General features: G+C 35.6%; 4 protein-coding genes and 3 non-coding genes across 8 annotated transcripts; 6 read left to right on the top strand and 1 right to left on the bottom strand.

The window, feature by feature from the left end:
* Positions 1-8,964: 8,964 nt before the first annotated feature.
* On the bottom strand, positions 8,965-10,525 carry LOC145031476 (endochitinase EP3-like). The gene is made up of 2 exons (XM_078980033.1): positions 10,098-10,525; positions 8,965-9,532 (listed from the first exon to the last, which is right to left on the bottom strand). The coding sequence occupies exons 1-2, from the start codon at positions 10,492-10,494 to the stop codon at positions 9,120-9,122; spliced, it is 810 nt and encodes a 269-aa protein (XP_078836159.1). The 5' UTR covers positions 10,495-10,525; the 3' UTR covers positions 8,965-9,119.
* A 24,365-nt stretch (positions 10,526-34,890) lies between these two features.
* Positions 34,891-41,780, top strand: LOC145031475 (phosphatidylinositol N-acetylglucosaminyltransferase subunit C-like). 2 transcript variants are annotated; one of them, XM_078980031.1, is made up of 3 exons: positions 34,891-35,082; positions 35,196-35,273; positions 40,833-41,780. In XM_078980031.1, exon 3 carries the CDS (start codon positions 40,842-40,844, stop codon positions 41,751-41,753), a length of 912 nt encoding a protein of 303 aa, XP_078836157.1. In that variant the 5' UTR covers positions 34,891-35,082; positions 35,196-35,273; positions 40,833-40,841; the 3' UTR covers positions 41,754-41,780. The 2 variants fall into 2 exon arrangements, with proteins under 2 accessions (XP_078836157.1, XP_078836158.1); XM_078980032.1 differs by lacking the exons at positions 34,891-35,082; positions 35,196-35,273 and adding an exon at positions 39,898-40,460.
* A 5,371-nt stretch (positions 41,781-47,151) lies between these two features.
* LOC145031474 (Peptidase M50 family protein) lies at positions 47,152-49,884 on the top strand. Its single transcript, XM_078980030.1, has 8 exons — positions 47,152-47,356; positions 47,444-47,509; positions 47,756-47,822; positions 47,907-48,103; positions 48,223-48,370; positions 48,450-48,530; positions 48,848-49,519; positions 49,623-49,884. Exons 1-8 carry the CDS (start codon positions 47,226-47,228, stop codon positions 49,782-49,784), a joined length of 1,524 nt encoding a protein of 507 aa, XP_078836156.1. The 5' UTR covers positions 47,152-47,225; the 3' UTR covers positions 49,785-49,884.
* A 1,481-nt stretch (positions 49,885-51,365) lies between these two features.
* Positions 51,366-51,579, top strand: LOC145033000 (small nucleolar RNA U3). Its single transcript, XR_013677268.1, has one exon. It is a non-coding gene; the product is annotated as a small nucleolar RNA U3 (small nucleolar RNA).
* A 3,058-nt stretch (positions 51,580-54,637) lies between these two features.
* Positions 54,638-54,850, top strand: LOC145032997 (small nucleolar RNA U3). The gene has a single exon (XR_013677265.1). It is a non-coding gene; the product is annotated as a small nucleolar RNA U3 (small nucleolar RNA).
* Positions 54,851-63,273: 8,423 nt separating this feature from the next.
* LOC145032998 (small nucleolar RNA U3) lies at positions 63,274-63,486 on the top strand. The gene has a single exon (XR_013677266.1). It is a non-coding gene; the product is annotated as a small nucleolar RNA U3 (small nucleolar RNA).
* Positions 63,487-65,188: 1,702 nt separating this feature from the next.
* Positions 65,189-66,921, top strand: LOC145031473 (UDP-glycosyltransferase 43-like). Its single transcript, XM_078980029.1, has one exon. The coding sequence runs from the start codon at positions 65,237-65,239 to the stop codon at positions 66,707-66,709; it is 1,473 nt and encodes a 490-aa protein (XP_078836155.1). The 5' UTR covers positions 65,189-65,236; the 3' UTR covers positions 66,710-66,921.
* The last annotated feature ends 5,168 nt before the right edge of the window (positions 66,922-72,089 follow it).

Here is a 72,089-nt window from a genome sequence, read left to right as displayed (position 1 = left end):
TTGTATGTTTTAATCACATATGATTAATGTGGAAATAAAAAAACTATTTAACCAAAAACGCGAAAATGAATCTTGTGTACAAAAATCATATGTGACTAAATGTACAAGAACAATTATTGAACAAGAATGTGAAAATGAATATTGTCCATATAAATCATATCTAATTAGATACATATAATCTCATGTAATTAAGCACACAAGAACAACAACTGAATCGAGAACGTGAAAATAAATATTTTCCACATAAATTCTATGTGATTAGATACATATAATCACATAAATATTTTTCACATAAATTCTATGTGATTAGATACACATAAATCATATATGATTGGATACATATAATCACATGTGATTATATGTATTTAATCAGATATGATTTATATATACAATATTTATTTTTGCAGTTTCGACTGAATAATTGCTTTTTTGTAATTAATCACATATGATTTTATATATATATATATATATATATATATATATATATATATATATATATATATATATATATATATATATATGATTTGAGGTGGACAAGATGGATTTTTTCCTTCTCGATTCGATTGTTGTGCTCATATACTTAATCACATACGATTATACATATAATCACATGTGATAAAATACATGAGAACAACTATTGAATCGACAAAGCAAAAATGAATTATGTCCACATAAATCAAATGTGATTAGATTCATATAATCACATGTGATTATATGTATTTAATCATATGTGATTAGATTCATATAATCACAGAGAAAAAATGAATTACCTCCACCACCCACACCCACCCACCACCACCTACCACTTATCACTATCCACCACCTACTACTACCTTCCACCACCACCATCCACCCACCCATCACAACCACCACCACCCACCATCACCCCCACCCCTACCCACAAAGATTTGTTATTGTGTTTTTGATTCAATAGGTTTTCTCTTGTATATAATCACATGTGATTATATGTATCGAGTCACATGTGATTATATGTATCGAATCATATATGGTTTATATGTTATTAAATACATATAATCACATGTGTTTAAATACACATGAAAAACTAGTGAATCGAGAACGCAAAAATGAATATTGTCACGTAAATCATATGTGATTAGATACATATAACTACATGTGATTATACGTATTTAATAAAATATTATTTACATTGGCCGTATTTATTTTTGTGTTTTCGATATTGGCATTGTGTATTGAATCACATACAATTATATGTATTTAATCACATATGATACATGGACAATATTTGTTTTCACGTGTTGATTCAATAGTTGTTCTTGTGTATTTAATCACATGTGATTATATATATTTAATCACATATGATTCGTATGGAAAATATTTATTCTTGCGCCGATTCAATAATTGTTATAATATATTTAATCACATGTAATTATATGTATTTAATCACATGTGGTTTATGTGGACAACATTCATTATTTCTTTCTCAATTCAATAGTTACACTCATGTAGTTAATCACATGTGATTATATGTATCAAATCGCATATGATTTATATTAATAATATTCATGAGTCAATATTTTTTCTTATGTATTTAATCATATATGATTGTATGTATTAATCACATATGATTAATGTGGAAAAAGAAAAACTATTTAATCAAAAACGCGAAAATTAATCTTGTGTATAGAAATCATATGTGACTAAATGTACAAGAGCAACTATAGAAGAAGAATGTGAAAATGAATGTTGTCCAAATAAATCATATCTAATTAAGCACACAAGAACAACAACTGAATCAAGAACGTGAAAATAAATATTTTCCACATAAATTCTATGTGATTAGATACATATAATTATACACATATGATTAATGTGGAAAAACAAAAACTATTTAATCAAAAACGCGAAAATTAATCTTGTGTACAGAAATCATATGTGATTAAATGTACAAGAACAACTATTGAACAAGAATATGAAAATGAATATTGTCCAAATAAATCATATCTAATTAGATACATATAATCTCATGTAATTAAGCACACGAGAACAACAACTGAATCAAGAACGCGAAAATAAATATTTTCCACATAAATTCTATGTGTTTAGAAACATATAATCACACTTGATTATATGCATTTAATCACATACAATATGTGTAGAAAATATTTATTTTTGTGTTCTCGATTAAATAGTTGTTCTTGTGTATATAATCATATGTGAATATATGTATCTAATCACATATGATTTATATAGACATCATTATTTTTTGTCCATATAAATCATATGTGACTAGGTACATATAATCACATATGATTATATGTATTTAATCACATATGATTACAGTGGACAAAGAACAATTATTGAATCGAGAACGTGACAATGAATCTCATCCATATAAATCATATATGGTTGGATACATATAATCACATGTGATTAAATGTATTTAATCAGATATGATTTATGTAGATAATATTTATTTTTGCGGTTTCGACTGAATAATTGTTTTTGTGTAATTAATCACATATGATTATATGTATATAATCACATATGATTTGAGGTGGATAAGATCTATTTTTTTTTTATCTCGATTCAATAGTTGTGCTCATCTACTTAATCACATACGATTATACATATAATCACATGTGATAAAATACATGAGAACAACTATTGAATTGACAAAGCAAAAATGAATTAAGTCCACATAAATCATATGTGATTAGATTCATATAATCACATGTGATTATATGTATTTAATCACATATGATTAATTTGGATAAACATATGTTTTCGCGTTCTTTGTTCAATATTTGTTATCGTGTATATAATTACATGTGATTGTAAGTATCTAATCACATATGGTTTATATAAAATTGTGTTTTCGATTCAATAATTCTTCTCATGTATTTAATCACATGTGATTAAATGCATATAGTCAAATGTGATTAATAAATATAATCACATGTGATTAAAACCAATAAGTTATTACCCACCCACCCACCACCACTTATCACTACCCACCACCAAGCAACCACCACCAATTTTCTTCACATTTGATTTAAAACATATGATTTGAAACACCAAAAAAATTATTGGATCGAGGATGCAAAAACAAATCTTGGGTGGTGGGTGGGTAGTGGTAATTGGTAGGTGGCGGTGATAGGTGGTGCATGGTAGGTGGTAGATGGGTGGGTGGTAGGTGGCCGTGGTGGGTGGTTGTGGAAGGTGGTGGGTTTAATAAAAAATATTTAATCACATATAATTTAGATGAACAATATTTATTTTCTCATCACTTTGATAATTTTTTTCATGTATTTATGTATATATGATTAATGTGCACAAGACTCGTTTTTGTCCATATAAATCATATATGATTAAATACATATAATCGCATGTGATTAAATACACGAGACAAACTATTGAATCGAAAACGAGAAATTAATCTTGTCCACATAAATGATATGTGATTAAATACATATAATCACTTGTCATTATAGTATCTAATCGCAGAAATTTATGTCGACAAAATTCATTTTCGCTTTCTCGGTTCAATAGTTGTTTTTTATATATAATTACATGCGATAATTTTTATCATTTAAATATGAATCATGGATAAAAAAAATCATTAACTTATATTAGTTTTATAAATGTATTACTAAGCTAAGCTTACAGTTAAGGTTTTAGTAATTATTAATTATAAGACAAAACTGCAAAAATGGTCCCTATGGTTTCTGATTTTATGTGATTACGGTTCAAATGTTTGGAAAGTTGCAGATTTGGTCATTTTCAACAAGTTTTGTTGTGGTTTTGGTCTCTCATCCGCTAAGATCCTTAAAATGACAATTTTCCTCCAGGGACCATTTTCACAGTTCATTTTTGCATATATTCTTTTTTATTTTTATTTTAATGAAGTATTATATATTAATAGATATTTTTTTAATATATAATATTATATATTAATAAATATTTTTTATTGGATTATTAATTTATTTTAGTTGATTTTTAAAAAAAAATTGTTGGAGTAATCCTTTTTTATTAAATTATTATATATCAATACATATAGTTTTTAATATATAATATTTATATCATAATAAATATTATATTATTGGATTATTAATTTTTTAGTTAATTTTTGTAATTTTTAATTATTTTTATTGTATTATTACTTTTAATTTATTATTTTCTTCATATATTAAAATATAGTGTAGCACTTGGTTCCTGCCATTGGTGTGTCTTCTTGAAGCTTGGAGTGAGTAGGAAAGGAGATCAAGAAGAAGAAGAGAAGGTGAAGCATCATTGAGCTATCTCAGAGTGTTCACTAAGGTATAGCTCGTTTCCCCCCATGTTTTCATGCTTATGGCCCCATTAAAGTCCTTCTTGACCCATTTTCCAAGCTTGTGTATGTGGAAGGTTCGTTTTAGGCTGATTAGCCTCTAGATCTAGGTGGAATCGAGCTCCAGGAGCTTGGATCCACTGCCTTTATGGACCCATGTTGCTTGTACACCCTAGATCTACTCTTTTGGTGCATTTTGAACCCTAAATCTCTCATTGAGGAATATTTACACGTAAAGTTGGAAACTTTATGTGTTATTCATGCTCTAGGAACCCAGATCTGTGAATGGCATGGACTGGAATCGAGAAACATCGTGTATATAGTGAGTGCATGGTAACGACTCGGCGAGTCGTTCATTTGACTCGGCGATTCTGCTCGCGAGTCTCCGAGTTTGTCCCCTTTTCATTGTGTCGAGTAGAGTAGCGGGTCACGGAGTGTGACTCAGTGAGTTGGAAGCCGAACTCATCCATAAAGGGACTCGGCGAGTCATTGCCCTGACTCGGCAAGTTCAAGGCAATCTCCTTAGATCAAGATCAGAATCGGCGAGTCTCAGCATAAGTGTTCATCGGATGAAGATGAACTCGCCGAGCTGTTCATACAACTCGGCGAGTAGGATGAAGGACTTAAACCTCGGTTTAGAAGGAGAACTCGTCGAGTCAACGTCTAACTCGACGAGTAGGGGCGGGATCCAGGGCAGTCGATTGAATAGGGACTCGGCGAGTTGGCGAGCCAACTCGATGAGTCGGGTCAACTGAATGTTGACTCTGACCTTGTCTTATGACATGATCAGGGGTAAAACGGACATTTTACCCAAAGGACAGTTAGCAGTGATTGATTGAGTATGTTGTGGGAATTACAGCCGGAGGATTTCCGGAGCAGCAGCAGCAGCAGACAGTCGATTCCCACACAGACCAGCAACTATTTCGAGGTGAGTTTCTTTTCCAGTAGGAACGGGTCTAAGGCACCAAGGCCGACCCGTGTAGACGAGATGTTAGTACTAGAGTGTGGGCCGAGCCCGTATCTCTTGGTTTGGTCGAGTATGATATATGTGACGGTATAATCGAGTTGTCTGTACTTGTTGTCTGTGTGATCCTTGTATAATATGAGTTGGCGGTTGAGTGTGGGCAAGGCCCGTATCTCTCCGAGAGTGGAGTGTGGGCTAGGCACGTATCTCCCAGATAGCGAAGTGTGGGCAGGGCCCGTATCTTCACAAGTGTGGGCTAGGCCCGTATCTCCCAGATAGCAAAGTGTGGGCAGGGCCCGTATCTTCACAAGTGTGGGCGAGGCCTGTATCTCTCGGCTAGTGAAGTATGGGCAGCGCCTGTATCTTCCCGAGTGTGGGCGAGGCCCGTAACTCCTAGTTGAATGTTGTTTGTTATATGCTTGCATGGTATGAGGTATTATAAGGGAACTCACTAAGCTTTGTGTTTACAATTTACAGTTTTGGTTTCAGGTACCTGTTCATCAAAGGGGAAAGAGTTGGCGCGGTAGCGGCACATAATACACACACACACACACACTAGTTTCCACACTTACTAGATTTCTCTGGGATTTATACTATGATATTTCGATTGGTTGTATGATTTGGCTTTTAGACATGGTTTACGTTGTAATATGGTTTGATCAAACAATGTTTTAATGATTAATGTTTTCTAAAGTAATGTTTAAAAACAAAATTTTTTGGATGTAAAAATTGGGTCGTTACATATAGTTTTATTGGATTATTAATTTATTTTAGTTAATTATTTTTTTAAAATTTTTCTATCAAAGTAATTCTTTTTTATTGAATTATTATATATCAGTACATATAGTTTTTAATATATAATATTTATATCATAATAAATATTATATTATGGGATTATTACATATTAAGAAACATTATTTTATTGGATTATTAATTTATTTGAGTTGACTCTTTTTATAATTCCTTTTTATTGGAGCAATTCTTTTTTATTAGATTATTATATATCAACAAATATTATTTTTAATATATAATATTTACATCATAATAAATTACACATTATTGGATTATTAATTTTTGTAATTTGTTTTTGGAATTATTAATTTATTGAAATATTACTTTTAATTTATTATTTTTTTAATATAAATATTATCTTATTGGATTATTATTTTATTTTGAATGTATATTATTAATTGTTTTTAATTTTTATTAGTTTTACCACAAAGTAGCCGAAATATGTAAAAGTATCGCTTATCATCGTCAAAAATTAGCAGGATCTAAGGTTGTTCAGTATTTGGATAAAACCGAATTGTCCAATTGGACAATTCGGATTAGACTATTTGGTTCGGATATTTGGATTTTTGGATTGGTTTTCGACAAAACCGAATTATTATTTTGGATTTCGGATTGGTTATGGTTTATAAAATAAGAACCGAATAGTTCAAAAAAACCGAATAACAGTTTATTATTTATTTATTTTTAATATATATCTATAAGTATTTATTAATTTTGTAATTCATTTTTTGAAGTAGGTTCAAAAAGTTTCACCTAATAAAATATATTAATATGCCTTTTCTCTCAAAAGTTTGTTATCTATAAAATATTAAAATATAATATAGCTTCTTAATAGTTGTTTATAAATTTCAAATCATAACTAAATAATTTGTTTTTGTTTCTTGTCTAAAATTCGGTAATATTATAATTATGTCATTTTAAAATGTTTTAGTTTTTAAAAACCGAATTATAAAAACCGATCCAACCGAATTGTAATTGGATCGGATCAGATCTGATTTGAATTTAGTTTGGACTACTCAGATGGTGGTGGTATTTTCCTAATGATTTCTCATTGTAAGCTAGATGAAATGAAAGTGCTTGACAACGATCATAACGATTTTGATGATGAGAGACGACGATTTTGCGTATCCCATTACTTTGTGGTGGAACCAATAAAATTAATAAGAACTATTATTATAATCCGATAAAATAATATTTAGTATATGAAGAAAATAATAAATTAAAAGTAATAATCCAATAAAAAATAATTTAAAAAAAAAAGAAGTTACAAAAATTAACTAAAATATAATAATAATCCAATAATATAATATTTATTATGATATAAATATTATATATTAAAAACTATGTGTATTGATATATAATAATTCAATAAAAAATAATTACTTCGACAATTTTGTTTAAAAAAGAATTAACTAAAATAAATTAATAATCCAATAAAACAATATTTAGTATATGAAGAAAATAATAAATTAAAAGAAATAAAAGAAATAATCCAATAAAAATAATTTGAAAAAAAAAATAAAAAAATTAACTAAAAGAAATTAATAATCCAATAATATAATATTTATTATAATATAAATATTATATATTAAAAACTATATGTATTGATATATAATAACTCAATAAAAAGAATTACTCTAACAAAAAAATTTTTAAAAAAATCAACTATAATAAATTCATAATCCAATAAAACAATATTTATTAATATATAATATTCTATATTAAAAATAATATTCATTAATATATAATACTTCAATAAAATAAAAAAAATGTATGCAAAAATGATCCTTATGGTATGATGAAAGTCAAAATTGGGAAAATGGTTACTGAGGGTAAAATTGTCATTTTAATAAAATTAACAGCCAACCAGTTAAACTTAACGGATGAGGGACCAAAACCACAATAAAACTTATTGAAAAGGATCAAATCTGCAACTTTTCAAACGTTTGGACCATAACCACATAAAATAAAAAATCATAGGGACCATTTTTGCAATTTTGTCAACAAATTAGTATTACATTTCAGCCTATACGATAAAAACCAATCAAGAAAGAAATATATAAAATATTTAAAACATTATTAATCAACCTCGTCTTCCGCCGTCAAAGAACTTAGAATGTTAAAATGAGATTGAAACTCTTATTCTAGAATGGAAATATAATCGGTTAACAGGCAACGATTCTGCAATCCATTTAATGAAATTGCTGATGAGTTTGCCCTATCTTTGGTTTACTTAGCTAGTTTTGGAAAAGCCTTAATCTTTAGCAAATTTGACTATTTTGATAAATTCTTCAATAAAATAATATTATCTAAATCAAAAATTGTTTTAATATGGGATATAATAAAGACCAATATTTAATATCATAAAAATAGTGTGGGTTTGGGGCTGCTTAGAATAGTTTTTACACAAAAACAATATTTTAGTCACAAATAATAAAATGTTTCATTGACACTTAATGCTTAACTATTTTAAGTGTAAACCTAAATTGACATGTCAAATTAATAAAAAAATATCAAAAAATGTATTTTATAATAATTCAAAAAATTTCAAATAAGTGAGTTTTAAATTAGTTAAGAATAATACTAGTTCAACAAAACATAAAGTTATAAATTACGTATGTTACGTAGTTGTACAAAAAATAATATCAAGATCATTACAATTTTATATAACAAATTAGTTGTAAAATACTATATAATTTTAAACTGCACAACATACCGAAATTCACTTGACATATTATATTTTCTTTTGCACAAAATACGTATATGATCTCATAAAATCTTTTGACTTACGTAGATACATGTGGACACAATGTGTTACATATTTGCATAGGATAAAAGTACCATATATTGTACCTCTAAAAGAAACATTTGAAAATTTTCAATATATGCCCGAAGTCGATGAGATTAACCGCTTTTATATGAGTAAGATATAAATAAAATCTAATACATCAATAGAGATAACTTTCATGTGTTAAACAACACATGAGATACAAAAATAAACTTAAAGTACAAGTGTCAAACTGTAATTCATAAACAAATATATGTTCAAATAGTCTAACACCTAAGGTTATCACCCGGCGTAACACCAAGTTGGTTGCAATAGTCTGTGTAATACCTAACACGAGAACTTACTGTATCTGGATTAGCTCCATCACATTCGAGTTGTCCATTGATGACTCGAATAGTGGCTCCAAACCCTTGGCCAGAAAGTAAGACCGATTGGACATTGTTCATCCAAAACCACAATGCGGTTCGAAATGAGATAAGTGGATCTGTAGCCACGATTTCAGGATTGTTCAATCCATCGAACCCGATGCTCCTCCCTGCTGGACCATAGTTGAAATTCCATGATAGTTGAATTGGGCCTCTTCCATAGTACCCTTTGCTAGGGTTACATGGGTATTGAGTGTTATTTTCATCACAGTAATCCCTTGAAGGACCATTTATTTCTTCAATGTAGCAAAAATCTGATAATCATTCATGCATGCAAAAGTTAACACAATACTCAATTTGATATTTCACGTCGGTTTTAGTTTTGTCCCTACAATAATATATTTGGGCTAAATACGAAAACCAACTTAATTTCATTCATTTATGCGTATCATCATTTTATTTATTTCTATTAAAACATATTAATGTATAGTACTACTTAAAAGAAATACTAAAATTAATATCTCGTACATTTAGTTTTTTTTCATCATATTACTTTGAAAATCCGCAAAAATATAACCATGACTATTGCACTTTTGTACATATTTGGAAGAATTAATTTTGTTTTGGTAAGCTTCTTGCTAGTTTTGCCATAATATATGTCGTCCTTTTTTGCCCTTCAAAAAAAAAACTTATTTGGAAGACATTGCTATTATCTATTTTCTAACCTAAAACGGTAAAACCTCAAATTATTTACATGGTTGAATGATTTTGTAACGTTTTTTTAAAGATTGTATGGTTTTATAACGTTTTAAAAAATTTGGTAAGTTTAGTAAAGATTTTTATCTACGTGATAGGAGATAGATGGAAGATTGAGCTTACGTCCAGTTTCATGAGTGACATGTGCGAAGAAAGCTGCGATCTCTCGCCTGGAATCTTCTTCCGTACCAACCCTACCGAATTGAGGATAGTTTCCGATAGCTTCCAGGAAGGCGGCGCGTGTATAAAACCCTCTTCCTTCACAACTGGCGTCAGATTGGTCCACGATTCCATTGAAGAATGAATCTGTCACGACGTTAGCAACCGATACATCATTCGTCGGAGGAGGTCCGAAGCACGGCCCTTCCTGACATCCGGCTCCACAGTACGCTTCGTCACTGCCGCAAAACCCAAACTGGCTACAGCACAAATCCGGACTACAGCCACAGTTCTGGGCGGAGATGTGGAGGATACCGGCGAGAAGTACGCCGACGACAATTAGAATGGAGAATGTTTTCATGGTGGTTTGTATGATTTAATTAGTGGGGAGTGGAAGTGCATTTATAGTGTGTGAATGGTGTGCGTAGAAAGTAGGGAGGACAAGTGGTGTTATTTAGTTTGACTTGGCATTTAATAGTTGACTATGAAATATCTAAGACGACTTTGAAAAGAAAAAGTCTTCTAGACTACTTTTTCAAATATGAAAAATAGTTCTTCTATACTATTTTTCAAATAGGATTTTTTTTTCTTTGAAATATATAAGAGGACTTCGAAAAAAAGTCTTCTAGACTACTTTTCAAATAGTAAAAAGAGCCTTTATATCAAGTCTTTTTGTTATGTAAAAACAATGATTTATTGTATGAAAACAATTTTACAAGACATGAAATACTTAATTTGGACCATCATTTCATGACTTGCTTAGTATGCTTAACAACGCTTAATTTCATACTTGTTAAAACTTTATTGTTCTTACCAAAAATAGTACTGACATAAGTGTTAAACATGTTGAAGTTTTTTAAGAAAATCTTGGATATGTTTTTTAAGGTATCATGGATATTTAAAAGATGGGTTTTAGTATTTGATTACTCTAGTCTCTAGCAATAATATCATGAATCTTGAAATTAGATGTGGTTTTCAACAAAATATTGAAAGTGCACTTGTTGAGTTGTTTTGTAGAGCATGTGATAAATATATGAAGAACTTTAGATGCATCTCCTGTAATATCATAATTTTGTTAGCATGTGATAAAGATCCCTTATACTATTTTTCCATCTTCATAGCCCTTAAAACATCATTGGTTCTATAGAAAGTACAAGGAAAAATGCTAGAGATGAGTCCAATAGGAAAATCAGTTGGGTAGCATGGAAAAAGTTGTTTCTCCCAAGAAATTAAAGGGCTTGAAATTGGGTGTTTAAGGAACTTTAATGTTTCAAAATGGTGGTGGAGAATAAAAATGGATGGAAATAGCTTATGGCTACAATCTATAATGGCAGTTCATAACTTTAATGGCATGATGATCACGAGTGCTCGTTTAGATGGATCGGTTTGATCTAATCCAATTAATTAAATCCAAATGGATTTCGGTTGTTTATATGGTATACTTATAATATATTAACAAATCACAACTAACCTCTTTCGCAAATATCCATCCTATCAGATTGTTCTGGTGAAGGCAACCTAAAAGGACCATGTTACTCTCGGGTCAAGTACCAATTATAGTTATGAGCTTAGACACCTAATCCAACAGAGATAACGTATGGATTCATTATACAAGCTCTGTTTTGTTGATGATTCCAGGACGTAATCATCCTAAGGAGAGATAATTGTAACGCCCGCAGATTCGGGCTAGTCAATTTAGAGACAATAAGCGTCAAAAATAACTTTTTGATTGAAGATTATTTAGAGTAGATAATCTTAACCAAGTTATAGTATATGTCACAAGGGTTCCGTACATATAAGGAACGTTGAAATCTGAATTATAACGAATAAGTTATGACCCGTTAAAGTTTTACAGCTAAACCGGCACGACACCGCGTAACGTAAAAAGTGAATTTATGATAAAATACTTTTTAGACTTAGAGATCTAAATGAAAGTTGTAGTATATGTTAAACCGAGAGTGTGCACAAAAAGAACGTCAAAATCTGACTTCGTATGAAGAAGCTATAATTTTTCTAAGATCTCGCATAGCAGTATACAACCCGGAAATCGAATTTTAGATCGAGCGATTTTAGCCGAACAACCTAAATGAGAATTGAATATCTCACAAATAGGATTTCAACGATAAAAAGACAGTCGAAAATGGAGTCCGTATGTAAAAGTTTTGAATTTTATACGACCGTTAACAATGTAATCTTCTCGTACCGTTAAATATAAAATCGATCGAGAATTAGTCAATGGAGTCAAAAGGAGAGTTGTAGATCTTGTCAACACATACGCGTGGATATAAAGAACATCGAAAACGGAGCTCGTATGCGAATGTTACAGAATTTAGAAGCCGGAAGGGTGCTGTTGCGAAATGGGTGATGTGGTTTAATCTGGACCATTGCTTTCTCCTCACGCCTTGCCACCAGATGGTGACATGTGGCACCAACTCGACGAGTTGGGTCATTTTTCAGTCTATAAATACCATGTGAAGCTTACCCTTTTTCCTCACACCATAACCATTCTCTCTCTCTAACTTCTTTTTAAACCTCTCCCAAAGCCCTAGTAACTCCTAATTGCTAGAGCAAAGTCCCGGAGTGCTAGAAGGCTCCGAGAACAAGAGCTTTCGGCTCGGCAGTTCTGCCCCCACAAAGCCCGGTTCCCAACCAAACCTCCCGGTAAGTGAGTTATGCTTACCCTACTTCAAGTATAGCTTATGTTTAAGTTCAATATCGTTATTATAACGTATAAACTAAGCAGTTATCGCGGTCATAATTTTAATAGTGGCCACATGCCACAATTTGAAATCGCGTTTATCGCGGTGGTATAGCGGTGATATAACGTTTTTTAATATTATATATAATTTATATTATATGTTTATATAAAATTGATATATTGGAGTATTAATACAATATAGAATTAATATCATAGAAAAAGACATATATAATCATCACATAAACCATATATATAATATTATAATATAGTAATATGGTAATTAAAAAGTGTCAAAGTGTCATTACACTCAAGTCGTTTGTGGTTTCTTAGTACAAAAAGAGACGAGAAAGAGAAGTTGTCATTCGTTGTTTGGTAGTTTCCAGTTAATTAGATGTATTATTTGGACTTATTAAAAAAACAAGTTTAGTGGACGAATTAAAAAATACAGATGTAATATTGAAATAGCCCACAATCGGTTTTTTCTTTGTCAAAGTAGCCAAATGTACGAAATTGTAAAAGTGGGTGTAGCGTCGCTATAGCGTTGATGGGGTTTGTGGTAAATAGTGGCCAATAGCGCCGATAATAGTGTCACCGCTATTCGTAAATGCTATTTCCAAATAGCGATTCAGTATCACCGCAAAACGCTATAGCACCGCTATAGCGCACTATTGATAGCATAGCGTATAAACAATAAATATTTATAAAATATAATATACAAAGTGTTACTATAATATATTTTAACTATTCGTGATACGGAGAATCTGGTTTGAAGGGCCGCATAGGGTTGTTGGATTTCAGAGGTGCTATAATATCAAAATGGTCCTGCCCTCCGGTGTTTCATGTCTGGCTCCTGTCTATACATAGTAGTTGAAAATTGTTGTTTAACACTTACAAAACAATATTTCTCGTAAATAGTCGTTATAAATATCAAACAAAAATCTAGCGGTAATGATACTAGGTTTCATCGAAGAAAAAGACGATTATTAGAAGCGAAACGTTGTCCGAATTTCGAGTCATCACTTCAACAAGTGAGTGCATAGTTGTAACACCGAAAATTTTCAAAACAAATTTTGCATTTAAAATCACATAATTCTCATAATGCATTTCACAAAAATCTCATTTATTTAATTTACAATTCGCAACTCCATATTTGTTTGGTTAAAATCCAGGATCCTCAAATACATAACTCTTTCACTGGTGTGTACAATCAAGCCGGTGCCTTCCCGCGATCCTGAGCAAAACCTGAAACACATAACACATAACACGGTAAGCACAAAGCTTAGTGAGTTCCCCAAAATACCACACACACAACTTTTTAGGCACTCGAGGCTATATCACTGTAAGACCCTATGGTGAATGTGTCACAGTGGGACCCTCCGGTCCCATACTCGGGTGGACCCTCCGGACTTAACTCAGGAAGCTCATAATGATAATACTCAGCATAAATCACAAAGACATAATGTAGAATATCACAATACACAGATAAGCACATAAGACATCTCGTTCACACAAAGATACCACACATGGTAAGTATAGTGAGAAGAATCGCCTCGCAAGCAGCAAACAATTATCCTCGAACGAGCCACTACCTAACACATAGGGTAAATATCTCTAATTAATACTCGATTTTCGACTCTAAGTAACCAAATGTTATCCTTCTCTCTCTAACTCTTGAATTTGGTAAAAGATCATTTTACCCCTCCATGGTCTCCATTACTCATGTTGACCAAACCCTAGAGTCAACGGAAGTCAAACTCGAGTCAACAGTCCATGTTTGACCCAACTCGTCGAGTGCACTCTTGCGACTCGTTGAGTCCCCTCGTTTTCTTAGAACTCTCAACAAGTCTAGCTCAACTCGTTGAGTTGACCCCCAACTCGCCGAGTTATTGCACGCTCAAGCTCATCGGGACAAACCCTCACCGACTCGTCGAGTCAGCTTATGGACTCAGCGAGTTCCTTCGATCTGATTTCTCATTCAGATGTCCAAGGCCAGATCTACCACACTAGACTCTAGATCTAGCCCTTAAATGCACAAAGTGGCTTAAAGTCTCGACCTTTACGTTCATGCATGGCATATATGCCCCAAATGCCAATACAAAGTCTAACAAAGGGTTAGGTGCTCAAAATATGGTCTCTAGCTCAATAAAGTTCAGGCCTTTGGGCTCTCAAGACCCACACTTCAGATATGAGGTTTCAACTTCAAATCATACACAAAAGGCTCAAAGACTCTAAGCAATGGAAGAAAACCCTAGAAAAACTCCCATTTCAAAATCTCCCTAAAAGATGAGCAAGTTAGCATATTTACCTCAAGAAAACACTGATGAACCTGTGGATCCCAAGCTTCCTCTTGTCCCAACCTCAATACTCTTCACTCCTCCTTCCAAGAATGCACCAATAACCACGAACTTAGCTCCCCACTCACTTTCTAGCTCTAATGGCGATTAGGGTTTTCTCTCAGGGGTGTAAGGTAATTGGTAAGGCGGAAATGGGGGCATCAGTTCCCTTATATAGGCACCAACCCCGGGAAATTAGGGTTTCTCTGCCTAGCACCTACTCGATGAGTCAGCTCTCTGACTCATCGAGTCCACTCATTAATTCCCACGTGGTAACTCAACCCTACTCGGCGAGTTGGACTCCCAACTCGTCGAGTTGCTCCATAAATTTCAAAATTTAACCACACAATAATATACCTGAAATTCCGGATTTTACAATTCTCCCACACTTGAATTAGATTTCGCCCTCGAAATCGCTCCTCAACCACACATAGATCGAACCCAATAACCTGAAAAGCACCACTGAAAGGATCTCATACCACACCGATATCTTTCTCCATCGAAACCTGAATCTAAACAGGAACTTCCAGATCCGGAATAAAACCGACCCCTCTGCCGCTACGATACCCCTTTTGACTTTCCAGAATCTGGAAACTCTAGTGGCCTGTCCCACTGCCAAATCGCCCTCTCAAGATATCACGGTGTTATTCGCTCCTTGAATAACAGACTTCGATAACTCACTGCCCCTCTGATTCTTACGTGGCTACTGGTAGAAACAAGTCAAAGTCCGTCACACCCTCGAACCGGACGGCGGAAACGTCCGAGGGCTAGTGTGACTATTAATTGAAATATCATCACAATGAATATAAATGAAACATAACACATACATCACTAACGTTACATAACACAACTGTCATTGTTCACATCAAGTACATTGTTTACATTACTTAATCCCAAAACATAAATTGTTGGATGACTGACATCTCGAAAAAGAAATTTCGAAACACACTTGATAATCCTACATTCTAACGGTTACCAGAGAATACAAGGTATTTTGAAAATGGTCAACATATATAATTTTGGTGAGTTCACAAGCACGTTTGATATAAAATAGTTTGTATTGTTTGTAAAACACAGAAAATCCGATATTTTCTGTAATAAAATTGTTCGCGATACGATGTGATGATCCAATATATGTATGTGTGTGTGTGGTTTCAAACATGTATAAATGAATGACTTTTATACGTTTTCCTTAAATGGTATTTGATGTATGTAAAAAAATGAATAATGTTGTTCCCCGGAAAATCCGATATTTCTCGATCTAAAAGAGTATGATTGTTTTGTATTATCGCATGAATCACTTTGTATGCCCACTAGGTATGAATTTGAATTCCCATGAATGATGATATGGTAATGGATCTCTATGTGAGTTGTTATAACCATGCATACTAATGACTATTTCGCCTGTCTTGGAATTTTTACAAACGCCGGTTTTGATAATTAAAGATTTTGTCACCCTAGACTGACCGAGTCTAACTGTAGCGAACAGCTCAGGTGTGGGGGAGTCACCCCCGTATAGATCTATACACAAACTCTCCCCCTCCTCCAGGAGACTCTGGTTATAACTACAAGCTACGGTCGACACTTATTGGTGCCAACCGATAATTCTCACTAAATACCTATTATTACCCCCATGAATTTGAATAACATTGATTACAACCCGTTTGATGTTTACATGAATATGAATAAAGCCTAACAAACATGAAAAAGGACAATTGTGGCCCACTAATCATGTATGTTATTACAGACTGTCGAGTATACGATGGACACGTTAGCCCATCAAGCATATGATAATTGATTTGGACCATATTAGCAATGCAAATTGGCCACGAAGGCCCAATAGCATATAAAAGCTAATGAGGGTCCATTAGGCATGTAATTGGGTCACCGGAAGCCCAATAAATATGTGTTGATTATATTGGGCCCAATAATCATGTAACTGGGTCACCAGAAGCCCAATAAGCACGAATATGAAACATTGGGCCCAACCATCGTATCATTCATAGGTCTATTGATACAAGTTGTAGTATGGGATTTGTTTTACACTTAGTGTTTACTTTCGATATTAAAATATTCAATGTTGGTTTATAACGGTATTCTTAGTTTTTATAAAAATACCATTTTTAAACCTTCATGTTATAAAAATTTATATCCTTGGTCAAATTGTTTAGAAACTTACATATTTGGCCCAAAATGTTTATCTCACCATTCCGGTCCGTTTTTCATACAAAATTTACATTTTCAGCCCTTAATGGTGTAAAATGACACTTTTAGTCCCTTTTGATGAAAAATGACATTTTAGTCCATTAGATTATTTAACTTGGCATTTTCGGCCCAAATAAAATCTTAAATTATAATTTCAGCCCAAAATACAACTTTTGATATTTTCAGCCCCTATTTGGTAAAAGTTTTCATTTTTGGTTTGATCTTTGTGAAATTTCACATTTTCTGGTTTTTTACTTTTCCGACTCAGTTGTTGGAAAATTTTGTAGAAAAATCATCGTAAGTCGAAATTTGGATCCGTAAAATCTGGATATTTGGAAATTTTGTCTATTTTGTTCACAATTTTTCTCATAATTTTTAATGGCCTCAAACAAGTGTGAAATTTCTCACCTTCACAGGCTGGTCCGAAATAATTTCAAATATGATAGACAGTTTTGTAAAATTCGCCAAAAATTATAGAAAAATCGTATGAAAACGTGAGAGTAGTCATTTTAAAGGCATAAACCTGAATTTTTTGCATGTAAAACAGTTTTGAAAAATATTATCATTAAGGTGATCAAAACAGTCCGATATTGGACCAAAACTTTTCTATCAAGGGTTGATTTTTTAGTTAGTTTATAGATCTTTGAATCCCACACTCATTTTTGCTATTTAAGGTGTATAAATCCCATATCTACAAGTTTTCATGTATTATATGTGATAACACATACTTTTCTCAAGGTTTTCTTGTAGATCCAAGTGATAAACTTCATATTCTTAACATATTTCTAGACTTATGAAGAAAACAACACATAATCACAAAATCAACTAAGAAATCACTCAAGACATGCATATAACACATAGATCTACATATTTTACTTGTATTCTCCCCCAAAAATCATGTAAAAACCGAAAACAAGGGGTATGAACTCACCTTTGCTTTGATGTTTCGGTTTTGAAGAAGAATTATGAGAAGATGATGTTGTTTTCGGCCTAGCTTGTTTCTTTGATAGGATATTCGAATTCTAGGAAGTTTTAGAGTATGATTCATGAAAACAAGGTGGTAAGAGAAGTTATTTGAGTTTAGAAATGAAATAAATCAACTTAGGTTTGTAATATCTTACCAAGGATAATGATCTTGGTGAATAATCCTCTTGAAAGCACTCTAGATCTTCGAAATTTTTGGAGGGGGAAGGAGGTGTTCTAGAGAGAGTTTCTTAAGAGATTTTGAAGGAAATGAGGTGGTGAGAAGGTGTGTTGGCCGAAAATAAGAAGAGAGGGGGAAGAATGGAATTTTTGCATGATGGATAATGAGTTTCTTGATACATGTGATTTATCTAGTTATTTGCTAGATAATAATGTGTTGTCATCATCTTATTTCATCATCCATTCATTATTTTTATTATTATTATCATTATTATTATATATATATATATGTATGTGTGTGTGTATATATATATATATATATATATATATATATATATATATATATATATATATATTGGGCCGAAAGGGAGAAGGAAAAGAAGTGAATTAGGCCTTAAATGTTTGATTCTGATTATATAAGGCCCAATTTAATGGTTTTCAGCCCATTGGGCCTTTAGGGTAGTTCAGGGACCAAATGTTATAAAAAAAATAGGTTTTATGGTGACACACAAGTCACGAAGTTCACTTTACCCTAAACGGATACCACAATCCCAACTGAAATCGTCTCACCCTTGACCTCTGTCGTCTACTACTCATTAGTTCTGTGCGCCTTGCTGTCCTCCCCATACAAACGAACTGGCCCACTCAGGTCTAAGACATCAGATGACACCCATTACTCCTCAAAATAAAACCCATCTCTGAATCCGGAATCTCATTCGCCTGCTCAAATCACCACCCAAGTCAAACTCAAACTCAAGAGTCTGGTCCGGCACAGATTTAGAACCACTCGTCCCAATAAGGCACTCAACTCATGACCCATGAACCGCAACCCACGCGTACATCACTTCTCCAATTCCTTCGATTGTGATAACCACAACTTAACTGTAATGCCCCGATTCTCAGGTATTGTTCAAATAAAGTTTCATGGTTTTGGCCCTACTCGTCTAGTAGCAGCAGGATTGGATCGCGGATTAAGTGACCGACTCGGCGATTCCACTAGTGGGACTCGGGGAGTAGGAGCTGGCAAGTGAAACCCTAATTCCCGGGGTTTGTGTCCCTATTTAAAGGAGCCTTAACCTCCCTTGGGCCTCTTTACAATCTTAGAGAGTCCCCTGAGAAGTCTGATTCAAGTGTGTGTGCCTTTGTGAGTGTGTGAAGCTTGATTTGAAGATTGTTGGAAGGAGAAGGCTTGAAGGAAGAGGAGGTTGGAGTGAGTAAGGTGTGGAATCAGCACTATTCTCAGTTGTCATCTTCCAAAGGTACCCTAAATCACCATCTCTCCTATGGGTTTTTCTTTTAATGAGTTCTAGGGTTTTCATGAACCTTAAGGGTTGATAAGTTGAACAATAGGTTGGATCTGAAGTTGTAACTTCAGATCTGAACCCTCTCTAAGCTCTAGCAACATAAAGTCGCAGAATTGGTCATGTATGAGGTCCCTCTTGGGCATGAAGCCCCATTAAGAGCTTAGATTTGGCATTTAGAGCCTTTAAAGCAATGCATGTACGTAAAGCTTGCAACTTTACGTGATAAGTATGCCCTAGAAGCCTAGATCTATGATTTGGAGCCACTGCATGGCTCAGAATAAGTCTGTATGGAAAAAGGACCGAACAGACTCGGTGAGTCACAAGGATGGCTCGATGAGTCTGATGAAGAAAGCCGTGAACTCGAGGAGTTGGATGAACAACTTGGCGAGTTGGATGAATTTCCCCCAAAGTTATGCACACGTGTGTACTCGTCGAGTTTTGTTTAGGAAACCCGACGAGTGGCTTTAGAGTTCAATCGAAAAACGAGGGAGAACTCGATGAGTCACTCGATGACTCAGCGAGTAGATAGGAAGCCAAGGAAGCTCGACGAGTAGCTGAGGGAACTCGGCGAGTCAGGTCAACATGGACTGTTGACCTTGACTGTTGACTTTGACCATTGACCATGGGTTGACCCGTTGACTTTTGAGGATAGTTCTGGAAGGATCAGAAATTTACGTGTGCAGTTTGTGATAAATATAGGTGGTGGAGTTTGTGACAGTGACCCGAGGGTTGGAGCTTATTTCTGTGAGTCGACATTGCAAGGTGAGTTCCTCACTATACTCAAGGGTCTAAGGTACCAAAGCCGACCCTTTTGGATTGCTATCTGGTTATGTTAGGCTAACGTTGTCTGTTGGATCGGTATCCTAGAGGGTAGGATAATATTATATGATATGTGATATGAACTGTTAGATAGGCATCCTGATAGATAGGATGGTGTTATGTGCTATGTGGTATGACCCGTTAGGTCAGGTGTTGTCTATATGATGTTATGTGATTATCTGTTATGTGTGCACTTGTTTGTTTAGCGGTTGAGGCTTATCTGCTTTGTGCGAAAGCCGACAGACCTGGGCATTCCAACCTGTTGGTTGTGGGTCGTGAGTATTCCATCCCGAGGATGATTGGACTCATAGTATGTGGCATTCCAACCTATTGGTTGAGGGCCTGGGGTATTCCAACCTGATGGTTGACTGGACCCGTTGTATACTGTGTTGTGATAATTCGTATATCTGCGTGTATGGGTATTTTGGGGGAGCTCACTAAGCTTTCGGGGTTACAGTTTTAGTTTATTGTTTTAGGTACATCCGGGGATCGAGACAAGGCGAAGACATGATCGTACCGCTCCTCATATTTGTGATGCATTCCTGGGGAAACTCTGATAAAGACTATTTTGGAAACAAATTATATTAACTATAACTATTTGAATGTTTTGAAAAATTAAAAATTTGGCCTAATTTTCATGGGTGTTACATCAAATCAGAATATAACAATTCCCGATGAATATGGAGACCCCAGTCTCGCCCCTGATCCGACCACCAGGTTCCAGAAACTTAAAGAACAAGGCTACCCAAGCCTAAAAACTCTTCTGCATCATGCTCTGACTAGAGAATCATACGGCTCCCCATAGTATCATAACAGTCCCTCTCACTAACCCATGAGGGCTACGGTTCTCCGCAGGCCTACAACACTCTCTCACTGACTCATGAATACTACGACTCCCCACAGTATCACAACATTCTCTCACTAACTGGTGAACACTATGGCTCCCTGCAGTATCACAACACTCTCTCATTGACTGTTGGACACTATGGCTCCCCGCAGTATCACAACACTCTCTCACTGACTAGTGAACACTACGGCTCCCCGCAGTATCACAACACTCTCTCAATGACTCGCCATGAGCTCACTCTATGGTTTTCCCCTAATAATCTGAAGCAATTACTCCCACTCGGATCCGCTCACCCTCTTATCACCCCATAATCTCCTCCTCGAGTCACAACCCCCACTGAGTTCACTATCGAATACTCCACGGCTCAACATAGATAGGTACACACACCCACCCAGGTTAAGCATCACCACTCCTGACGACAACCGTCGTGACCAACACCTTTCTTGCTGCAATTTACACTCTTGATTACTTCCGCTTGATGACACTTAGCTGAAGGGCTCCCACTGGAACCGTCATCACTTGATACGCCACTTGCCATATCATGACTCAAGTCTCAAAATAATCTTGAAATTTAAGGGCCTCATACTCAAATACCTCGGTACGCCATCACAGAACCTCACGATGCATTGCCTCAACCACTGATCAGCCACCCATGGCATCATACTTGGATACCGCAATGTATCCTTCCAGAATTTCACAATATCTCGACTCCACCACCGATCTTCCTCTCGCACAACTCTCAACTTCGAAATACTCCAACCCTCAACTTGAAACACAGAGGAATCGCCAATGACTCGGAACACGTTGACGACAATCCGAAACTCCCTCCTCTATTGCTCAAAACCTATGCAAGAATACTCATAATGTCCCTAAAGTTGGTTTCCCAAAACAACTGCTATCCTTCCTGAAATGCATATAACAATCCATACATCGAACTGATACTTCGACAATCGACTCCAAACCTTAATGACCCATCCGCCTTGAACCCAAACATTTGCAATATAGAAAAATTCTTGACCTCAATAGATTTCCCTGGTCGGCGGCCACCTGCCGTGGATACCCCCATCCTTTCATGAACATATATATCATGCATTACCTCGCTTTGCACTTCACCTCGACCACCAATAACCTTGATCTCATGCACTCGTACTGCAGGTCTCGACATCCAGTTCTCTAACCGCCCCTGAACAAATCTCTGATCCTTTTAATAAAATACCCGGATCTTCCCCTACTCAGGGTTCGAACCATCACCGTAGGCATACCAACGATCTACTCCATAGATTGTTTCACCAGGTATATTACACTTGACCCTTGAAATGAACCTCGTAATCATTCAATGATCTTCTTGATAGGAACCAAGCAACTCCAGATATCCCACATCTCAGACAAAACCTTAGAATCCTCCCAACATGACTGCCTCTAGTCATCTTGAATGCCTCAGACCGACACACCACAGGATACTCCGACTGTCCCGATACAGTCCTGACTCTCAATTTGGAAATAATGCACTATCACGCACCTCATTTCTGATTTCTCGACCAGTCTCCCAACGTCATTCAAAATCTCATACTGACACACTACCAGACATCTCAACTGTCACGTAGTAGTCACAATTCTCAGTCTGAAAATTAATGAACTATCACACTCCTCATTTTCGATTCCCCAACCAACGTCCCTTCATGAGAATTATCATGATAGAAGAGACCTTACTCCCACACTCGATATCCATCATAGACGATGAAGGTCACCGCCCCGATATACTCCTCTTTATCGCCCGACACTGTTGCTAGCATATGCCCTACTATACCCAAATAGGGTATATCCATGACCCTCTCAGTCCCCACTGATGCCTCTCTCATGCTATAATATTACCCTGCGGTAGGCATACTGCCCAAATACTCTAGTGAAAGATCGCAACAATTGCTACCCCACAGGGTTTACCTTCAAATTCAAAAACTGGGAACTCAATGGCTCTTCTGTTTCTCACAGGAAACAGAAATAGCACAACTCTGGTCATAGAAAGTGACGTCTCCACTATTGGCCGATTGCTCAACACAGACCGTAGTCCTCCATAAAGTACCATCTCTACTCATCCCTGAGCCTTGCGACTCCAACTGGCATCTCACCAAAAATATCTCAGAAACTAACTCGATTACTCTCTCAAGGTATGTTCCATTGAAACTCATTCAACATGTCCCTCTGGCCCCACACTCTATCACATTTGATCTTAGTCTAATTAATCACAATGGAATAACTGGTAAAACCAGAAGCACTTAACCGCCATGAGTCATGGTACTCGAACCATGTGACCACCTCTCGATCTGCTATGAATCATGGTACTTGAACCATATTATCTCCTTTCGATCTACTACTTAGAACCTCTGGAACTCTCCCTGCTTCGAGTATGGGTCCTCTGCTTTCAGTAGTACGGGCTCATACTACCTGCCACATCTACCCATACTTTCCACACGGATCGTCCTAGATTTCCGAAGTAGCTGCTCAACCTTCTCGATCACCAATCCCGTTAAACTTGGTCACTCCCCAGTGAATACTCTAATCTATTAGCATACTCATCTGACTAAGGTCACTCCCTAGGCTCTTCCTAGGTTCCCACACTTCTCTGCCATCAACTGTTGAAGAACTCCTTATGGTGCACGTTTAAGAAAAAAAACTGAAGAATTGGAACATGAGATTTTAATATGTGGTGTGTTTGGTTGTAAAAATAACATAACAAAATTCTGCCTAAATTTGGAAAACCCATTTTTGATTCCCTTGTTTATTAGAAAAGCAAAATTGTCTGTATCTTCTTCAAAACTAATAAAGGGTATTTTGGTTATTTCACGAAAAATGTGATCAAATTACTTGGTAATATGATACAAAAGCAACCACCAAGTGTATTGGCAATAAAATTAACTGAAAACCCATAGAGAAAGACGCCTTTATATGTTTTGTAATAAAGATTGGAAGCAACATGATAATAATTTCATATCTGTGTATGAGACCAAAAATGATAATTTTTAGCATTGTAAGAATATACTCTTTTGATGAAAATCTGTCAGTATTTTTATTTAACCACTCAAAGGAATGGATTCAACCACAAACAATTTTTTTTTAAAAAAAATAATAGAAGAATATTTTCGAAGTAAAGTTGTTTTTTTTTTCTTAAAGTCCTAAGTTTTAGATCCCAAGTAAAGTTACAAATTTCGCAAGTTATCAAAATACCATTTTAACAGTCAACATCTTTATAAAGAAACCATACCTACAAAAATATATACAAGTTTTAGTCATTAGCGTTAAAAAATGGGGAAGTACATATAATGAAGCATTTGTTATACCTGCAACCATATCTGCATTTATATAATGAAATCAACAACACATATCAGTACCTATAAACACACACACACACACTGACACAGTTAAACATATATACACAAAGTTAAAGAGGGGACAATGTACTTTCACACATAGACACAAACTAAAAACTCTAAACATTTGTTTTGTCAAGACTTGTAAGAAAATGAAAAATAAAGTACAGTATTATATAATAAAAGTCGGTGAAAAAATGATAATAAAGTAAATTGCTAGAGTCCATCGTCTTTCTTTTGCATAACACTTCTTATAAAATTACCATTATGGACCTTTAACTCTTGATTAATCTAATTTTCGTTCCTATTTGAATTGATATAAAAATGATCATTCCACTTGTTATGTTATTTAAATGGAAAACCCAGCGGATCGATATAACCACTCTAAATACTATCTTGAGAAAAAAGCATTTTGGCAGACAATCTTTGCTCGTATAAAAACCTGTTATATATCATAACCGTGTAAAAGACCAAAGTACCCCTTAAAAATTTTGTTACACCTAATCCTCAAAGCATCAGACTCACTCACCTCTTTTTTCCATGTGCATGCCATAGTCATCATGTAGGTTAGAATAAATCCTTCACATTTAACAATAACCCCAAAAGGACCAAAATGCCCTTTGGTCATGAGAAATCTTCACATTGAATCCTGCTTCTCCCTTCTTACCAAAGTCATAGGAATTTCTATAGGCCTGAAAAAACTTATCATATTTAATTATAATCAGAGAAGGACTTGCAACATACTTTGTATATGTAGAAAATGATAGATATTTCCCTTTAAATGCCATAAAGAAAACAGAAAAATAAATAACATAAGTCACATTATATAAGCTTTTCAATATCAAATGTAATAATTCATTATGCTTTGTTATACTTTAAAATTTTAGAATATGTCCTGAGCAAACTTTAACTCCTGTATAACTATTAATTAATGATGTTAAAAATTACCATATGGTTACAACCGAAATAATGACAAAGGCCTGTGAAAAGACAGTAGTTGTAATTGGAATCAGAAGAGGGTCCCCATCATGAAATTGTTTTCACAAAAGTTATAGTGCAAGATTCTTTAATTTTATGAATAATTCTTTATATGCATCATAATCAAGTTCTAGAATATGGAGTAATTAGTAACAAAGAAAAGTAAGTAAAAAACATCCGAAAAATAAATAAAAAGAATGAATGATTCATGTTACCTCAGGCATTTTTGAGGTTATAAGGTCATGGGGTATGGACTATGGAGTGTATTTTGACGTGTCTGGGGTATTCACGCGTGAACACCACCCCCTACCGGTGAATGTGACGCGGATTGATGGGTATCATGGACGGTTATGCGGATTCTGATTCGCCAAACCTTTTTGACCGTTAGGTTAATTAAACAAAAATAAAAAATAAAAACTTTTCAATGTATTTCCTCTACTATATATACACAAACACATAAACACACAAAACACATCTCTCTCTACAAATAATATCTCTCTACTATCTCATTATCTCTCAGAAATATGGAGCAAAATCAAAATACATCTACCACTCCAAACACCCAACAACCCCAACCACTCCAAATGATCAATATCAAGGTTACATTCAAATGCTAACATCCCTAATCCAACATCAACCTCTATTTACCAACATTTCATTTCAACCAAAGTACTTCCAACAACAATTACCATAACCCAAATTCCAAGGTTTTTAACAATTTCGACCCCAACAATTCCAAACACAACCATCTCAACAATTCCAAACACAACTATCTCAAGTCCCTTGTTCTCAATCCCCAACTGTAAACTTGGACAACGACGAGGACGACCAGTCGAAGAAACACAACCATCTAGGCGTAGGAAATCAAAAGAAAAAGCTACAAATAGAAGAGGAACAACTTGGATCGAAAAGGAGGAGGAAGCTTTAGCTAAAGCTTGGATTTCTATATCGTGCGACTCGAGGACGGGCAACGCGCAAACGGGAAGCAGTTTTTGGGTTCGTGTTTTAGATCACTTTCACTCGCTCTTGGGAAGGCAAACGGGTCGAACGTATGACACGATCAACGGAAAATGGCATGAAGTACGAGCGGCGTGCACCATGTTTAACGGCATATTTGAAAATCTGAAAAATATGCTTAAAAGTGGTAGCAACGATTTCAATATTTTATCAACCGCATGCCAACAATTCAAAGTTATCACCGGTGGTAAAGCGTTCGGCCACCAAAAAGCGTAGGAAATTTGTCGTAAGGGTCCAAAATGGATCCTTAACCCGGAGACTTCGCATTCGGAATCGACTACCGGCTCCAACAAAATACCGAGAACTTCGGAGTCTGATGTGGGTTTTAGTGTCGACCTCAATGACGACCTCGATGGGACCGAAGGGGAGGGTCCACCGGAAGTCCAACTTCGTCGACCACCGGGAAGGGATAAAGGGAAAAAAGCGGCGTCTTCAAGCGGAAAAGCGATTAACGAAGACATACTTGCCGACAAAATTGACAAAACTCTAAGTTTTTTACAAAAAAAATAAAAAAATATGAGTCAACAGAGAAGTCTCGGCGCCGGAAACAAGCACTCACCGATCTTCAAATTTTAAACATGAAGCCGCAACCAGATATCGACCCGGAAAATTTAGCCGCGTTTTTGAAAATCCAAAAAGAAGTTCGGGAAAAGCATGGATTTTAGGTTTTAACGTTTTTAATATTTTTTTTTTTGGAAAGGGAACTTCCCTAACGAGGGTTTCCGGGCCAGCTTTCGCGCACCGACTAATCCCCCGCTGCAAACATAAAGCTTTGCCTTATGCCCTGGAGTCACTGCAGGCGAACCTCCATGGCCACAAGGGTTGAGTGGTGCCAGGATTTGAACATGGGTCAATAGGTTATCCACCATACCTTCCACATGCCTTACCAAGTCACCACAACCCAAGTGGTTACGTTTTTAATATTTATGTTTAATTTCTATGGTTTTTAGTTATTTAGGTTTCAAGTTTTATTTTTTATTAAAATTCGGAATCTAGATTTGAAATTTTATGTTTTATGTTTTTTTTTTATTTAATGTGAAATATCTAATTATGTTATTAATTTAGTTTTTTATTTTAATTTTAATCTAAATATGATACACCTAGAAGTTCAAGTAGGTGGGGCCTGGTGTATCGGAGGAGAAAATATAATTATTTTTATTCCAGTTTGGTATTTATTTGTTACCTGGGAGATAAGATATTATCTTTCCTATTATCTTTTCTATTTTTTAGGATCTGGGTTTGCAGAACATTATAAGTATGATTGTTTCTAGTTTTAAAGCATCAATGAATAAGAATTGAACCTTAGGTTTTTTTTTTGTGGAGTTTTTCCTATTCTCGAATTCAGGACCTATCATCTTGGTATCAAAGCTCCGATGGCCGATAAACTAGAAGGGAAAGGGACCAATGCCGAAAGGTTAGGCTCTTTAGAAACCACTTTCAATCGGATCCTGGATGCGGTTGAGGCACATAAAGAGGAGGTAACAATGAAGATGGATGATCTAACTAGGGCTATTTCCGATTTGGCCTTGGCAATGAAAAGATCGGTCAAAAAAAAAAGTGATGCCAGTTCTTCAGCGGAGTCACAGAGCGACACCACCAGCGACATCGAAGATTCAGACGTTTCACAAGGCTCAAAGAAATTAAAAAAAAAGGAGAAAAGGAGGAGTACCGGGCAAGAGTATCGAAAATTGAATGTAATGCCCCGACTCTCAGGTAATAATTTAAATAAAATATTTTTGGGTTTTGGCCCTACTCGACGAGTTGGTTGCCATACTCGTCGAGTAGCATCGGGTTGGATCGCGAATTAAGTGATCTACTCGGCGAGTCCTTTGTGGGACTCGGCGAGTAGGAGCTGGAAAATGAAACCCTAATTCCCGGGGTTTAATCCCTTATTTAAAGAAGCTCAAGCCTCTTTCAGTTCCTTTGCATCCCCCTTTGCACCTCTAACTCGTGTGTATGTGTGTGTGTGTGTGCCCATTGTGTGTTGAAGCTTTGAGAGAAGAATTTTGGTGTGAGAGTCTGGGGAATCAAGTGATTGAGGCAAGGAGCTGGAAGGAGATCCGATTTCTACTCCTGTGGACATCTCTTGGGAAGGTATTTGACCATTACCCTCAGTTATTTCACTTTAGACCTCATCTTTGAATGAGTTTTAGGGTTTTAGAAAGGGTATCAAGTTGGTATGGCAATCTATCGGCTAGATCTGAAGTTGTAACTTCAGATCTGGAGCCTCTTTGGATTATTCAAGCATAAAGTTCTAGCTTTAGTCTAGTTTAAGGTCCCCTTGGTCCATGAACACCCATTAAAAGTTTGGTTTTGGCATTTAGAGCTTGTAAAGCAATGCATGCACGTAAAGTTTGCAACTTTACGTGATAAGCAGGCTTAAGGAAGTTAGATCTGCAATTTGGGATCTTGCCATGGCTTAAAGACGTCTGCATGTTAAAATGACTGAAGGGACTCGGCGAGTCGCAAAGCCGACTCGGCGAGTCATATGAAGATGTGCATTAAACCCGACGAGTTGGATGAACAACTCGGCGAGTCAGATGAAGGAAGACATGAACTCGACTAGTTGGTTGAACAACTCGGTGAGTTAGATGAAGATGGTCATGAAAATCGACGAGTTGAAGAACAACTCGGCGAGTCGTATGAGTTTTAGCCAAGGATATGTTTGCGTGTATACCGTTCGAGTTGCAAGGAGGAAACTCGACGGGTGGCCTTAAGATTTGATCGGGATTCGAAGGAACTCGACGAGTCACCTCGATGACTCGACGAGTTGGAATGTGCTTCAAGGACTTGACGAGTAGCTGAGTGTACTCGGCAAGTTGAGGTTAACATGGATTGTTAACCTTGACCAAGGACTTTGACCTTGATCAGGAATTGACTAGTGAGTTATGGAGTGCCTTATAAGGCTAAGGACTTATGAGTATATTGTGTTATGGTTATAGGTGGTGGAGCCTGTGACAAGTGATCCGATAGTTGGAGTTACCTTCCGAGTCAACATCTGCGAGGTGAGTTATCCTCACTATATTGATAGGGTCTATGGCACCAAGGCCGACCCTTTAGTTGTTATTGTTATGGTATGCTATACGTGATATGATCTGTTTGATCGGAATCAAGATAGACAATATGTTATGCTTTTATGATCCGTAGGGATTGGTATGTTAGAGACCTGTTAGGTCGGTGCTCTAGTTACAAGAGAATTCTATGATTGATGATCAGTGAGATAGATATGCTTGATGTTTGTATATGCCAGTATAAGATAGTATGTGCACATGGTTATTTGCTTGTTGGGTGGGTTGAGGCGGTCCTGCTTTGTGCTGAAGGCCAACATACCCTATGAGCGGTCCGCGGAGACTGTAGGCCCACATGACGGACCAGTCATGCCAAGGCTCGAGATAGATTCAGATAGACTGTAGGCCCAGTAGGTCGGACCAGTCAGGCCGATGGCCCAGTATGCATGTTGATTAATTGATTGTTATTGATATGGTTTCTGTCTGTACGGTATTGGTATTTTGGGGGTAGCTCACTAAGCCCTCGGGCTTATAGTTTTCAGTTTATTGTTTCAAGTACTTCAGGAGATCGAGGGAAGGCGAAGGCGTGACTGTACCGCTCCTCATCCTTATGATCTGTTTTGGGACACTCTGATGATAAATGATTTGGAAATGTTTTGTAAAAACAATTAATATTTGTTTCTTTTGTTAATGTTAAAAGTTTAAATTTGGCGTAAATTTTAAGGATGTTACATTGAAGATCCCTATTTTCAGTGGGGAAGACGTGCAAGGCTGGGTTTACTATATCGAACGGTATTTCGAGGTCTAGGAGGTCAAAAGGAAGGAAGGGCTTAAGGTGGTAGCGGTTTGTTTGGAGGGACCACCTCTCTCGTGGTATCGTTGGCAAGACTCTAGGAAACCATTCAGCTCATGGAGTAAGTTCAAAACCAGGTTGTTAGATCGTTTTCAATCAGCTCGGGAGGGTAGACTGCTGGAGCAATTCTTAGCTCTCCAACAAGATGGCATTGTTAGAGATTATGTGGATCGTTTCAAAAGCTTCGCGGACCAAGTAAGTGGTGTCTCGGAATCTGTCCAGGAAAGCACTTTTATAAAAGGCCTTAAGTCAAGTGTTCGTTCCGCTGTACGGATTGCTGAACCAGAATCGTTGTCACAAACCATCCGCATGGCCCTGAAAATTGACGAGAACAAGGGGTAGGGAGAGGTTAAGGTGGGTGGGTATTGTACAAGTAAGTGGAACAACGGTGGTGCCGCCAAGACAATTGCCACCCAAACCCCGACTCCGACTGGTATTGTACTAGAACAGAAGACAAGCTCGAACAACGGGGGTGGTACTTTCAAAAGACTGACACCGATTGAGTTAGCAGAGAAAAAGGCTAAGGGTATTTGTTTTCGTTGTGATGGAAAATATTCTCCGGGTCACCGCTGTCCTAGCAAGGCGTTGCAAGTGTTGTTAGTTGATGAAGAAGATACCGTAGAAGAGGAAGACGATGGAGACCACCCGCATTTGGAGGCGATTGAAGTGTCCTTAAATTCTGTTTCCGGTCTTACCCCTCCGCACACGATGAAGGTACGGGCAAACATTCAGGGGGTCCCGGTGGTAGTATTAATCGACTATGGAGCCACCCACTCATTCGTCTCTAACTGGGTAATCGAGATTTTGGGGTTGACGGTTATTGATACAGGATCGGTGAGGGTTGTGTTGGGCAACGGGAGGAAAGATAAGACCCGGGGTACTTGCAAGGCAGTGACCCTAGATTTGCAGAGGTGTAGCATGGTGGAAGATTTTATTCCTTTGGATTTGGGAAGTTCAGATATGATTTTGGGCATCACTTGGTTGCAAACGTTGGGTAATATCACATCGAATTGGAGGGAGTTGTGGATGAGTTTCTGGGTTGACGGTTGATTGATCACCATACGCGGGGACCCGAGCCTCTCCAAATCCCTTGTGTCGTGTAAGGCGTTGGGGAAATTGTTGCAAAAGGAGGGTGAGGGATTCGTCATCCACGTAGGTACTATCGAAGATGAAGGCGATTTAGGTCAGAACACAGGGACTACTCAGATCATATTGGACAGTTTTGGGGAGGTTTTTAACATGCCGGAAGGGTTACCACCACCAAGAAGCCATGAACACACCATTAATTTGTGCGAGGGAACGGGCCGATTAGCATCAGACCGTATCGCTACCCACATGTGCAAAAACACGAAATTGAGAGATTAGTGAAGGAAATATTAGAGGCGAGAGTGATTCAGCCAAGTACTAGCCCGTTTTCGAGCCTGGTGTTGCTGGTCAAGAAAAAAGATGGTAGTTGGTGGTTTTGTGTAGACTACCGGGCCCTCAACAAAGCAACGATACTCGACGAATTTCCGATTCCGGGCATAGATGAGTTGTTGGACGAGCTTCACGGGGCGGCGGTTTTCTCCAAATTGGACCTTAAGTCGGGGTACCATTAGATTCGCATGAAGATAGAGGATATTCTGGAAACCGCGTTTCGGACACATGAGGGCCACTACGAGTTCTTGGTAATGCCGTTTGGATTAGGGATGTCAAAAACCCCCGCGGGACCCCGATACCATACAGGACTAATTTTTAAAAAAATTCGGGAGCGGGGGCGAAATTAACCCCCGTTTATTTTCGGGACCGAGGTCGGGAGTAAGTATTTCCGTCCCGTACTCCCGCGGGGGCCCCGTTTATATTTATATAAAATATATATTTATTTAATGTAAAATAGAAATGGGTTATGGGAAACTAATTTTAATATTAAGGCTTCACAAATCATTGTTGCCTTAAGCTTTATTCCGTCTTCCTCTTCCAAAGACCCAAACAGTGAACGACGAATCGAATCAATCGACGATTGTTGGAATTATCTTTTTGTAATATTATTGGAATTGTTGTTTTGTAATATTGGATTCGTAATGTTGGATTTTTTATTTATTTGCTTCTAAAAGATTAAGTTTTAAGCTTTTAAAGTTATTAAAAATAGTATTTTTTTTTGCCTGCAAAAAAAATCCAATTTTAAGCCTATAAACTGGGGGAACCGGGGGAACGGGGGCGGGACCAGGGGCGATGGAGGTAGCTGGGGGCGGGACCGGGGGCTATGTAAACGGGGGATCCGGGGGCAGGATCGGGGGCGGGGGCAAAAAGTGATTTCGGGGGCGGGGGCAGGGGCAGCTATTCCCGCTCCCGTTTGCCCCCGTTGACATCCCTAGTTTGGATTGAATAACGCCCCGGTTACTTTTCAGTCGCTTATGAACAAGGTATTTAGACCTTTTTTTACGGAAATTCGTGCTGGTTTTTTTGATGATATACTAGTGTACAACAAAACCGAGCACGAACATCGGGATTATCTTTCGACGGTACTTCGAGTTTTGCAAAAAAATCGTCTTTATGCAAACCGAAAAAAATGTTATTTCAATAAAAAACAGGTGGAGTACATCGGTCATATTGTATCAAAGGATGGGGTTGCGGCTGATTCGAGCAAGGTTTCTACCATGTTGAAATGGCCACTGCCCAAAACCTTGAAGGCGTTGCGTGGGTTTTTAGGTTTAACAGTATATTACCGGAAGTTTGTTAAGGATTATGAGAAGATTGTGTGGCCTTTAACCAAACAATTAAAGAAGGATAACTTTAAGTGGAACGATGAGGCTACCGAGGCGTTTAAGAAATTGCAACTAGCGATGACTAAGCTACCGGTTTTAGCTCTTCCGGATTTTTCGAAGGAGTTTGTATTGGAAACGGACGCATCGGGGTATGCTTTGGGGGCGGTTCTCATGCAAGACGGGAGGCCGTTGGCCTATTTCACACTACTACAAAATGAGTCTAATGCAACCTTTTAGATGCAACCTTTTAACAATAGTTGCATTTGATTATAAATAAGATTTTGTCCAACAAAAAGGTTGCATTAAAAGATTTATTGCAACCTTTTTTTATAAAAGTTGCAAGTTATATTAAAAATTGTAACTGTTTTTAAAAAAAGTTGCAAATTATATTTAACACTGTAACTTTTTTCTAAAAGGTTATAAATTTTGTTAAAAATTGCAACTTTTATTAAAAAGGTTGTATTGTTAAAACATGAATGCAATTTTTAGGGTAAAGGTCCATGTTTTATAATTTTGAAATCTAAATTATAAAATAAAGAGTAAATTACTGAAATCGTCCTGTGGTTTGGTCAAAATTGCACGTTTGGTCCCTAACTTTTTTTTTGCACTCGGATCATCCCTATGGTTTGATTTTGTTGCGTTTTTCGTCTCTATGGTTTGGTAAAAATTGCATGTTTGGTCCCTAACTTTATGTATGTAAGGGACGAAAAATGCAACAAAATCAAACCACGGGGACGAAAAATGCAACAAAATCAAACCACAGGGATGATCCGAGTGAAAAAAAAAGTTAGGGACCAAACGTGCAATTTTGACCAAACCCCGGGGACGATTTCAGTAATTTACTCTAAAATAAAATAAACAAAATTTAATTAAAACACTTCTATATATAATCCTCATTAATAAATGAAGGTTTTTTTTGCCACTTGTCAATCTCTCATGAGTTTTGATAATTGTCATTTTGTGGTAATTTTGAAATAAATATTATCCACTTATCAATTTTTGGTTTGTTTTCATTTTTAATTAAAATTCATATACTTATATATGTAAAGTATTAAATATCATATATATGATATTAAATTGTAATAAATACGTTTTTTTTTTCTTATTTTAAAGTTGTACATTAAAAAATACTTTGTTTTAATACTTTAAATTTAATTATTTTTTTAATCAACCCGTATAATATACGGGTCTCACACCTACTTTAAATATAATATCCAAGATATTAATTATTATTATCAAATAAACTTCAAATTTTCTTTAAATATATTTTTCATACATTTATTTTCAAAAAATTTGATTTACATATCTTATCTAATTTCATTTTCCCTCTCAATAAATAACCTTTTATTTCAATTCCCGCTAAATTTTTTTTTTTTATTTCCCTGTAACTAAATCATACAATATAATTTCCAATATTTGACTTTTCAACTAAAAGCACGCTATACCCAATTACATCTGATCTTTCAATCGACATCATACTCTCTCAACCTAAGTCGGGAATCAGGCAATCACTGCCATTGAAGGTAGCAGGCTCACAGTGCCATTCATTGGTACTGTTCATCTCGTTTCCAAAGTTTCGATTCACACCATTGAAGGCTCCAAGACTTAGTTATCTTCGTACCTTTTCTATTCAAGGCAAGCGATAATAGCTAATTGAAATTTCATTTAACCTAATCGATTCCAAGCTATTTCGTCTCTCCGATTTGAGTTGCTAAATATTTTCTCTACTCTCGGTTAATCTTCCACAGGTGCAAGGAGGCGGAATACCCTCATCTAATTGTCAATTTCATCAAAGCTTCTTGCTTAAGTTTTTCTACCTAAACCAGGTATGACCCTGTACCTTTTTTTTTTCTCAAATTACTCTTCTACTTGATATAATTCAGTAAATTTTTGCTTCAGAGCATAGCTAATTGATTCAAAGTTGTTTGTTTAATGATTTACCATGCATATACATGTTAAACATGATCATATTTGAAAGAAAGGTACATGCAAAACATATGATATTTATTTACCTTGATTTATAAGGGAAAAAAATACCAAACAACCCCTACACAAATTCGTAAAAATAATCCCTGCTTTCAAGTTATAAGTACTAAATAGCCTCTCCATAAATCAATACCAAACACCATAATACTAAAACAGGGAGTAGAACATTATAGGATATATGGGACTTATACCCAAGTGCAACTATGAAGTTCTTGAGTTTGGTTAGAATTTGTATCTATAGAAGGCTTTCAGCAGAAGATTCCTCCCAAAGACATAAAAATGGAGAGTTTTTCGGTTAGACAAATAAGAATAAACTTATAAGTTGATCATGTAGTATTTCGAATAATTATCTTCTGAAAAAAAATTGAACCAAATCAAGAGCATATGGGATGATATCAAAAACATAGGCAATTAACACAGAGATTGTGTTTAACAGTTGAACCTAAAATGAGAAACAACATAAAACATGAGAAGTAATCAAAAAGTTAGAAATATAATTTTTATATTATATATTACAGAAAAGTATGAATGATTTTTACCTTGGAATCAAACTCCTGAACATCCTTAATCAATTAAAAAAATAGTTTCCAATAGCCTGTCAGATGTTGCGAAAAGGAAGCATCTTCAATATGGAAATATAAAGACAGATTTGAGTATTATTAAATTATGACTAGCATATTATAAGTCCAACACATTTATTTTATTTTCAACCTCTTAAACCCAAAATATGCTCACGGACATGTTTGTAAAAGTCAAATTACAACAGATTTGACTATTTTGCCCCTACAAAAAAATTTTATAATAAGCCACATTTTTGCCGTATTAACATTTTTTTATGCATTATATGCGTTGTACTTTATAAATTTTTTACTTTTAACTATTTTTTCATAAGAATATATACACTTTTTCTATGTCTTACTGATTTGCCCCTGAATTTTTTCAGTTTCCTAAAACACCAATCTCATTGTTTTTACTATGTCTTAATTAGGTGTATAAACAAAGACTGTTATAACCGGCTTGACAACTAATTTTATACGAAAATAGTTGATTTTTACTTGGATTGTATTATAATTGTGTATAATATATAGCTTATATTGGTTATGAGTGTTACAGATTCATGGCTGCAGAAAATGTCATGCTACTTAGGCAACTTGATTTGTCGCATAAATTTATTTTCATGAAGATCCCCAATGAAACAGAAAATGTTTTACAAGTTATCTAGTTTATAAAAAAAATCATAATAGAAGGACCAAAATGACCTTTATCCAGAATTGACATTATTCATAATAAAACAAATACACACATAGACACTTCAGATAACAAATTTCTGATTAATTTAAACAAATTACAATTTTGTCCCATCACAATAATTACCAAATCCAAAGATTTTACTAGTTCTTTCAATAAAAAAAATATGATTCGACTATTTTCCTATTTGCATATGTGTTGTAATAAAATACACATATTGCAACAAATTTGACTGTTTTACCCCTCTCATAAAATCTACCTTATAATAAGTCATATTTCTGCATTTTATCTTTCTTTTTTCTGAATTTTTTAAACATAAATGGAATTAAACAATGCAACGCCTCTCATAAAATCTACCTTATAATAAGTCATATTTCTGCATTTTATCTTTTTTTTTTTCTGAATTTTTTAAACATAAATGGAATTAAACAATGCAACGTTAGAGAATATGCATAATATAGCATTGTACTTTATAAACTTTTGATTTTTAACAATTATAAAGTATAATTTTTACCCCTGTGATAGTTATAAAGTTTATAATATGTTTTTGTAGTCAAATATGATGTCTCATTTACCCGTGTCACTGCTAAAAACGCCGATAATTTTTTTTCCATTTTCAACTTTTTCTTACTGTTGTACTGTTTTTATTAAGTTAGATTACAAAATCAATTTTGTCCAATAGAATTACTGTATTTACCCTGCTACTGCTGTTGCTTTTGTTTGTGAATTTGTGTAACGTGGCATCATAATTCATATTTAAATGTTATCATTGCATTCACATTGGTTTTTTTTATGGAATTATCTGATAAAAACATAAACTATGTTGCTATTATTGGTTGAAAACGTAAGTATGATGCCATTATGGTATAAAATGAAATTATGATGTTATTATGTGATAAAAATAAAAGAAAAATAAAAGCATGATGCTATTTGTAACTGACAATCACACATATACCCCTGTATAATCTTCACTCATTTGAGTGTAAATATCTGGTTGTAAATATCAAACCTCTTCCCATTCTCCATCTTCAAGTAATAAATCCTTTCATGGATGAATGATCCCTACTTATGTATGTGTTGTGCAGACCTGAGCTCTAATCCTTTATTTATAGTCATTATTTCCCAAAAGAATTTAATAACTTTGCCTTTCACTGCAAATCAAGAATTATAAAATGCAAAAATAGTACAGTACATAAGTTTGGGTTATGAGGATCTGTTTGACATATCAATGGACGATGGTTCGAACCCTAAGTGGGGGAGAACTGGGTATTGTGTGGGGGAGGATCCTCACTCTGATGTGGAACAGAAGTTTGGGTTATGAGGATCTGCAGTGAAAGTATATGAGACGGGAGTCATGTGGCAGTCGAGACAATGTACAACACGAGGTGATGCATGCCGCATATTCTCAGGAGAAAACAAGTGACTTCACGGCAGGTGGCCGACTCCCTTTTTATTCTTTTTTTAATTTCTTTATTCTTTATTTGTTATTTATTTATCAAAAATTATTTATTAAATAAGATGGCGCCCACTCCCACCCCTTACCTTCACCATCCGATCGTCGCTTCAGTCTCCCAAATCTCGACCTCTCTGTTTTTTTTTCCACCCTACTTGACACCTTGACACCAGACCTAGGAGACGTCGGAATCCTCCTTCACCGGCGACCGTACCCTTGTAGGCGACTCTTATCTCCCTTATGTCCATCTTCGAGAACTCCATACATTATTGAACGATCTTCTTGCCAACGAGAATCTCATATATAATTGGTGTTGGTATATGGTTTCGTCGGAGCATCACAGTGGGGAACTGACGAACGTTCTGGAACACCGATGAACCCGATGCGCCCACAAATGATTACACGATCCCTTTCATTTATTGCAGGTTTGATAATCGATTTCTCACAGATAAGGGTTTCTAAAAATCATGAAAGGCATTGTTTCATCGGGTTTCAAATATAAGGGGTTCTAAAAATCATTAAAGGTGTTGTTTTTGACTATCGATTTCTCACAAAGAAGAGTTTCGCAGATATGGTCTTTTGAAATTGGTTTTTGAACATCAGGTTTTGGGAAAATCGTGAGATCTAAATTTAACGGAGTACTAGTCACTGTGGGTTCAACCTCGTCGGACCATTCCAAAATTCATTTAACCTCTAAACCACTCTCTTAATTCTGATATTCTCCCTATCGTTCCACAACTCCACATTACCCAAGCTTCGATCCACAATTAGTGGTCTGATTTGCCTCGGAGACTTATATCGGATAACTCATCTGGAAACAGGGGTGGTGTCGGATGGGTGGAATGTAACTTGATTCATTCTACAAATTGAGGTATCGAGGTTCATCTGGGTTTTTAGATTTTTTTTTTCGGTGGGAGAAATGGTGGTAATTAGTCTGGTCCAGAGGTGGTGGTGACTTCTGGTGGCATAAGGGTGGTAGTTTACTCTAGCAAGAGATAAATCAGATGAGTGGAAGGATAATTACAGGCAATACATTTAACACTAAATTACACAAGTGGTCCCGTCTTATTAATAAACATTTTTAATAAATAAATAACAAACAAGTTAAAAAAGGAATAAATAAGGGTAATTTATTCTTTTTAGGTATGGTAACAAGTAGGGATAATGACTTGATAGGGTAATATACTTTTTGAAATGTACACATTTAGTCCTTTTTTTTTTTTTTGTAAAATAAACACTTATACTTTATTTTTTGTAACAATGCAATCCCGGTATACCGGTCATATACGAATTTTCTTTTAGGGATTTATTTTACATTGTTACAAAAAATTTTCTTTTAGGGATTTATTTTACATTGTTACAAAAATTCGTATATGACCGGTCATATACTTTATTTAATTCTTACAAAAAATAAACCCTTATACTTCATTTTTTGTAACAATGCAATCATTGTGACCGGCTATACCCGATATACCGGTCATATATTTTATTTAATTCTTATTTTTTTTTGTAAAATAAATTATTATACCCGGTATACCGGTCATATACGATTTTTTTTTTTTTTTGCAATCATTCTTATTTTCCCTAAAAGAAAATTTGTATGTGACCGGTATATCGGGTATAACCTAGTGTGTACATATTAATAAAGTATAAAGATTTATTTAAAAAAAAAAAAAAGAATTAAATGTATATATTTCAAAAAATATATTACATTATCCCTTTGAAGTAAAGTAAAGGCGTAACAAAAAAATATAATATATCTTAAGGATCTTCGGAAAAAGCTCTTAGAAACGAAATACGCAGATTAACCCAAACCAAACCTCTTAAAACCACCAGAAAGACAACACAGTAGGGAGAAAACCAATCGGTGGTAAATAACGAACTAACGACCACTACCACCTTAACGCTACGCTTACCTACGTCATCTGTCTCATGTGGACTCTGTGCTAATCACTTTAAAGGCGCTTGGTTAAGCTTCCAGAGCTTAAACAGGTCATAATATTGATTCTCGTTGAATCCTCAGATTTCGATCATGATATCGTTATCGAAAATTCAGAAGAAGATCAGGGGAAAAAGCGAAGATTACTAGCTCAATTTGCCACCAATTTCAATAAGGTATTTCCCCCAAAATTCTGCTGAATAGGATTCGATCGACCATGTCTTCGGTTAGATCACAAATTGGTGGGAACGGGCGTTGCATAATACCCTAAAACCCTTAATGGGAACAATCTTAATCCAAATTGGAGTTTCGAATCCTTCAGCAGCTTGTCAATAACCGAAAACATAGAAAAGAAATTGATTTTATTCGGTCTGTTGCTGTGGACAGGTAATTGATTTCGTATGTGCAATGATAATTTATGTTTTACACAGTATTTGACTCCGATTTTTATCATGTAGTATGCTCGATATTAACATATTATTAGTGCTCCATCAATTAGCTTGTTCTCATATTTCTTTGAAGATCTGTATGAGTTTATGTTTTAGTTTGATTATTGCAATGTAACATTTTGACATGCACATTAGCTATTTGATAAAATGCCTGAACAAAATTGTTCAGATTATACGTCAATTTTTGGATCTATTGACATCCACAATTGAGAATTCATTAATAAATCTAGCCTCCCCTTATCCCATATTATGGGATTTGGGTATTCTTGTTGTTGCTTGATATGAAATCTAATGTTGATTGCTTTTCTAGTTTGGGGCAATGGAGAATCGTATCAGTCAAATCCCCTCCTCAACACAAAGATGGAGAAAAGTTGCTTATGGAGGTATGCAGCCTGGTTTTGATGACAATCACACAGACAACACTTTCCTTCAAGAAATGGTGATGAATGCAAATGTTGTCAAAAGAGACATGCTTAAGGTCATGCTAGATTCCATTTCCATATCTCAATACTTTTGCATTGTAGCACTTGTGGTTTTGGTCTGGACCCACACTCTCAATTCCACCATCTCTCACAACTTTTTATTAATTCTTGATGTCGCCCTTCTTGCATCCGGCTTCTTTATCCTCCTCTTAACAGCCAAAATGCTTTCATTCACTCTCCTCATCAACTACTTAATTAAAATCTCCTTTTTCACAACCAGTCTTTATGTCTTATCCCCAATATACCACACGTTGACCAGGTCAATAAGTTCAGATTCCATATGGGCATTAACCACATCACTCATAATCCTCCATCTTTTCCTCCATAACTATTCTGGATCCACCATTAAAGCTCCTGGAGCTTTAGAAATTAAACCGACTTTAACCAGTAATATTTCACTTAATGCTTCCATTGTGGCTTCACTTTTGATTGCTTCTAGGCTTCCTTCAAGGGTTCTTGTGTTTGCTGTCATTTTGTTTTCATTGCAGGTTTTTCTTTTTGCACCTTTGGTGACTTATTGCCTTAAGAAATACTCAGTAAGGTTGCACCTGTTCTTCTCATTGGTGTTGATGGTGATGACTTTGAGCTGTGTTTATTGTTTGCATAAACTGATGTTTGTGTTGTTGTTGGGAGTGTTGAGTTTTGTGAATTTGGTGTGTCCTTATTGGTTGATTAGGATTCAAGAGTATAAGTTTGAGATTAATGGTCCATGGGATGAGGCTAAGTTATGTTTTAACATAACAGACTGAAATGAATCCATGCCTTTTTACTTTTTACTTTGTTCTTATAGGTTGATTAGGATTAAAGAAGTATTATAGTTAATTCTTGATTCATTCTTGAATATATAGCATGACTCTAACAGCATGTGTCAACTCTCAACTCTCAAGTATCTGATATGAAAATGCAAATATCATGTTTGCCCCTTTTTTTTGTCATGTAACTAGTAAAATTGTACTTTGACTTATATTTTGATTTTACAAATAGTTGACCTTTTTTTTTGTCTTGATGAGATGCAAAACGTTTTTCACCACTTTACTGTTGGTTTTCAATACCAATCAAAATCATCAAAACAAAAAAAATTACCATCTTGAAGAATATGATAAATTTGGCCAATTATTGATAAGAACGCCTTAAGCTTCAAACAAGTGTAAATAGGGTCGTATTATTGTATTATTTTTTTTTTTTTAATTTAGTTTTCTTGGATCAAAGAGGAAGCAATGAAAGGTTTAACAAAAGAATGCAATCCGTTTGTAAAAAGTGCAAACGTGTTTATATGTTAACCGGAAAAGAGATGGTCATTGCTCCCTATTAGTCACATTGTCAAAAAGTTTAGTATTACTTCGTCATTGGGTGTCAACTTCTTTGGTTAACCGCCACAAAGAGATCGTAAACACATAATGATCAACGACCAAAACAAACAACAAGATGCATTTACTAACTTTGTATTGGAAGCACCACTCTACAGTAAGTATACATTATGCAAGCAAAGTAAAAACATTAAAAGATATCTCAAGGTCTATAAAAATATTATAAATGAGCACTTGTTTCATGGAAATATAAATTATTGTCATGAATGATACATCAATTTATATATATACTAATTGAGAAGTAGGAACAGGAGTTGATTTCTATTTGACCACTTCAATTTTTTTTACCGTCTCTGTTGCCTAATAAGATGCCTCTCCGCCATTTTAGCCAATAATAACATTAGTGTTCCTATCCACCGCCACAGCTTCCCAATTGCTACTTGTTTCTTTCTTGCTCCACTGGCTTCTTATTCTTCCACGTTTCTTTCACCGTTCATCATCACCGCCTTCTATTTCTTTCGTCTATTCTACCTCCGTCTTTTGGAGACGGTTAATAAACCTCAACTTCCTTCCATTCCCTACTTGTGGATTCTCTTTACCAAGTCGATTTCGGTTTCACTTTAACGCCCATGGCTACCGCCTACATTACACTCCTCCTTTTTCCTCGATTCACTTAGACCTTGCCGTTAATTTCATTTTCTAGGGCAAAATCAGACAACACCAACTTATCCCTAATTATTTGAGTTGGTATTTGGCCGAGGGGGACACCGAACAGTGTGCGAAGATTGTTGCACGAAACCAGAATCTGTGTATAGAAGATTACATGTTTCTTGTAAAACCCATGGTTAATTCAGGCCTTGGCTCGATTAAACATGTTCATATGTCAATTGTGAATGAGGTATGTCTGGAGTTCCTGTTGTTTTACCTTTATTTATGGTGTTCATGTGTTTGGTTACTGAATAATTGATCTGAAGTCATATATATGTTTAGAAGATGTTCAGGATTCTTCGTACATGATTAAAAAACATTGGTATGATTGGATTAGATTAATGGATTCCAGATGGTCAAAGGATGAACGGTCAATGAAGTACATAAAAGTCACACTTTAAAGTATATACATCAGTTGTTTTCTTGAAGATGGCGACAGAGCTGAAGTAGAACCATTGGGTGTAGAGGCAGTAGACCAGATAAAGATACCACAGACCGCATTCATGATATCAGGCCATGGGGTATGGTCACAATGTATTTATTAGAAAAGTGATGTCACGTATGCGCCACATCACCCCACTACATGTTCACCACACTAGCCTTGGAAATGGTTATCACTATACATTTTTTTTATAATATATATTTTGATAGGTCCTGAATTCGAGAACAGGAAAAACTCCAAAAAAAACCGTAAGGTTCAATTCTTATCCATTGATGCTTTAAAACTAGAAATAATCATACTTATAATGTTCTGCAAACCCAGATCCTAAAAAATAGAAAAGATAATATCTTATCTCCCAAGTAACAAATAAATACCAAAAATACCAAACTGGAATAAAAATAATTTTATTTTTCTCCTCCGATACACCTGGCCCCACCTACTTGAACTTCCAGGCGTATCATCACTCCCCGCCCAATTTTGAACCTTATCCTCAAGGTTGAAGTCGGGGAACTATCCATTCAAAACAACAAAATCCTCCCATGTTGCTTCATACTCCGACAAACCTTGCCAACGAATTAGAACTTCCTTATCCCTGCCCCCTCGCGAACACCCTCCACCGCCTTCGACTGCAACAAAACCTCCATTTCTTCTGTCAAAGTAGACGGTAAGTTGGGAGTAGCCACCCGGTTACCGATATCACGTTTAAGCTGAGACACATGAAAAACATTATGGATTCGAGTTGTATCGGGCAGCAACAACCGGTATGCCACGAGTCAATTTTTTCCAAGACTTCGAAAGGACCAAAGTATCGAGGTGACTACTTCTCATTTACCCGTCTAGCCACAGTTCGCTACCGGTAGGGTCGTAATTTTAAGTACACACGATCTCCCACAGCAAAGTTCTCATTCCGTCGATGCCCATCCACATGCTTTTTCATTTGTTGTTGGGCTTTGAGCAAGTGTCTTTTCAGCTCCTGCAACATGCGATCCCTTTCTTCCAAGTATTGCTCCACTATACCCACCACCGTCTTCACCTTACCATAATAAACCAAGTGAGGCGAGTCCCGCCCATATAAGACCTGGAAAGGCGTCATTTTCGCGGAGGTATGGAAGGAAGTGTTATACCAATATTCCGCCCACGGTATCCAAGAAACCCAACGAGACGGTGTCTCATCCGTAAAACACTGGAGGTAAGTCTCCAAACATCGGTTTACGGGTGGTAAGTCGTACTCCGCAACTTAGTACCCATCATCCGGAAAAGCTCCTTCCAAAACTTGCTAAGAAACACCTTATCCTGGTCCGATACAATGGACTCCGACACCCCGTGAAGACGAACAATCTCCCGTAGAAACACATTCGCTACCGTGCTGGCCGTGTACGGGTGTTGGAGAGGCAGAAAACGGGCATACTTACTCAAGCGATCCACCACCACGAAAATGACGGTATTACCCTCCGATCTTGGGAAACCATCAATAAAGTCTATCGTGAGCTCCGACCAAACCGTCGATGGTAATTCAAGTGGCTGAAGTAACCCACTAGGTGACATGGTCGAATACTTATGCCTTTGGCACGTGTCACACTCCACCACCCACCTAGCCACATCGTCCTTCATTCCAACCTAATAGACCTCTCTTGCAAGCCATTGGTAAGTCTTTTGTACCCCGGAATGACCCCTGAGAGCACCTTCATGGAATTCCTTGCAAAGAAACGACACCCAACGCGACCCCTTCGGAACGACCAGCCGACTGTCAAACAAACCCGATCATGGCTAATTGAATACCCCACTGGAGCCAACCCATCCCGAACACGTTTTTTAATTGCCGCCATCTCCAAATCAGCGTCCAAATCTGACCACAACTCTCCCCAATCCACACCACCTGTCGTAATCGCGGTCAATCCCACCTTCGGTTCGATACGTGACAGCGCATCTGCTACCAGATTCTCACTGCCTGACTTATAAATAATATAAAAAGTAAACCCCATAATTTTCGATAACCACTTTTGGTGGTCTTCCGTAACCCCACGTTGTTCGAGTAAAAATTTTAGACTACGCTGATCGGTTCGAACAGTGAATTTACGACCCGATAAATATGGCTTCCACTTTTGAATAGCCAACACAATGGCCATGAGCTCACGCTCATAAACCGATTTCTTCTCATGGTTCAAGGTTTTTTTTCAGCAGCAACAATAGGAAGTGATAGCGAGGGGGACAGGGATGGAGATGGGGATGTGGATGGAAATAAATATGTGGCCACTTACCATCAACATCAATGGTGGAAATCTTGTGATTGGGCTAATATTTCATATCCAATCCTTAGACTATATCCAATCCTTAGACCAACTTTCTTCTTCTTCATGGTGGAGAAAATCCTTTATGAGAGAGACCGGTTATGGGGGACAACTCCTCTACTATCACTAACACTTGCAAAATCTATGGTGGTTGACAATTGTGATGCGATGCAATTTTGTTATAGGAACATTAGTAGCAACGCGTGATGATGATGATATGAAAGAGATTGTCAAGAGAGGAAGCTACATCTTCTTGAGATTGGGGTTGTATGATGCTTAGATATGAGAGATGAGAAGAGGTCTTCATCTAGAGATTCAAATGAATCTCTAACGATAGTTGTGGCAACAATAATAAGGGATTGAGGATGTCGATGACTAATTTCACGATGATTATGAAGGAGGGAGTCATTCCCTCCCAACCCACTCAACCCACTACCACATCTGTTTTTCTCTATTTTTTTCTTCATCTTTTTCAACCCACAACATACAGAAAATCTATATTTTTCAACCCACTCAATTAAAAAAATACAAAAAAACTAAGGTACAAGTCTTAATTAGCAATGGAGCTACTACTAGTACCTCCATGATACCACTCCCTCTTCACTGGGTTGAGAGGGTTGGGAGTGGTGGGTTGTTCAATTGGTTTCACTAACCCGCTTCATCCTCTCTCTACTTTCTCTCTCTCCTTTTCTATTATACCATGTGTTTTGAGACTTGTATTTTAGTTGTTTTGTATTTTTTTTAATTGAATGAGTTAAAGAAGATAGGATTTTCATCTGTTGTGGGTTGAGAAAGATTAAAAAAAATTGATGTGGAAGCGGGTTGAGTGGGTTGGGAGGGAATGAATCCCTCTTTCCTTAGGTAGTTCAACAACACCATACTGCTTATTATCATCATATCATCCATGACTACTCTAGTGCTAGGTTTTCCTATCCCTACGGCAGATTCCATCCATTTTTTCAATTAATAAGAAAATTGAATGGAATTCAGTGTATCTTAATATCAATTTTGTTGGTTAATAAATGCAATCTCATCCACCCTTATGCAATGTCAGCAATTATTATACCAAGTCATCAACCTACAAGAATCGGTTACCCGTGGGTGATATTTGAACAAATCATAAACTTCAATGGTTTTTTTGTACAAAACCTTTATTTGGATGTTATTTTTAAAACATGCAAAACTTCGATGATGTGTTTTGAATATTTTTGAAACATATTTACACTTATAAATCGTTTTGCCAATGCAGAATTTATTGGGCGACAATGACACAATTTAACTTGGAACCTTTCATGGGTCACAAAACTAGTTAGACATAATTGGTTAAGGACTGCAATTGGTAATTCGGATTTTTGGAGGACCAAATCTGACAGGGACTAAATTTGCAATTAACCCTAAAAAGACAACAATCTATATATAACCAATTCCCTTTGAGCGAGTCGGGAAATTTCAGCTCAGCAGTACTCAAATCCATCAATGGCGGAAGGCAACATTCAGCTTCAACGAGGGAGAAGGACCGGAAGGAGAACTGGGGGAGGAGTAACCCCACGTACCCTTCTTCCACTCCGCCGTGTCTCCTCCCACCTCTCAAACTCCATTTCCTGCTGGTATGCATCATTATCACTATCACCATCATCATCCTCATATGTTTATTCGTGTTTCCGCTTATATTTCTACAATTGGTGTTTTTTCAGGTACTGTGACTTCAAGTCGTCTGTCTTCAACGACCCTCTCTTTCAATTCGGACGAAAATACTTCAGGTCTATATTAATTTATCCCCAGTCAGTGTCGTATTAAGTCGTGGTATTAAAAATTCAATTAGGGTTCGGAAACATGGAGTTTAAGGCATCGGAATAGAAATTATAGCTCATCTATTTTGTTCTAAATCTAAAACGACTTAAAATCTCTTAGTATTTCTTCATGTATACACATTCTGAGATTCATTATCTTGAGCTGAAAATTGAAGCTTGAACTAAGTTGCTTCTTGCTCCTTCATCTGATTGCAGGTGGTTAAGAATATGGTTCTCCATCGGGATGGGTTTCAGTTTGACTACTTTGATTGGAGTTACACTCGTAAGAAACACACAAACACACATTCTTACTAAATGTTCTTTCCATATCAGAATCATAAACCTTTTCTTTCAATCTATTGAACAGATTATCTTGTTGGAATCAGCCAGAGCTTTGAATCTATACAATGGGATCCCATGGCTTAACAATATTCTTAATGGATCCATCTTCGGATCCTACTCTTCACTACACAACATAACAGTTGCTGATATTGGATACATGTGCATATCTTCCATAATATCTGTATCCATACATGAACTTGGACACGCACTTTCTGCCACAAGGTTATTACATCAATCTCATTCTTGTTATGTCTTTTTACATCTTGAACTAATTTATTATAAATTATTTAGAAATTGGATCTCATAACTGATCCTGTAGGCATCCATTTTGTGGGTAGCAGTGAGGGCATACAAATTGAGTACACTGCCGTGTTTTTGGCAGTTCTGTTTCCAGGTGCACTTGTTGCCTTCAATGATGATTTGCTACAAATGATCCCACGTGTAGCTACACTTCGCATATACTGTGCAGGAATCTGGCATAATGCAGCAGTAAGTTAACACATTACACACCATACCAAATTACATTATTACCCTTTTTGATTTTTTTTTTCTGATTCAACTTTTGCAGCTATGTCTTGTTTGTGCATTGACTCTCTTCCTTCTACCATTCATCTTCTATCCACTTTACTCCCATGGTGAAAGCCTCATGGTACTTCACCATTTTCGCTTTAATCATTACTTTTGCAATTTTGATCCTTATTTAATGTTCTTATAACGTTTTTGATCCCTGTTCCAAGTAAAATGACTATCTTTGGTCCTTGATATTCGCAAATTTGGTCCCTAAAGTATAGTCATTTTACTTTAAACATGGATCAAAAACATTAGAAAAACCACAAATAAGAATAAAAAATGGAAGAGAACAATTTGGGACCAAATTTGCAAATTCAGCTATACGCAGGGACCGAAAATGTAACTTACACTAATCTATAGTACATATATTTTTTTCGCTTTTGGAACATTTTATAGGTTTTGGATGTTTCTCGTAAGTCACCTTTGTATGGCCACTTATCTCCCGGTGATATAATCACCATGTTAGACGGGGCCCACGTTCGTACAACAAAAGAATGGATGGATATTTCTTATTTTTTAGAGAAGCAAAAATCTCAAACAAATAAAGGATATTGTGTCCCGAATTTAATGATTGCGGGAAGCAAGAACCCTGAAATCATGGACAACAAATTCACATGTCCAAACGACCTCACATTATTCACCACCATTTCATGTAATTCAAGAACAAATGAAACCGATCATCAACAGACAAAAGAGCATATCTATTGTTTTCCGGCCAAGGGCGTGTTAGGGGAGAAAAAATGTGGTGATGGGTGGGGCAATTTGGTAAAAGACGATGGTAATTGTTTATGTGAAGATGATGAATCGTGCTCGAGTCCAATTCATATGCCAGGTGTCACATGGGTTGAGATCACATTTTCGAGACATGAATGTGGAAATAAAGAAAATGTATGTGGTGGGAGTTTTGTGTTTGTAGGTGATATGATTTCAATGGCACGTTCGATTAGGGTAACGAATTATCAGTCTCGTTGGTTTTATGGTGTTGTGTGTGTTCCTGTTGTAGTGGAGAAGTTGTTGGTGAATATCTTTCATGTGTCATTGATGTTGGCTCTTTTAAATAGTTTGCCGGTATATACTCTTAAATCTTAATGATTATATATTATCAATTAAGAATATTATTAATATTGTGTATAAATTAATAGGATTTTTGTGTATTGTTGTTGTTGTGTAGGTGTATTATCTTGATGGAGAATCGATTTTAGAGGTGGCTCTTTGTTGTTTTAGTTCATTGACACCGAGGATACGTGAATTGGTTGTTCAATCGTGTTTAGTAGGTGGAACGCTTATTTGTTGTCTTTTAATTTCGAGGATTTTGTTCCTTGTTATTTCGTAGTAAAGGGTTTTATGGTTATTAATTGCTTGTAGGAAGTTGTTTAATATGTAAGAGTGACAGTTTTTATGGTAATACACATGAGCACTTTTTTTTTGAATAACCGATCTTATAATGGCAACAACAAAGTGTAATCACTTTATGATATACTACGATCCCCACCCTGTAGAAAAAAAAGGTGATCTTTATAAATTCCCAAGCTCCTTAATATGGACTTTACATTGATCTACCTTCAAAAGATGATGTTTCTACCTTTCAATTGGATATTTTTTTTTTCTTGGACTTTCATACGCATTATTACAGGTAGCAAATTAGGTATTTGTGTTATGTTTTGGCAAATTAGGCACTTGTGTTATGTTTTTTTGCTGACACGATAACTTTTATATATGAACACGATATGATATCGTGTTTTGTTTATTAGTGTTAGTGATTTTAGTATTGCAAGATATTTTGTGTAATTGGAACTAATATGTGAGTTGAAAGACTTATTATTTGTATTTTATATTATATGTTTAGTGAATGCGAAGTTTATGCATGATATAAGATTGAATTATAAATCGGTATTGATAAAATGACATGGGTAAGGGGGTTGCACCCCTTTGCAGGGTCCTAAGGGCAACGCTCCCTAGCGGGATCCAAGGGGCAGGCCCCTATTGGTGATTCTCTTAACTAATTTAGAGGACGAAAACTCAAATCCATCAAAGTATAAATACCACTCCTCTATTGAGTCATGGATTACGTCGTCCTCTCTCAGATCTCTGTGTTCTATAATGAACTCAGAATCGTCTAGTAATTTGATTTGTGTCTTTGTAACTAGATTAACAAGTGTTCTTTTGGATTATCCTATACTGAATTTTCTGTAACTCGGACATAAGGTGGAAGTATTAGTTCGAAATACGAACTCATGCGATCCATTGGAAATTCGGTTCTCCACCACAATCCTTTCCGAGACCCTAACAACAAATTTGATAATGACTCAATGAAAACATGATAAAAATAGCAAACACGAAAAAGATACAATACGATAAACTTTAAGTTTATGCAATTCAAAATTAATCTTACAAAACACGAAAAATAAGAAAATATGACAAACACATGTTACTATCTTGCCAATTTCATGTAGATTTTTGAAGAACACAATATGATATGACAATGTATGTTTTACAATTAATATGAAAACGATACGAATATGATTTCATAATTTCAATTCCTTACCAAATTTTGTTTCGTACCGTGTATTTTGGTCGTGTCATGCTATAAACCGTCGCACCTACAATATTATATGAAGTTTTAGTTTCTTTTAAAATTAAAATATGTTTAAATTTTTTATAATCTTAAAAATAATAAATTTTGCTATATATGATTTTATATGTAAAACAGAAAAGATTTAAAAAAAAAAAATAGATCTTTTAATAAAATGAACGAGACCGTTAAAAAGTAACTCAAGATTGAAGTGTGTGTTCCCTCAATTTTCTTACCAGTCCCTTTATACCAGGAGAGCCAAGAATGTAAAAGCCACATCCCACATCGCCGCCGAAGTGCAAATAAATCGGCGATATAACAGAGTCGGAGAGATTGGTAAGCACGACCTTACTTGAACAGGATCTGTTCTATAGGCTCGTACCTCTGTATTCTTGATTCCTAAGAAGACAGAAACCCATGTCTGGTTGATGAACCACGACCATGTAGCCAGAGCGTGATTAACAGAGCTTCATGGTCTCCGCTATGGCTCAGTAGATGATCGTTGCTAACCCATCTGATGGGGTCCTGGCATGGCTACAAGGTTGTCTGACAGATAGCTTAATCTTTTTGGTCCCTTTTTGCTCATTAGTGTTTGATGAAATGCATGAAGGAGATTGACAGTTTGTATATGCAAAGCAAGTGTTCGATGAAATGCCTGTACCAGATTATGATGATGTTCTTGCTCATCCAGGTTATATGGACAATTTGTGTATGCAAAGCAAGTGTTCGATGAAATGCTGGAACCAGATTATGCTAAGACAAACAATAATGCTACTATGATACTTGGAATCATAGTTTCTGTAACAAGGTAATCAAAGACAAGAATGCTACTATGACTTGTATTCATGTATAAGCGATTGTATATTGCTCATGATTTAAGCAACATTTTCTCTCTCAGTACTTATGTTATGTATGTCCATTTTTCACTTGGCACGATTTGTATTAATAACCTAAAGGAATTGGAATACTTAACCAAGTGTGTAGGAAGACTAATTTTTATGAACTTCATGTATACTTGAAGAACAGACATCACTTTATTTACCACCATTTCATGTAATCAGTCTAGTTGGTTTTATGGTGTTGTGTGTGTTCCTGTTGTAGTGGAGAAACTGTTGGTGAGTATCTTTCAATAATCATTGATGTTGGCTCTTTTAAATAGTTTTCCGGTATGTAGTCTTAAATCTTAATGATTATATATTATCAATTAAAAATATTAATAATAGTGTGTATAACTTAGTAAACACGGTCGAAAAGTGTGATTGTCAAATCCAAAACCATATTTACTCTACACACTCAAATACGTTTCACCTATACCACCAAACCCTAGGGCTGACCTTACGAATCGAAATTGGCTCGTTGCCATGCAAACAGAATACAATGCTTTGTTGAAACAGGGAGCATGGGAGTTTGTGCCAAGACTAACGAATCACAATATAATTCATTGTCATTGGCTATTTCGCCATAAGTTTAAGGTGGATGACACATTGGAACGATACAAGGCGCGCCTCGTTGAAAATGGAAAAACATAAGAAGTTGGGATCAACTATGACGAAACATTCAGTCCAGTCGTCAAGCCCGCCACAATACAAACAGTTCTTAGTCTTGCATTGGGACGAAGTTGGGACATTCATCAATTGGATGTTAAAAATGCGTTTTTACATGGGAACATGCAAGAAACGGTGTACATGCACCAACCACCCGAATTTTTTGATTCACGCTATCCTACTCATGTTTGTAAATTGCACAAGTCTCTTTATGGTTTAAAACAAGCACTACGAGCTTGGTATCAACATTTTGCATCTTATCTCTTAACTATTGGCTTTGTGTGCAGCAAAAGTGACACTTCTTTGTTTATCTACAAACAGGGAAATGGCATCGCCTACCTACTTCTATATGTCGACGATATCGTCTTGACCACCTCCTCCACCGCACTCAAGATACGTCTCATCACCGGATTAAAACGTAAATTTGACATGACTGATATTGGCTTCTTGTCTTATTTTTTGGGCATCTCTATCACTCGCACCAACAATAGCATGTTTTTGTCACATCGCAAGTATATCGAAGAGATGCTTCTTGTCTTATTCTTCGGTATCTTAAGGGTACTCCGACGCATGGTTTGACACTGCATTGTTCTCCTTCTACACAACTTGTTTCCTATACTAATGATGATTGGGGCGGTTGTCTCGACACTAGACGATCAACTTCAGGCTATTGTATTTTTCTTGGTGATAATCTCATTTCATGGTCTGCTAAGCAACATACCACTCTCTCTCGATCCAATGCTGAAGTAGAATATCGCGGTGTTGCAAATGTAGTTGTCGAAGCTTTTTGGCTCCGTAACATCCTGCTTGAGCTACACACGCCGTTACAGTAGGCCACAATCATCTATTGTGATAATATCTCTGCCGTCTATTTGTCCGGTAATCTTGTATTCCTGTCCAACATCAGTGCACCAAACACATAGAAATGGATATACTCTTTGTTCGTGAAAAAGTTGCAATTGGCTAAATACGAGTTCTTAATGTTCCTTCCGCTTACCAATATGCAGACATCTTCACAAAAGGTTTACCCAGACAACTATTCCTGGACTTCAGAGACAATTTGAGCATCTGACTTCCTCCCGCTCAAACTGCAGGGGACTCTTAGTCGACATATATAAGGGATAGATCATATTGCATCTGTATAACTTTCCATAGTTATAGGATCCCAATTGTATATTTATATGGTCAATGTTTATTGAGCAGATCAAGAAATTCAATCACGTTAATCTTTATTTAGTAGTAGAAACGCTTATTTGTTGCCTTTTGATTTCGAGGATTTATTGCGTGTTATTTCATAAAGGGTTTTATGGTTTAAGATCAAATGTTGGATTGCTAATAGAAAGCAATTTAATATGTAAGATTTGGGTGGATAAATATATATTTTTTTCTAGAACTTCTCATACATATTATACGAAATTTTACTTTACTTCAAAATTAAAAAGTATTTAATTTTTTTATCATCTTAAAAGCTATATAATTTGCTCTAAATAATTTTTTCTAATAAAAAGATTGGTGGTAATAAGTAACAAAAATTGATATATTCAAAACTATACATATGATAACTATAGTCGGATTTCTTGTTTACTTAAAGAGATAAGAGCATGGAGTTTGCTATGTTATTTATTAGATGTTAAAAATTACAATTTTAAAAGAGATAAGAGCATGGTATACCAACAAATGTGTAGTTTTTGACATGTGATGGGTGGGATAAAAGAGAAAGATAAATAATTAAATAGATAATAAGCAACAGATGTTGAAATATTATATGATTATACGTAAAAGAGAAAGATAAATAGATAATATATCTTAGTAAAATATTAACTTGAGATAGATTTATTAATAATTTTAATTATAATATTTTTAATTTAGTAATGGAGAAAAGTCCAAAAATATAGACAGTGAAAAAGCAAGTAAGGATTAAAACGTCTGCGAATTTGTTCCACTTAATTTCTTACCAGTCCCTATACACAAGGTAACAAAGGAGAGCCAAGAATGTAAAAGCCACATCCCACATCGCCGCCGAAGTGCAAATAAATCGGCGATATACCAGAGTCGGAGAGATTGGTAAACACGACCTTACTTGAACAGGATCTGTTCTATAGGCTCGTACCTCTGTATTCTTGATTCCTAAGAAGACAGAAACCCATGTCTGGTTGATGAATCACGACCATGTAGCCAGAGCGTGATTAACAGAGCTTCATGGTCTCGGCTTTGGCTTAGTAGATGATCGTTGCTAATCCATCTGATGGGTCTTGGCATGGCTACATGGTTGTCTGACAGATAACTTCATCTCTTTTTTGGTCCTAATGCAAACCAAATGTTTGATGAAATGCCTGAAGGAGATTATGATCAAAGAGAGTCTTTATTATATGCAAAGCAAGTGTTCGATTAAATGACTGAACCAGATTATGATGCTGGAGCTTTCTGGTATGATTTTGGATTCATCAAGTTCCATTAGCATTGTAATGAGCTAAGAAAAACAATAATGGTACTATGATACTTGGAATCATAGTTTCTGTAACAAGGTAATCAAAGACAAGAATGCTACGATGACTTGTATTCATGTATAAGCGATTGTACATTGCTCATGATTTAAGCAACATTTTCTCTGTCAATACTTATGTATGGCCATTTTTCCCCTCGGGTCCAATTCATATGCCACTTGTCACATGAGTTGAAATCATATTTTTAAGAGCTGAATGTGGAAATAAATGTGGTGGGAGCTTTGTGTTTGTGGGATAGAATTTTTGTGTATTGTTATTGTTGTTGTGTTTGTGTATTATCTTGATGGAGAATCCATTTTAGAGGTCAAAGATGGCTCTTTGATGCTTTAGTTCGTTGATACCGAGGATTGAGGAATTGGTGGTTTGATGTGTTTAGTAGTAGAAACGCTTATTTGTTGCCTTTTGATTTTGAGGATTTAGTGTGTGTTATTTCATAAAGATTTAGCCTAAAGTGGATTATGATCAGATATAGCTTTCTGGCATATGATTTTGGCTTTATCAAGTTCCATTAACAAACAAATTAGAATACTTGAGAGTTGAAGCCTTGTCGATGGCAAGTTTTTCCCTTTGTGCATGTGTAGTAGTCACCTAAAGAAAATGGAATACTTAACATGTAATGTGGATTTAAAACAAGTAAAATTACTCTAAGAAATCATGTCTCATAAACAAACAAACATAGGAAAGCAAATAAGCAATGACATAATCTGCTTCTCAATAATATAAATGATTTTTAAGGAAAGGAATGCTTTAAATAAACACACCAGATTTCAATATATACCAACTCTTCTGGATGGAAGCTAGGAAGTTTGAGGGTGTTGTTAACATAAGATTGGTGATTAATTGGTTGCATGGTGACTTATATGCAACCTTTGAATGTAGAATAGATGAACAAATTCTAAGAAACGATGGTATAGAGTTTGGAATAATATTCCGCTTACTTATTCAATACGCCAAATGAGGCTTAATATAGGTTACAAAATTAGACCAAAGATAACAAACTAATCTAGAATGACGGGAATAACAAATGAGTAATAGATAAAGTAATGACAGATAATAAACTATATCCAATACTCCCCCTCAAGATGGAGCGTGCAAGTCAATAACGCCCATCTTGCCAACAAAAAATTGAATTGAATCAGCGACTTGTAACTCTCTATTAATCTTCAATGGCATTATTTCCTTAGAAAGAACACGCTCACGGACAAAGAAACAGTCCATCTCCACGTGTTTCGTCCTTTCATGAAACACAAGATTGTTGGCAATGTGTCGGGCGGCCTGATTGTCACAAAACAAATCTGTAGGAGATGTGATGTTAACTTGTAAATCCTTTAAAAGCCAACGAATCCAAATAATTTCACTAACTGTAGATGCCATAGCTTGATATTCCGCCTCTGCAGATGACCGTGAAATCATTGACTGCTTCTTCGTCTTCCACGAAATAGGAGCCTCGCCAAGCATAATGAGATACCCGGTACGTGGGCGCCTTGTGTAGGGGCAACCAAGCCAATCAAAGTCACAAAAGGTCATCAACTGTCGGTGTTCATCTTTAGGTAAGAGCACTCCTTGTCCAGCGGTACCCTTTAAGTAGCATAGGACCCAATGTAAAGCATCCAAGTGGTTGCGTCTCGGATCAGTGATAAATTGATTCAAAATATTCACCGAATAAGTGACATTTGGTCTCGTAGCTTGAAGGTATAACAACCTACCTACAAGTCGTCGGTATTGACTTGGATCAACTTTCTCTTCATTCTCACCTCGATAAGCTTCACATTTGTTCAATAGGAAACTTGCTTGGCTTGCAACCAAGCATGCCACTATCTTGAAGAATATCAAGCACTTACTTCCTTTGGCTCAAAACGAGCCCATTTTCAGTTTTAGCAACTTCTATGCCAAGGAAGTACTTTAACTGACCCAAATCTTTGATGTTGAAAGCTTTGTCTAATTGATTCTTGATTTGTTGTATTTGTTCAATATTGTTTCCGGTAATTATAACATCATCCACATAAATGAGGATAGCAATGTAAGTACCATTTTTGTCCCAAATGAACAAAGAATGGTCGGTTTTTGACTGAGAGAATCCAATACTTAACAAAAAGAACCGTGAATTTGTGATACCAATTGTGTGAAGATTGTTTTAACCCGTAAGGTGACCTTTTGAGACGCCATACACGAGTCTCGTTTTCTGTGGCAAACCCTTGAGGAAGCTTCATATAGACCTCCTCGTCCAAATCGCCATGCAAGAAAGCCTTGTTCACATCAAGTTGCTAAATGAACCAATCTTTCTTAGTCGCAACAGCCAAGAGAGTACGAACAGTGACAATTTTTGCTACCGGAGCGAAGGTGTCATGGTAGTCAACTCCCTCCATTTGTGTGAACCCCTTTGCAACTAGCCGCGCTTTGTACCTTTCCACGGTCCTGTCAGGGTTGAACTTGATCTTGTAAACCCACTTGCAATCACTAGCCCCTTTTCCTTTTGGTAGTTCCACTAATTCCCAAGTATCATTGGACATAAGTGCTTTTATTTCGTTCTTCATAGCGTCATGCCATCGGGGATCTTTCTTAGCTTGAGAAAAGGAAATAGGCTCATTGTTTGAAGTACTGGCCACAAGGAAACATTTATGTTTGTTAGAGAAATTTTTATAAGAAACAAAATTTGATATAGGGTGTACCGTGGAGGATTCTTGATTGGTCTCGGGTTGTTGATGACTAACCGAAGGGGGGAGATTCACGAGAAAATCTTTAAATCTTTGGGGCTACACTCGAGTTCGTTTGGATCTGGCTAGTGTCTCAATTTCATTTTGTAAGTTTTCAATAATTGGGATCATATTGCATGTTGTGCTATCGTGTTGTTCTGGGCTGGTGGACGAGTTCCGATTGGCTACTGTAGCTGGACTCGGCGATACTGAGCTAGTCGGCATTGTTGGGACTGTCGCATTTGGACTCTCATGATTTGATGCATACTGATCTTGGGTTACCGAGTCCATATCGACCCCCCTTTCTTGGTTCAAATTTAGTTCGGGTTCATCAGTGTGCATATGCTCACAAGAATCATTCGATATTTTAGTTGGCTCGCCAACTTCTATCTGAGATCCCGAATGAATGGTTTGAAAAAGAAATTTGTTTTCATCAAAAATCACATCCCGAATAACTATTATTTTCTTGGACTTTATATCATAAATTTTATACCCTTTAGTGCCTTGCGGATATCCCAAAAATACCCCTGGTTTTCCTTTTTGCACATATTTATCCCCTTTTGTATTTGTATTTTTATGATATGCAAGACAGCCAAAAACTTTCATGTGGTCATATAAGGGTTTTGTATTCCATATAATTTCGTAAAGTATCTTAATTTTGATAGTTTTTAAAGGTAACCTATTAATTATATAGGCAGCTGTAAGAATGCACTCACCCCAAAATTTCTTTGAAACATTTGCTTGTAACTGAATTGCCCGAGCTATTTCCAACAAATGTCGGTATTTTGTCTCCACAACACCATAATGTTGTGGTGTGTGTGGGCAAGTGGTTTCAAGTAGAATACCTTCTTTGTTGTAAAATTTGTGCATAAAGTTGGAAGTGAACCCACCTCCATTGTCACAACGAAATATTTTACTGTTTTTATCAAACTGGACTTTCACTATTTTATGGAAATTAATTAAGCATGTATTAGCATCATTATTGTGCTTAATGAGAAAAACCCAAACGGCCCGACTGTAATCATCTACTAAAGTAAGGAAATAATTTGCATTCGTGTATGAAGGTATTATGTAACCTCCCTAAATGTCACAATGAACTAGCTCAAAAATATGACTGGTTTTATTATGACTAATAGGGAAAGGTGTTCTGACTAATTTAGCCTTAGCACAAGAATCACAAACTTTTTCACCCAAATTAACTAAATTGTTCTCAAGAAAATCAATTCTTGAAAGCTTTTATTTTGAGGCGTGACCTAACCTTCTATGCCAAATGTCCGTCATGGCTGCCATGGCTCTTCTGTCTTGAGTCATCCCCATCCGGTAAAGTCCCCCTTGGTGTCTACCCACACCAATCAAGTTCCAAGCTTTTGCATGACACAAAAATCAAGGAAAAATGTTACAACACATTGTAAATCATTGCTAATACGACTGACAGAGAGAAGATTGCACTTGAAATCTGGAACACATAAGACCCCACTGATTTTTACTCCCCTGGGAGGGTACAGTCTCCCTTTTCTTTAACAGGTATAGAGTCCCCATTAGGTATAAAAATAGGTGGTTCAAAAGGAGCATCAGTTTTATTTGTAAGTAATTGAGGAGTGTGAGTAATATGTTCCGTACAACGATCCAGTCGGCCTTACCAGCCATGTTAGCACTTCGAACTGTCTAATCATCAACCTTTGAGGAACTGAAATGTTTCACTCATTTGGTACTTTTCCTTGGTTAATTCTGGGCTATCTTCTATTTCTATTTGGGCTATCATGGTTTTGGGCTTGTCTGTTGTTTTCTTACCGGGCCACCAATCCGGGTATCCCACTAATCTCAAACAACCATCTCACTTGTGACCACTCTTGTTGCAGAAGGTACAATACTCGTCCCTTTTTATTTTTCACTTCCTTCTTTGTTCATCGGTTTGAAGCCACCTCCCTTCGTCTGGAAAGTCTTGAACGCAATCGCTTCAAGTGGAGTTTTCTTGTCATCAGATAGAGCCCTTTATCATTCGTCCTCGGCGACTAAGTGATACACCACCCCCAACGAAGGAGTAGGTTTCGTCGCCAAAATCTATGTTTTAATTACCGAAAGCTGCAAATCCAAACCCATTAGGAATTGATACAAGCGTTTCGTTTCTTGGAATTCAACTAATTGTTTAACGATTTCGCGAGAACAATTGTTACAGGAACATCTTGGAAAAGGAAGAATTGAGGACGTCTCATCCCACAGTGTATGTAATTTTGTGTAATAAACTGAAACAAAGTTATCGTCTTAATGTATGGCTGCAATCTTCTGCTTCAACTCATATGCTCTTGGCAAACTCTCATTTCCAAAACGTTCATGAAGGTCATTCTAGATTTGTGTAGCCGTGTTCACGCATTTCACATTGTCGTGTATGTCCTTCTCCATTGCAGTGGTAAGCCAGCCCTTTATCATAGCGTCACACCGCATCCAAGGCATGTATTCTTTCGTTCCCTTTGCTGGTTTCTGAATTGTACCATTGACGAATTCAAATTTATTTTTGGTAAACAGGAAATTCTCCATCTCCTGCCTCCAATCAGAATAGTTTGCGTTGGAAAGCACTTCATTGACACGAAACGATGGTATAGAGTTTGGAATAATATTCAGCTTACTTATTCGATACGCCAAATGAGGCTTAATATAGGTTACAAAATTAGACCAAAGATAACAAACTAATCTAGAATGACGGGAATACAAACGAGTAATAGATGAAGTAATGACAACTAATAAACTATATCCAATACAAATATCCCCATTTCACATTTGATAACAAAAGATTGATGATTAATTGGGTTGTGTAATGAGTTTGTTGGATGAACAAATGACTCCCCATTTCAAATTTGCAACAAGACTATATAGAAACCAAGTGGTGAAAGAAAACACCAAGAAAGCGTTTTCACAAACCAACAATAACATAAGAAAAAATATTGTGTCAAAATGGTAATATGACTAATAAGAACATGTACAAGTTGTATACATGTTATACCAATTCAATCTCATCAACAAAATAACCACACAATAAGGTTTTTGAAGCAGTTTGATTATATTCAATAATGCAAATCTGAAAGCATGCCATAGGAAACATTTCCAAAATTTCCATTTTTTTTTTTTTTGGTTCCTTCAATCTACGAATAATCAGCTATGGGTCCCAATTTAATGGTTATCATAGTAAAGAAATTACAAAAATGAACAATGTTTAAATGAGATAAGAGCATGGAGTTTGCTACTGTTATTTATTGGATGTTAAAAACTATAATTTTAAAAGAGATAAGAACATGGTATACCAACAAATGTGTAGTTTTTGACATATGATAACTATAGTCAGACTTCTTGTTTACTTTGGGAAATTTAAGCCTTAACTTAGTTGCTCACCTGTTCCCTCGTTGAATTTGATGGTGGTGTTATTTATAGTTGCTTGAAATCCCTCCTGAGTAGGTACACTTACAATATATTGCATGAATCTGGCAAAGCCTCATGGTTCTTAAAGGAATTTATCGTTTCATTATTAGATAATTACTAGTTGTTTAGATAATTACTAGTTATTTTATCCTTTTATTTGAAATCCCGTTGTACTCCGGTTGTCTTTTGGGATTATATATATCCCTTCTTCATCTAATGTCGGTATCGATTTCTTGTAATTATTGTTTTTCCTTTATTCGGTTCTTTATGGTATCAGCCTGCATCCTATTAAGCGATGACGGGAGACACTCCATTGGGCGGCTCCGGTGTCAACACTGGATCCAAATAAAATTTTGTGTATTGTTGTTGTGTAGGTGTATTATCTTAATGGATAATTGATTTGAGATAATGATTTAGAAGACCATCGATGTTTCAAATTTGTTTAAAAAACACTATTTAAGTATTACATGTTCAAAAAACACCATCAAACTAGAACATATGTTCAAAAAACACCAACGAAGTATATGTTATGTTCAAAAAACACTATCTCTATGGTTTTGAGTAACTTACATCTTTAGCCGCTAACTTTTTTTATTAACTCGGATGGTCCCTATCGTTTATATTTATTTTGACTGCGGACCATGATCGACTTAAAAGACTAATATACCATTGTTAGTTTCATTTAACATTTATTTTGATTACTTGTTAATTATTTATACAATTGATATATTTATAATAATAATAACATAAACTATATAAATAATTAATAAATATTAAAAAATAATGTTAAATAAAAGTAATAAGGATATATTAGTCTTTTAACTCGATCAAGTCCAAAATCAAAGCAAATTTAAACTAAAGGGACCGTTTGAGTTAAAAAAAAAGTTAGGGACTAAATATGTAAGTTACCCCAAACCATAGAGATGATGTTTTTTGAACATAACATGTACTTCGTTGGTGTTTTTCGAACATATATCTTAGTTTGATGGTGTTTTTTGAACATGTAATAGTTGAATGGTTTTTTTTAACGAATTTAAAACTTCGATGGTCTTTTAAGTCGTTTTTCCAATTGATTTTAGAGGTGGCCCTTTGTTGCTTTAGTTCACTGACACCGAGGATACGTGAATTGGTTGTTCGATCATGTTTAGTAGGTGCAATACTTGTTTGTTGTCTTTTGATTTCGAGGATTTTGGTGCTTGTTATTTTATGAATGAATATTGATGGTTTAAGATCCATCAGTAGGAAGTTGTTTAATATGTAAGATTGATATTTTTTTTATAGTATACACATGAGCACTTATATATATATATATATATATATATATATATATATATATATATATATATATATATATATATATATATATATATATTGAACAATTGATTTTCTAAAGGCAAAAACAAAGTGCAATGACTTTTTTTCACATTATCATTAGAAGTAGAACTTTAGACTATTTTTGTTAAATACATTTTCTATATGCTAATATATGTCATTTGACATTTTCAAACTAACTTATCAATTATTTTTAGCAAATATTATTTTTATTTTTTATCGGTTAGCTTATAAGTTATCAACTAACTTTTTAGCTACTAGTTAATTTTTAAGTTATTCTGTCAAGCATAGCTTTTAACATTGTGTCCCTAATACTTATTTTATATTGATCAACCATTTTTATGAAATTTTAGTTTATTTTAAAATAAAAAAATTTTACTTTTTTTGTAATCTTAAAAACGATAAAATTTGTAATTTGTAATAACTAATAAATAACAGAAATTCAAATACTCAAACTATATATGATTATACGTAAAAGAGAAAGATAAATAGATAATATATCTTAGTAAAATATTAACTTGAGATAGATTTATTAATAATTATAATTATAATATTTTTAATTTAGTAAGGGAGAAAAGTCCAAAAATATAGACAGTGAAAAAGCAAGTAAGGATTAAAACGTCTGCGAATTTGTTCCACTTAATTTCTTACCAGTCCCTATACACAAGGTAACAAAGGAGACCTAAGAATCTAGAAGCGACATCCCACATCGCCTCCGAAGTGCAGATAAATCGGCGTTGTATTCTGGTTGTTGAGACGATTAAGCACGACCTTACTTGAACAGGATCTGTTCTATAGGCTCGTACCTCTGTATTCTTGATTCCTAAGAAGACAGAAACCCATGTCTGGTTGATGAACCACGACCATGTAACCAGAGCGTGATTAACAGAGGTCCATGGTCTCGGCTATGGCTCAGTAGATGATCGTTGTCAATCCATCTGATGGGTCCTGGCATGGCTACATGGTTGTCTGACAGACAACATTTATCTTTTTGGTGCCTGTGTAAATGCAATGCATAGCAAGTGTTCGATGAAATGCTGAGCTTTTTTGTATGATTCTTACAGTCCATGGTCTCGGCTATGGCTCAGTAGATGATCGTTGTCAATCCATCTGATGGGTCCTGGCATGGCTACATGGTTGTCTGACAGACAACTTTTATCTTTTTGGTGCCTGTGTAAATGCAATGCATAGCAAGTGTTCGATGAAATGCTGAGCTTTTTTGTATGATTCTTACATTGCTAATAAATAATGATTTGAGCACCTAAAAAATGTAGTACTTAATCAAGTGTGTAGAAAGGCTACCATGATAACTTCTTGGCAAACTCTTTCAAAGGGTACCTTCCATTTTTGGGTATCATTGAAATCCCATGACCAAGATGAAAACTTAACCCAAGGAAATCACATGCCTCATAAGTAAACAAACTCAGGAAATCAAACAAACAATGTCATAATCTGTTTGCTTTAGGAATAGAAATATGACATATTTTTATATATTTGAAGAACAGAAATGATTTGTAAGGAAAATAATGCTTTAAATAAGCACCCCAACTTTTCAATATATGCCAACTCTTCTGGATTGAAGCTTGGAAGTTTGTGATCTTTGAGAGTGTTGATAATAAATTTATGAATTCTTTAAAGAATGGATCTTATCACTGAAATTGTAGGATCAGTTTTCTCAATTTGATAATGTTGTTTATAATCTATACTCTATATTCTTATTTTATGACTTATGGGTAAACCTTTTACGGTTTTGGATGGTTCTGCTTTGAATCATTTTTTGTGCTATCATTTTTGTGTTGTTCTTGCTTATTAAGGTTATGTGGCCACTTTATATATGCAAAACAAGTGTTCAATGAAATGCCTGAAGGAGATTATGACCATATAGAGCTTTATGGTATATGATTTTTTATGCAACAAGATAAGAAAGATAATAATGCTACTATGACTTGTACTCATTCATTAATGGTTGTAGTCTTGTACATTGCACATGATTTGAGCAACATTTTTCTATCGGTAGTATGGTCTGGGGGACCTTGAACCCTTGTCGATGTCCATTTCTCCCTTCTCGCATTTGTATTAATCACCCAAAAAATGAAATACTTAATAAAGTGGGAAGAAAAACTTCTTAGCAAACACTTTGAAAGGGTTCTATTGACTTTGAACCTCTTTTTACATGTGTTTTTGGGTGTCTTTTTTGCTTGACACACATCGTTGAAACGCTATGGTGAACAAAATTTTCAATTCTGATCTTATCATTAATACCCTCATACCGTATAGCTTTAGGATTTCCTATAGAGCCATTTTCAACACCAACGTCAAAACACGTTTTTTATATGGGTTTTAGTAGATTTTTTTTTTTTTTTTTTTTTTTTTTGATCCAACTCATAATGATCAAAAGCGTTACGTTGAAAAGATTTTGTTTTAAATGGTTTAATTATAAATGAACAAATATTATTTATTTTAATATCTTTAATAATAAATTAATTAACATATTTGCATTGTATATACTTTTGTAATTAATTATCAATTATAATACGCAATTGTTAATTTCTAAAACCTTTATTGCATGTTGAAAACTTGATAAATTTTAAATGCAAATTAAAAGTTTTGTAACGCAAAACAACAAAAGCACGTAACACGTAAGTAATTCAGTCCACACATATTTGCATGTACCAATAGAAAGATAATAAATACCCTCGATCTAAATTCGAGAGTACGTATTACAATTGATGAGGATTCCGACAGTCGCCGGAGAAGAACCCCAAGTTCAAGAAATGAGGCGAGCAGAGGTAGCGATCATCGCAACACCGTCCATGGGCAACCTTATACCGGCCGTGGAGTTTGCAACCCACCTCATCAACCACCATCCCAGTCGTATCTCCGTCGTAATTCTCACCATCTCCATGCCGCAACGGCCAATCCTCGACGACTACATCCAATCACGCATCGCCAACAAACAAATCCGATTCATCCAGCTCCACCATGTTGACTCGCCGCCGCCAGATCAGTACAGCTCCGGCATCGAGTTTATTTCTGGTTATATAGAAAATCACAAACCCATAATCAAACAAACACTCAACCACCTCCAAACTACTGTTTCCGACTCGGAACCGGTGCCACTCGTTGGATTGTTCATCGATATGTTCTGCACTTCCATGATCGACGTCGCCAACGATCTCAACATTCCGTGTTACCTTTTCTTCTCGTCTCCGGCGGCGTCTCTTGGCTTTATGCTCCACCTCACAACCTTGCCAGCCACCGAGTCTTTCGCCACCGAGTTAGCAGTATCTAGTTACACCAATGCGATTCCGCCGAACATCTTTCCATCGTTCTGTATCAAAAAAGACGAATTTGGTTACTCAACGTTTGTACGTCACACCCTTAGATACAAAGAGACCAAGGGTATCATTGTAAATACGTTTCAGGAGCTCGAACCCTACGCGCTTGACTCTTTCTCTTCCAATTACATGGATTTGCCTCCAATATACCCGGTTGGACCGATTATCGACCATGTTGGACCGGCTAAGTGGCATTCAAACCGGTCTGGGCATGAAAAGACCATCGAATGGCTCGACCGGCAGCCTGAATCATCTGTTGTTTTCCTGTGTTTTGGTAGCATGGGGAGTTTAACCCCGGTTCAGGTGAGAGAAATAGCTAAAGGCTTGGAGCGAGCCGGGTACCGGTTTTTATGGGCGTTACGTGAACCGGCGAAGGCGAAGCTAAAGCTTCCAAACGATTATGAAAATCTTGATGAGTCTTTGTTTCCAGATGGGTTCATTGATCGAACTGCTGGGATAGGATTGGTGTGTGGGTGGGTCCCACAGGTGAGTGTGCTGGCACACAAATCGATTGGTGGGTTTGTCTCCCATTGTGGCTGGAACTCGATCTTGGAGAGTATATGGTATGGTGTACCGATTGCCACGTGGCCTTTGTATGGAGAGCAACAGTTGAATGCTTTTGAAATGGTACGAGAGCTGGGATTGGGTGTGGAGATAAGGTTGGATAGTAGAGATAAGGGTGGTGATCTGGTGTTGGCGGAGGATGTGGAGCGAGGTGTGAGGGAGTTGATGGACGGTGGTGATGGTGAGTTGAGGAAAAAGGTCAAGGAAATGAGTGAGAAGAGCAATAAAGCTTTGATGGAAAATGGTTCCTCTTTTAAAGCTCTTGGGGATTTGATTGATGTTCTTCTATCCAACATATAAAATACCCTATTTGGTATGTTTGCAAGGGTAATTTATTTGTCAAATATGTTCTGTTTTATTAACATAATATATTGGTGTATAAGCTATAAGAAAATCAATTTTATGAGTAGATTCTATTTGGTATTATTTAGTTACAATTGTGTTAAGAGAAAATGTTGATGCATTTGACTACATTCTGTGTATTACATGTGAAATTGTATGCTCGATTGAGGAAACCATGCCTTAAGGAGTTCAGACTTAAATTTGCAGACCTCTCCATGACTTTTGCTTGCAATGTAGCTCCTAGTATTTTATAGCCACCTTCACCTTTCCCGGTTTCTTACACCAATCGATATGGGATGGACCAAAGCACCTAAAAAAAATTATTCACCTCACTTCCTTACTTAGTAACTAACAATTTAATTGTCATTTTTTAATTAAATTTAACAAATGCTATACAATTACAACCTGTCTTTGCTCAATGGATACAAAACACCCATGCTTTAGCACCTCGATTACAGGATTTTTTAATTATTTTTTTCATGTCATTTTTCTTGTGTGTTTCATTTTCTTAAATTTAAAATCCACATTTTACTAATGTAAGGTATATAATTATATTAAATTTTTGAATAAATGTTCGATAGTTGTTTATTTCCTTTATGTTTCAAATCTTTTAGAATTAAAGCTTAAATCATTGATATCACGCATAGACATCCAATTGATTATGTCACTCTAACTTTGTATTAAACTTTTATTTTTAATAAACTCGTGTAGTACATAGGTTTCACATCTTTTTTATATCATATATAACTTGAAATGATTTTTGTTAATTTCTCAAAAAGAAATGTTTTTCTAGGCTCCATGATACTCCTAATGGTTCTTTATTTAAGAACATCCTTTGGGAAGCCTTTGTTTCCGACGTGTGGTTCAATTAGGAGATGCTCTTTAGTTGGTTGTTTTTACAGATTATATTTGATCGTTTTATGACAACCATTGATTTTCCACATGTCATTGAAACTAATATTTCTAGTATGTATAAATAAATTATCTTGTAGTTGTAATATGAATATGGTTGCCATTTATGTTACATTCATTAATGAATTTTTAGGTGTTGGGTGTAAATAAGGTAATTTAGGTGTGAAGAATGCCCATGAAAAAAGTTTCTATGCCTCGCCACTGAAATATGTGGAAAATATGTTGAGTTGGTGTCGAATAGTTGATGTATGTTTTTCTTTTATGTTATAAATGTTATAGGTTATTAAAGGAGATTTAGTTGTTTTTTGCAGTTCGGTTTCGTATGTGTTTTTTGCAGACACTTGTGTGAACGTAGCATCGGACCGATTTTCTTGATTTAATCTCAAAGAAGGATAATAATTAGTATGTGTTTCGTTAGTCTGTTTCTAAAATTTATTAATTGGATATGTAAAAAATTAAAGGTAATACATTAATAGGTTTGCTTATAGCGTATAATTAATGGTATACTAGAAAAGTGACCCCGCGTTGCCGGGAGTCGGATTCAATTAAACCATTTCCAAAAGGGGTTTACATGCACTACATGGTTGATTGATTATTCGGGAGGGAAAAAATGTTTAAAGGGTGAAGTCGATTGACTTTGGAATACAGAAGATCATAACAACAATAAAGTAGCAGGGGTGTATTCGTCACCAATATTACGAGCTGACATTACAATTTATTCATTCATATAAATTCACATCTTTCCGTTATCACATTCACACCAACTAAAAAGAAAAAGAAAACAGAGTACTAAATTACTTTAGCTTATATTTCAACATAATACTAACCAAGGGCCAGTGGCGAATCTAGAATCAAAAACCACAGGGTTCCTTATGTAAATAAAAATAAAATATGTAGGTCTTTTAGCAAAACTAAATAGGTTTTTTTTAACAAAAATAACATTTTTTCTATATACATTTGTTGCATTAAAAAAATGTAGGTCCTAGAACCTACCTTGTATAAACATAGCTACGCCCCTGCGAAGGGCAGTTTAGAGATTTAATAGTTCGATATTTTTTGCATCTACTTCCTTATTTAAATCATTAGTGATTTCCTTGGACTTTAAAAGTTCGTTGTTATTTATCAGCTTAAGATCTTCTACCTGCTGAATTTTTCTGTAGAGAATGTAAGAAACATAGTCAAATGACTAAAATTGAAGAAATACACCTTAGCCCGATTACTTGTGCTTCTTTCTGTGTTTTTCATTCGTATCACCATGAAAGGCAACGAAGCATAGTTTAACTATGTAATTGTCCGTATACCCCAGTCCTCAGTAGAGTATCTACTGAATAGTGGCCGCATTCAACGAATTACATCTTTCCAACAAATCTGACGTAAATTCAAACCAAATTTAAAGATTATACATCGGTTACATGAATCTTTTATGAAAAAATTAAAAGAAAATATGTAGGATGTGGGCACACATAATAAGAAAATATATTTAAAGAAACCTGTTGAAAAAAATACAAATAAAATTTAAAAAAAATAAAATAATAAGTATCTTACCCACCTTCGCATTGAGATCGGAATCAACTAAAAGGATCTTAGAATCAGACTTGTAATGAAGTGGTTGGTATATTGAATTATTGATTCTATATATTTATTCACTCACATAACCATCACCTCCAGGTGCTAACCACAAGGGAATCTCGATATTAAGGTCCTCTAACATCAAAAAGAGATTAAGGACTTCCATGAAACCTTGTAATAATATTAAACTAAACAAGAGTGCTAATTCATTGATCAATTAATATAGAAGATTAGATATAGTTAAACAGTATACACGGGGAATTTTCGTCACCAACTCTTAAAATCAATACTTTTACCAAAAAAACTGTATGTAGGAGTAGTTTGATCAAAAACTATAAAATCATTAATAATTTTTTACCCAAAAAACATTACATATGGGCATTTTGGACAAAAACAGGGTTTAAATCATTATTTTTTAATAAAAAATAAAAGTATATAGGGCCATTTTCATCAAAAACTCTTAAAATAGCTATTAAAAAAAACAGTATGTAGGGACGATTTGGTCAAAACTGTTAAAATAATTTTTTTTAATCTAAGAAACAGTATGCATGGACATTTTGGAAAAAAAATGTTAAAATCATGATTTTTTTTACTAAAAGAACAGTATATAGTGGCTATTTGGTTAAAACTATTAAAATTATTATTTTTTTAATCAAAAAAACAATATGCATACCCATTTTGGACAAAACCCGCTAAAATCACTATTTTTTACCAAAAAAAATGTGGTGTCAGCTTTGACAAAAACTCTAATATAATAAAATTACTTATGTTCACCTGATCGAACACTTCCAAAATCATCTTCTAAAAATTACACTATTGCTGCCCGGATCCTTTCGTGGGTATGCACGTTTGATTTTATTATAACCAAATCAATCATTAAGACATGCCTTTCAAAAAAGCTATAAGTGGATCAGCTCAAAAATACAAATAAAATATATATATATATAGTATGAAAAACATAACTTTATGAATGTTGACAGTTAGTAGAACTAAGCTGCATGAAATCCTTCTGAAATAGAACTAAATTGGGTTTAAATTTTCTTGAAAGACGGATCAATATATGGTTACACGTTGCAATATAATCTGCATACGAACATCTAGAGGTGGTGTACATAATAATCATGCTAAGGCCAGAAGTTGGCATGTGAGATAGGTTATATTCCCTGCACAATAATAACCCAGTCCTCAATTCATTACCAATTTACCAATATGTACACAGTAATCATACATATATAAAAATTTATAACTAAAGCATGTCAAATATAAAAATTGGCCACTAAAACATCTCAAATCAGGTACCCATACAGCTCCTATTGCCTCATAAGGCAGCAAAGACGCATGAGTTTCTAGTACCCAAATCAATCCCAATAATTTCATTTCCAAAAGGTATCGAGCTACAATAAAAGAATTGGTTAGCTTGAATCACAAGAGATAAATTTTATATAAAAGAGAAACAACAATTTTTATTTTATGAAATATTCAAAATCAACGCATGTGTGTTCATGAAAAGGTGAAAAGTAGATCTTACATTTCCCTCCATGACTGAAATGCATGAGTTTGTGGTACCCAAATCGATCCTAATAATTTCATTTCCAAAATGTCTCGAGCTGCAATAGAAGAATTGGTTACCTTGAATCAAAAGAGACAAATTTATAAAAATGCAAAACACGGTATCTGAAAGGCCTAGCAATTACACCCAATTTATGATGCAAGTATGACCTCGAAGGATGATGTTTTAGCTCCATTTAACTAGATGGACAAAAATAAGTAAAAATTTTATCGAGAATGGTCAAATGAGTACTTTGATAAAGTTTTCATAAAATAATTGGCAGACGAATTCTCCAAGAGTAAAGGGAACTTTTCCTTTCCAAGCAAAGATTCCACACAAATTTTCCTATTTGTGCGTAACAGATCAATACAAGATCTTAGTCACATTGGTTTGGTTTAAAAGCTATGCCATATTTGTTTTATGAGAAGTTACCTTAAATATTTTTTTTATTGTCCAATTGTAAAAGGAAACAAAGTAGATAACAACGATGAGATCTAACAACATGGAAATGATGAATACCTTGGCAGATAAACGCTTTCTCATGAAGCTTAATAAAGGTGTTAATAGCAGCTCCTGAAAAAAAAATTAAGAAAAAAGTGACCGAAGAAATATTGGATGATTAATATCATGTTACGGAGTAAATATGTATAATTAAATATACCTTTAGACCAAATAGTAGCACATAGAACATTCACATTTAACAATCTAAACATAGTTATAATTTGATAGAATATCATCTTAGAACTTAGATGTTCATCAAGTGTGAATTGTTCTTTCACTTTTGCAATCACATTTATTTGAATAAGAGTTACAGATAAATGGAAAAAAGGACCTTGTAGCATCCGGGATTTTCCAGGTATTAGTATTATTCATCCTAATTGAAGTGTAGAATGGTTTGGTTTGGTCTTTGACTTTGGGCCTTGCTAATGGGCTGAGGAAGCCACTTACGTGGGGCGTACATTGCCATGTACGCCCAGCGTACTCGTGGAAAGGAAGCGCGGAGGCCAAGCACGTATGCCCAGCGTACTAGGAGTACGCCCAACGTACATGTGCAACTCCTTAAACCCTAAAATTTAGGGTTTACTCCCTATATAAAGAACATTACCCCTGTTTGTTCAGCCTCCCTTCACCCTTATACAGCCTCCACGAAAACCCTAGCCTACTTTTGTGTGTTCTTGTGAATTGGGAGCTATTTGAGAGTATTTTGGTGTGTAGTTTTGGTGCTTTGAAAGAGAAAGGGACTTGAAGAAGGAGCAAAGATCCACCAAGAGCTTGTAGATCCAGAAGATTAGCACCATTTCTGACTTA

This window comes from Lactuca saligna, chromosome 2 (genome assembly GCF_052625555.1).
Source record: "Lactuca saligna cultivar CGN05327 chromosome 2, ASM5262555v1, whole genome shotgun sequence".
In the NCBI taxonomy this organism is placed as follows: Eukaryota; Viridiplantae; Streptophyta; class Magnoliopsida; order Asterales; family Asteraceae; genus Lactuca; species Lactuca saligna.
This window is presented reverse-complemented; position numbering and strand designations above follow the sequence as displayed.

What these genes read in the sequence shown, in the direction of transcription:
- LOC145031476 (XM_078980033.1), bottom strand. Translation starts at nt 10,494, where the DNA reads ATGAAAACATTCTCCATTCTAATTGTCGTCGGCGTACTTCTCGCCGGT. An exon ending in TGTCACTCATGAAACTGGAC is followed by an intron (nt 9,533 to 10,097) that starts GTAAGCTCAATC and finishes AATGATTATCAG; the next exon opens with ATTTTTGCTACATTGAAGAA.
- LOC145031475 (XM_078980031.1), top strand. Translation starts at nt 40,842, where the DNA reads ATGGAGAATCGTATCAGTCAAATCCCCTCCTCAACACAAAGATGGAGA.
- LOC145031474 (XM_078980030.1), top strand. Translation starts at nt 47,226, where the DNA reads ATGGCGGAAGGCAACATTCAGCTTCAACGAGGGAGAAGGACCGGAAGG. An exon ending in CTTTGATTGGAGTTACACTC is followed by an intron (nt 47,823 to 47,906) that starts GTAAGAAACACA and finishes TCTATTGAACAG; the next exon opens with ATTATCTTGTTGGAATCAGC. An exon ending in CACGCACTTTCTGCCACAAG is followed by an intron (nt 48,104 to 48,222) that starts GTTATTACATCA and finishes TGTGGGTAGCAG; the next exon opens with TGAGGGCATACAAATTGAGT.
- LOC145031473 (XM_078980029.1), top strand. Translation starts at nt 65,237, where the DNA reads ATGAGGATTCCGACAGTCGCCGGAGAAGAACCCCAAGTTCAAGAAATG.